A 72089-nucleotide genomic window follows, 5' to 3' on the forward strand; every position below is an offset into this window, starting at 1 on the left:
GTCAGTCCCGAACCCAGGACCTTGGAAACAGTAGTCTGCATGACTTACCACTAAGCCATGACTGTTATACAAGAACATTGTGCTACAATAAATATATCATGTAATAGTAGGAATGAATGTAAAGGGAATATAGGATGTGTAGTACACAAAGCATGTCATGTATATTTACTGTCAAATGTAGTGGATTTCTATAATAGTAGTGTGTGAACAGAAACAGCCATGCTAGTTGGTAGCTAGTAGGTAATATTGTCACTGTAGCACCTTGCAAGCCACACACATACTCACAGCAGGATAATCACTGCCCATACCCCACAACCTCTTACAGCAACACATCCGGACTAAGTAATAAAAATAAAAAATGTGGAGCAAAGGCCCAAAACAGGGACACATTCAAAATATTGCTCCAACAAACTTAGACAGCTGAGAGAGTAACAGGTTTTGCATTATGTTGGATGTTTGGAAGGGTATGAAGTCTGAAACTGAAATGTTTGTCACTATAGTCTGACTTGAGCCTAGAGTGATTTGCCAGAAAAAGCTGTTTATGAGATATGGACCAAAATATGAGGCAAAAATGTGGACATCCTGCAAATATCTGTACACTTGAGAGGTCTGACACTGCCATATTTGAATAGTTAAGAGCCTAGACATAGCAACAGTGACTGAGTTACAGGGATGCCCCACAGACCCCCTGTGAAATGCACAAACAGTAGGCAGAAAGGTGTTACAACACATGCAATGGTAACTATGAAGTACTGAAAGTATGCACCACTTGGACGCCGGAAATAGTGTAGTAATACATATGCTCATGCTAACCCACAGTCACAACTGCAGAATACCAGGTAATTTAATGGGTGTACCCCACTGATATGTACCATTCCATGAGGCAGATAAAATATGCACCTGAGAGTCTCTGGGGCCTGCTCAGCAGAATACTCAAATACCCTAATAGATGTCAAGGCCCACACTATGGCCAGACCACACTGCATGCAGTAACACCCTAGCAGATATAGCAAGCATTCCAAGGTGTGAATGTACATAGAAAATAGGAAAGCCACAGCAACACACTACAGTCAAGACACCTAGCAGGCATACAAGTAGTGAATATAAAGGGCAAATATTGAAGCCATAGCAACAAAGTGCAAGAGCCACTGCTATATACCAGTTACACCACATGTCCCACAGGAAAGCACACACACCCACATTAACAGTAGTAGTAGTCTTAGGTGTCAGTGTACATACACACTTAGTACAGGAAACTGGAGAAATGAGTGGAGAAATGTTAATCTACAACACAGCCAGAAATATGAGAGAGATATTAACCTTTACACTCACAGAACAGTGTCCACAGCATACCAGCATGGTCCCTACCCTTAAACTCTGAAAGGGCTACGCCTATCTCACATACCTTTATATAGCACTGTCCTAGAATCACAGTGAGAACTGCAATCAGTACACAACTGGCTGCATGCAATTAGCAAATGCTGGCTAACAATTGGTGCAGAGGCCATCACATGGACATATGCAGATACCTACAAAAGCATGCTGTACTCCCAGTCCACACATGCAATACTTTCATTGCACCCTCTGGAGGTAGGGAGAGAGAGAGAGAGAGAGAGAGAGAGAGAAACATACACAAACAAAAGCAGTCATCAAAATCCACTCGAAAGCTGACATCTGCCAACTGGACCAGCAGCAGGACACCAAACCAAATGGCAACGCAAGCAGCTCTGACAAACACAGGTAATGTAAAGTAATGCTTTAAAAGTCTACATACTATGAACCCTCCATATGTGTCATTGGTTTGTATCCATATGTATATGAAGATGTGCATAGGGCAGGGGACATACAGCAACTATCAGTGAAGGCTGTACATACATATGTTTGTGAGGGCATCTATGTGCACATATCAATGTAGGTTGAATGTAGGTTGCAGTGCAATCTACAAAGTAGGTTTCACAGTTATGTATGTTTAGCAGTATGTTAGTGTGTGTATACAGTTTTGTAAACAAACATGTTGATATACCTATCTATCATATGGATACGTATGTATGTCAATATATGTATGTATGTATATATATATATATATATATATATATATATATATATATATATATATAATATGCATATAGGTATACATACATAGAGAGGGATGTAGGAATACATAGACAGATGTAGATAGATAGAATATGTAGAAACATATATATGTAATACACACATACAGATATAGATATATGTAGATACATATACATAGACAGATCTGACTATCTACAGATATGACTGTATATGATGATCTCACACTCCCCCTGTCCCACCCCCTCTGTCACTCTCACCCCCTCTCTGTCACACTCCCCCCCTCTCCATATCTATAGCAATATACGTACATTGATATATATATGTGTATATGTATACAGACATATATATATATATATATATATATATATATATATATAAAGAGAGAGAGAGAGAGAGATGTATATATATTCTGAGTGAGGCACATGTGTACAGATGTATTGCAACAGGTGCTGGTGACAAAGGCATGGAGTGAACACCAGTGTCGAAACTGGAGTACCATACCCCATTTCAAATCACCTACACCAGTAACCACCAGATATGTGATTGGCTGCCCACCACTGCATGTGTCAGGGGTGAACAGGGTCATAAATGTGTACAATAGTCCCCCCAATGATAGTCACAGTGGCACACTATTCCTGGAATACCTGCACATGGTATGTGTCAGCAGACATGGTGTGTCAGCTATGGACATGTAGGTCAGTGTACCCCTCCACACCACACAATGGCTGCCACGGTATGTACCTCACACGACAGCTACAGATATGGAGAAGGACACAGTGACATGTACAACACTGTGACAATGCACTCAAACACATTACCAATGTACAGTGACTGACAACACCACAGAGTACACACATACTACCCACATAGAGGTTACCACTCCTGGATTTACATACTTAAGTCACACCCATGACAGATGTCCAACAACCATAGTAACACCTCACACCATCCACAACCTAAATAACTGCTGTGTGTCGTCCTTGACACCGCAGTAGAGAGCAAATGGTGGAGGTACAGGTTCCTACCCACAGAGAAGACATACCCTGCAATAAACCACACAGCGTTAAGAAGCAAGACTCCCCATGAGTACATGTCACACATACCCCTGCTGAATGTTAGTCAGATAGGTAATATGCCATATGAGTCACCCTGTGTAACTGTTTGACAGAAGCAGGTACCATCACATCACATGTGTCAAAATGGTCAGGGTAGCAGAACAGTATGCTGCTGTAGTCCCAGGGGCAATAGCATATTGTATTGTATTGTATTGTAATGTATTGTATTGTGTTGTATTGTATTGGTATGTAGAAGTGCCTCCTTCGTGGAGTTGAACCACTGCTGCTGTACGCCAGTGTACAGGTACATATCCTGTAGTCAGGCTAGTGTTACATAGCACTTCTATATGTGTGTTTAGCTCCTCTTGGAGTTCATGTAGCATGCAACGGGGATACCATCAGGTCCCATTGATGCTGTGTTTTCTGCTTTTCTGAGGGCGGCTCTCACCTGGACATCTGTGATGACAGGGAGGTTACATTCAGCTGGGATAAGTATGCCTTAGTTTGGGGGAGAGGGAGGGGGGAAACTTGCACTGAACCTGTCTGCCACAATGTTGCCAATATCTGTGGGTTCAGTGAATTATTTGTTGTTCTGTACTAACTATGAGCATATTGGAGGGTTTCTGACCAGGTTTCTAACATAACTGAAGAAGGCCTTGTGGTTTTCTGTAGTGTCCACGGTGATTTCCCTCTCAAAGTTGCACATGGATGTTTGTATGAGAGAAAATAGCTCTTTACTAGTGCTGCTCAGACATGCCTTCCCTTTATGGAATTATGCTCTGTCTTGCAGTAGCTTCCATCTTTTGTTATACAATCTGTTTATGGGTGGGGTCCACCAGACAGGATGCTTTCCCTTTGTGGAGAGTGTCTTGGTCTTATATGGGATTGCATGATCCATGCATTCTCGGAGATGTCCGTAGAAATCATTTGTGAAGGAGTCAGCATTGTGGGTTGTGTCTTCCACTGGCCCAGTGGGCTTAAAGGATACCATCTCAGTGTTACAAAGTGTAACATTTGCATTTGAAATGTTATTCACTGTAGTCGTTTGTGCTGGTGGTGGAGGTGGGATATGTATATCCAGTGTAATTAGTTTGTGGTCAGATCACAGTAGTTGATGATGTACCCCATACAGTACCTCGATACAAACCCACAGAGTAAGGATGTGCTTTGGACCTGAATCAGTGTTCTGACGGCTGGGGTTTGGTAGTATGTTGTATGGAGTGTGCCAGGTACTGTTGCACAGTTGTTGGCTGAGCACTGATACCTGGCCATTTACATGTGTATCCACCAATAGACAGACAGATGCTATATATGTGAGATATGTTGTATCACAACAGTCGAGTAGCATGTGTAGTATGTGTGCCAAATTCTGCTGACATATTTTGCTGATATCATGTTATTTCCTTTTTCAGGACCATGGCTCACCAGCGCAATCCAGCGTACCCTGCAGCTGAGGATGAGGAAATACACCAGAGCCTGGTGCGGGATTATGCAATACTCTTTTCCCGCACCAGCCAGAATCAGCAGGAGAGGGCTGCACTGTGGCAAGACCTGGTCTGTCGGGTAAATGACATAGGCATGCATAATAGGACATATGAGCAGGTACGACATCACTGCAGTGATTTAATCAGAAATGTCTGTCAGCGTGCGTCGGATATCCACAGGCAACAGGTTGCCACAGGTGGTGGGGTGGCTACACATCCCCCACTCACCAGACTGGAGGGACTACTCATAAGTGTTGTGGCTCCTGCCCACCACCAACAACAACAGCAGCAGACCTGCATTATGATGGAGACTGGAGCCACACAGCACCAAGACTATGAGCGTGCAGGTAATATGCCATATGTATAGTTGACTGTTGTGTACACTGGTAGTTAATGCATGTGTGAGGTGTGTCCTTGGTTTGTAGCTGTCATCATAGTATTTAATGTGCAAGTGTGATATTCTCAATATCAGCAGCTGACCTGTGAAAGGCAACTGTTGTACTACTGACCTGTATCATACTCAGTAACAATGGCACAGTTGTGCCCACTGACATTAATTTCCTCACTTCTGCAGGTCCCTCCGGTGTAACAGCAATGCAGCCTATCCATGCTGGTGAGTGTGTATTAACAATACCTTTAATAGTCTTGATAGTAATAGTAATATTAGGCTCACTTAGTAGTGCTCTGTGTATGCATGCAGGTGTGTCTGTGTCTGTGTGTTGATATCTCGCATACTGAGTACTGTGCAAGTGTGCAACTGTGCGCAAGTGTGCAACTGTGTGCATGTGTGCATGTGTGCACCTGTGCATGTGTGCATGCGTGCATGTGTACATGTGTGCACCTGTGCATGTGTGCATGTGTGCACGTGTGCATGTGTGCACCTGTGCATGTGTGCATGTGTGCACCTGTGCATGTGTGCATGTGTGCATGTGTGCATCACTGGTAACATTGTGTAGACATTGTAAACTGTGTGTTCCTGTTTCCCTCCCACAGGTTCTGGTGCTGCTCTGGTGTCATGCAGCAGGGAACCTGAATCAGGTGCCATGGGTACTGATAATGATGACATCTGAGTAATGGCACAGGAAGGTGTGCCAGGGTCCGTCATAGGTCAGCCAATTGACAGTACACAGCTGTCAACCCCATCAATGCGCACAGTCATCCTGCCAATACACCCTTTGTCACCAATTTCCCTAGGTGATGGACAGGATACAGTGGGCATTGGCCAGGGTAATGTGGTATCTGTGGCACATGCTTCCCCACACAGCAGCCATGGGCATGGCCCTGTGATGGTACCACACAGACAGATGTCCACGGGTTCTCGTGGGAGCATCCGTGGGCGTGCTGCCCATGTCAGACGTGCCCACAAAGGTCTTACAACCTCAGCTGTGTTTCGGGCTGTCATGCAGGCACAGTCACGTATGGAACGGTACACCAGGCAGAGTCTGAGGGAGCTGACAGCATGTCGCACAGCCATGACTGACAGTATGCGTGACATTGCGGCTGCCATCCGTAATTTCACCGATGTCATAGACAGATGTTGTTTGGACCTATTAGATCAGTTCCACAACTACATGTCCATGAGCCAGGGCAATGGTGGACGGTTGAGGCGTCGACGTGGGCGTATGCCAACAACAGCATCTGCTGGCAGTCGTCGCGGACGACAACAGGGCCACGGCCACCCCCATAGTGCCAGCAGCAGCCCCAGCAATGCTGGGTCTGTGCTGTCATCAGACCGCCCCAGGAGACCATGTGCACGTGGCTCTGGACAGGCCCAACAGGGATCTGTGTCCAGTCAACGAACACCTGCTTCTGATGACAGTACCCAGTCTGGATTGGTACCGGATACGGTCCGTAGCACACCTGCAAGGCACAGGTACCGTGTCCGTGGCCAGAGACACTGATCTGTATGACCTGGCAGGTACAGTCTGTGGCTGTCCACAAACACCGGTATATGGCAGCCATGAGGTGGAACTGTGTGCATCCATACACACATGTGAATTGACAACACCTAGGGCTACTGCATACACGCACACACTGCATCAACATTGCCCCACCTTGTACTGCTGTCCCTCACCATCACACATACACATACATGTCAATTGGTGGTATCAGTGGCAGACTCAGGCATACCAAGTTCACACCCTGTGCATATGATGAAACTGTGCCACCTCCTGCAATCTGTAACATCAGTGCAGGTACAGGTTAACATGCTGCTGATGCACAGGGTGACTACATAGGCATGTAGTAATAGTATCATGTTGTTAACAGTACTGTGTGCTGATATAATTGTGGGTATATCCCAGCATGCCTGATGCAGTAAGAGTATGATTGTCTTGTACTGTTTTCTACACCCATGGTAAGTACCATAGTGTATCATCTGCACATGTTTGCATACTGGTGGTAAGGATGTCAACAGAAGGCCACATACATAGGTAGCACAACGGATAAGGTAATGAAAGTATTGATACGCAATGATGGACATGTAAACTGCAAGTGGCATGTTGCCCACACTGGACTCTGCAATGCGGATGTTTGAGGATGTTGATATGTGTGCAGTACTACACAACTGGTACAGGACACACAGGAGCACCCTAGCACTGCAAGCTCACATCTCATACCATGCTAGACAGCCCCAACACACAAAACTAACTTTCACGGGAGGGAGAGTCCCCATAAATGTCAGGGATACTGTCGTGGCAGGACAGGTAGCATACATCCTACTAAGTATGGAACCACTGAGTGAAGGCTCAGTGTCTGTTATTTGACATGTGTATTACTGCAGGTATGAGCACCTGGGTTTTCATCCAGTTATTGTACATCCTGACGGTACATGGTCTGTACACTTGTGTGCACTGAGACTGGACCCTGGCCATCTGACCTGTGTATTTCCATGTACATGTGTATAGTGCCTGCATATTTGCACTGTGACCTACTGGAAGTGGTACAGCTTGTTTGTTGTACAATGGACTACATGCAGCCCTGCTTACTGTAGCTTTGTTTGCATGCATGTTTGCTTGCAGTTACCCTGGAACACTGATTCCACCTGCAATGCAGATTTACAGAGCTTCTGTGGACTCCTAGTGACATCTGCATAGCTTACTATATGTATGTCCATGTCTCACTTGACAGAACGTCACTGTTTGTCCTGTCCGCATGTACATAGCCTGTGACACATTGCATATGACTTTCCTGGCATTTGACCACGTGTGCAGTCATATATGTCAGTGCTAACTAATCACAGGCACTACACCCTCACATACTCACCTTCTGTACCTTGTTCCCCATTGGCCCTATGTGCTGTTAATCACCATGGTAATCACAATACTATGGTAGCATGTGCAAAGGTCACTTGTCAGTCACCTCTATGGTACAGTTGTGGAATATGTGAGTCATATGGGAATGTCACAACTGCCACATGTACACAGTCAACCCTCTCCCCTACACATGGACGTACAACACATGTATGAGATGCAACCACATAGCCAAACTGGGGACTAAGCACTCTGAACCCAGTACTGGCATAACCTGTCAGGTGGCATGAAATACTACAGTGACTACAATACCAATCTGATGTAGACCTACACTGACAGCAATCCAAACACATGAACACACTGGGCCATTCGTGGAGCCTCAGAATAGCATCCTGCCTGAGCAGCAGACACCTCTGCAGCTGGCACACAGGCATACGTTAAGCCAGAACACAGCACATGCAACACATAGCACACAAATCCTGTGTGCCAAACAGTCACAGCCTGTACGGCTAGACAACATACCTGCTACAGTTGTGTTAGGTACCTTTATTGTCCGGTACAGTGAGGTGCCGCTCACCAGGCTGGACGAGGTGAAGGTCACAGTGATATGCCCGTGGGGCACTATGGTCCACCGCATAACACAAGCATACAGGTCAGTCAGAGGCATGGACACATATGACTCAGTCATTGTCCATGCCACTATGGCTGACCTGTGATGTACCTCCCTGGACTACATGACAGGGAACATAGAAGGGCTCTCTGAGCATGTGGCACAGGCTGGTATGACCCTGACCTTGGTTGGCATCATACCCTCACCAAGAATGCTGAAGTATTACTGAATGCTGATGAATTACTGTAGCTACAACACCCTAGCTGAAAGGTTCCTAGCATGTAGTCACTGCATTGCTATGGAACAACTTGTTACCACTCCCACAACAGGTGAAAACATGCAGCACCTGTTCATCAACAACATGTAGACTATATGCCCCAGACCAGATGTGTATCCCTCACTGCTAGGATGATATCATATACAACTCACACTGTATATACACATACCACATGCAGCACCCGCACAGAAGACCACAGTCATAATGTTATCCAGTGCAAATACCATGTATTCACATGTGGCAGGCGTCAGACATGGGAACTATTGAAGGTCACAGGTACATATGTGTATTTGGCACACACATACATCATCTGTGTCCATTGCCATTACTGGTTTAATTGATGTCATGCATTATTGTGAACAACAACCCACACACATGGGCATTCTGTGTGACAAAAACACACGTGGCATGTGTGGAATTCAAAGCCATAACTAACTGTGCTATGACAGTAGTGAGAGACGCAGTAGCAGAGCGTGCTATTTGCATTACTGCGAGATTATCCCTCTTCTGCTGTACTTGTAGGGTGCTGACATCATCTCTGTGTAGAGATTGGAATATGCAGCAGCTGGTGTGTTGTACTGGTTGCCAAAATGGTCAGTTCTCTCACACATGTAATTGCACACACCCTACTTCCACCCACACACACACACTTGCAGGATTCAAACCCCTACCTAACTATGTTATGACACTCAAAACGGATGCATTAGCAGAGCACGCTATTCGCATTACTGGGAGGTTTCCCTTCTCCTGCTACTTATAGGGTGCTGACATCATCAGTGTTTAGAAAGGGGAATGTGCATCCTGTAGTGTGTTCTCCTAGTTGCCAAAAGGGACATTTTTCTCACACAGAACTGCCCACACACCAACCCCACTCACCCACACACACACACTGAGCATTTGCATGATTCAAACCCCTACCTAACTATATTATGACACTTGAGGGAGACGCATTAGCAGAGCGCACTATCCAAATCACTGGGCATTTGTTCTGCACCTGCAGTATTTATAGGGTGCTGACATCATTATTTATACAGAGGTATGTACATCTATTACTACCTGTCAGGTGGGGGATAGCATATATATGCATTTGCAGCCACCTACTTCAGTGTCAGATATGCACATCAGCACTGGCAGGTTATGTTTTATACCATGCTTCGTGACCACAGGACCTGTAACACACAACACAACCAGTTCAGACCACCCTTCCCACATCCAGGACACACACTTTGCTTCCCTGGGAACAGTGCCAAGATATGAAGGTGTTCACATACACCATTCCAGTTGTTAACGTCAGGTACAGGTATATTGTGTGTGGGAACTACTCAGGCCTCTACAACATTACCCTACAGCCACTACAATTTGTGAGTCCATGTGCTATGGCAGGACCACTCACCACAGCCACAAGGGGGAATACATATTGCACCTGACCATCTGCAACATGGGTACTCACTGTTCCACACCAGAGGTAGACCACCATTGTTGATATCTGACCATACTCACCTTTCCCTGGACATCCATATCCCATCCCCACCCTCAGGCAAGGTTGTCACTGCAAACAAAGTGTATTTATCAAAAGCAGACTTTGCACTTGTGAAGACTGGGGTGGAAGACTTCAAAGGACCCATGCTGGGGAGTATACAGGCCACTCTGCATAATCCTTGACAATTGCATTCTATGAGCATGTGGAAGGTTTGCATTGATCATGCTATCCCAAATATACCCATGACTCCTCCACAACAGGACACCCTGTCAGGTGTACACCAGCCATATATGAGCTGTCCAACAGACGGAGTGAGCTAATACATTGCAGAGCAGTAGCCCACAGAGGGAGGACATCTCTGAACAGTACTGGCACGACACTTCAATCCCTCATAATCATCACGACAATGTGTTGACAGTGAAATTGTCCAGACACTGCAGATAAGGCTCCCCTCAGTCTGTTATTGATGCCCACTTACTGTTAGAGGTCCTCACCAACCCTCTTCCTGCACTCACCAACAAAATGGATGTGGCATAGCAAATTCAACCCCTGGGATCTCCACTGTGTCCCTGCTTGACGGAGGCACAGCACACTAGCCTCAAACGGTGCCTTATGTGACCTACTTTACAGTGGCACAGTAGCCTACTGTACTGGGGATGCAGACACCAAGCACACTCTGGCTAAGCTTTCATTCCCTAGGGCAAACAGCCTAGTATTGACCTCTACACCCATATGTTTAATTGTCAGATGCACAATATTTGTTGCTGATAGACTGTTTGCAGGTCTTTATTGCCATAGCATTCCCTGTTTCTATGAACAACTTGCGTATCTGTGGAAGATGTTTGAATATGAGAGGGATCCACTATATCACTTATGTCTCTGTAGTCATTTAACTGTGTGCACTGGGCAGATTGCTGTAATGTGGTTGGTTCCTGGAATAACACGTACAAATATCAGATATGTGTGGCCAACTGCTAAACTGAGATATGGCCTAAGTGTGTGAGCATGCCCAGTTCAGCCTTTCCATGGCATGTTGTCTGACATATGTCTCATTTATCAAAGTGTGCGAGCATGCCCAGTGTGAGCTTTCCATATGTTCAACTCTGCAGTCCACCACATTTGTGGATGAGTGTGAACTTCAACAATATCTCACGTTTATGGTTGTGTGTTGGGTGTCATGTTGTGTACTTACTGGCCAACTGCTTCGTGTCTGAACACAACAGGGATTATACTGTGCCTGCAGGGTTTGCATGGGATACTTTGCATACAGTTGTCAACATCCTTTCATACTGACCTAACACTGTAGTACCATATAGTGTACTGGTTCAGTACTTTCACTGTGGTGGACAGTATCCTGGGCTTTAGTCCTATCACTGCTTTAAATTTTCATAGTGAGCACAACAGACTGTTTAGGGGCCACTTGTGCACATATGACCATGTTGCATTATGTTCAGATATGGACTACTTAAACAATTCCCATGGTCTGTAGTCACTCTCCCTTTATGGAGAGGGATGACTGTAGCAGTGCACCATTCAGGACAAAGCCTAAAGTGAGGCTGTGACTGAACAAGGTACACAAATGTGGTGCCCATTCACTTTGTAGTTCATGTAGAGCACAGCCAGGGATATTATCGGGTCCCATGGAAGCTGTATTCTTGGCCTTGGACAATGCAGCTTTAACCTGTGCTGCAGTAATGCTGGGTGCCTGGCATTCTTCTGGTATTGTGGTTGGTCCTTTAGGGGGGGAAGAGAGATGTAAAGTTGGCACTGTATCTGTCGGCCAGTATGTTGGCAATATCTGTTGGCTGAGTATAGGAGGTACCATTGTGCAGTATCTCAGAGCAAATCTGGGTATTGCTGTGGGGGTTCTTGATATAGCTATAGAAGCCTTTTTGATTGTTTTTAGTGTCTGCTGCAATTCTGCCTTCATAGTTGGTTTAGAGGATTTGATGAGGGATCTCAAGTTTTTGTTGAGGCTAATAAGGGAGTTTTTCCAATCTTGGGACCTCACCTTTTTCTGCAACAGTTTCTTCCTTCTGTTGTAGAGTTTATCAATGGCAGGAGTCCACCAGATTGGCTTCCTTTTTTTGGAGGAGGGCATCTTGGTTCTGCTGGGTATAGCTAGTTCCATGCATTCGTGCATATGTTCTTACAGTGCATTGGTGTATAATTTGGCAGTCATACAGCTATTTTCCATTGGCATGGGTGCCACGAAGATAGCCACCTCTGTTTTTAGGAGTCCAAAGTCAGCTTTGGAGAAGTTTTTCAATGTGGTTACCTTTGCGGAGCGTGTGAGCGAAATGTGGATTTCCATAGTGATTAGTTTATGGTCAGATCTGACCAGGCAGGGACTGACTATTGGTGTAGAGCAACTTTCTCTGAAATTTGGATTACTAAATATGAAGATGGTTGTAAGATAGAAACAATAATCTTTGAAGCTATGGTACTGAGGACTTAAATACATATTTAAGTTCTTTAGAGTTATGGACTAAACAATGGGATTAAATTTCAACACCAGCAAACATAAGGTTATTGTTCTGTCATATTGAGTAATGGGTGATATCAAAATGAAAATGGGAAACTGCAAGTTATAAATAGTAACACAATCTAAGGACTTAGGAGCAACAGTTGTCTCAGTTTAACATTTAGAAACCACATTCTGGAAATAAAGAAATCAGTAATTCCCCAATTTGCCTTAATATTTACTACAGATGAATTGAGAGATTCAGAATTATTAAAGGGTTTGTTTTTAACCACATTTAGACCAGTACCTGAGTATAATTTAAGTTTTTCTTTTTTTCTGTAATTTGATAATGTTTGGCATATGGTTACTGGAATCAGCCCACAGACTTGATATAGAAAAATAAATACTGTTATGAATCTGACCTATTCAGATTCACGCAAGTTGTTCTTCATAGCATCTCATAAAGATTAGTAAGAGGCAAGCTATGGCTTACATTTAGGACAACTTTTAGTACTGATTTCAGACGAAAATTGGGTTTATTTGTGGAAGTTAAGTAACCAGCTATTAGGGATAGCAGACCTTTCTCTCTCTCTATCTATCTATATATATATATATATATATATATATATATATATATATATATATATATATATACATATATAGGGTTCTAATATCGACCCATTTTAATCGAACGCTAAAAATAGAGAAGCTGCAGAACAACGAATTCTTTCCTAGGGAAAGAATTTGGTTGGCCGATTCTGTGGCTTTGCTATTTTCAGTGCTGTGGTCAGGTTCAGGTAAGTGTGCGATTGTGTGGTTGTTAGGGTTAGGGCGTGGGTTAGGTGAATTAGGTTTAGGGGCGGGTTAAGTGAGTTAGGATTAAGGCGCAGGTTAGGTGAGTGTGCGATAGTGACAGACCTTAGGGTTAGGGTTAGGGTTTGGGTTAAGGTAAGTGGATAGATAGTAGTGTATGTATAGTTTAGTGTAGGGTTAGTTGTAGGATTATAAGTTTATGTGTGTGTATTGATGTTTTTTAGGTGTGCTTGTGTTGTGTGTATGTGTTTCGTAATAGCGAATTTTGTCCCGAGGAAAAAATTTGCTGTTCTGAATGTTCAATATTATGTGGTTTAGATATTTTAGGTTCGATGAAATAGCATTCGCTATTTTCATCTTTCGATACTGTGATATAAATGCTATATATATGTGTGTGTGCCTGTATAAATACAGTATGTTGTTATATATATATAAAGGGAGAGAAAATATAAAGTTTATCAGTGAGATATTAGTTGATTTGATATTTTTAAAGCAAGACGACACCTATATGTATCTAGAGATTTATTTTCTTTCTTTCTTTCTTTATGTATGTATGTATGTATTTATGTATTTATTTATTTATTTATTTGCATTTGTTTACAGTCCATTTTCAGTGGAGGCTAATGGAGAAAAGCTCCACAATAAATTTAACAGTATATGATATGAACAAAGCAATACAGAGTACTTACAGAGCACAGCACATGACATTATGCAGTACACATAGGTCATTGTAATCAATACAACCACATAGGAGGGTTGTAGTTGAGCCATTTAAAGTCATTTTACAGTAATATTTATCAAAATAAAGAAACTTATACAATCAAATATATGTTTCATGATTTTTAACACTTAGAAGGTATGAATAGTTGGTAAATTAATAGGGCAGGGCAAGCAGGTCAGTTTTGTGAGAAACAGAAAGTTGTGAAGAGTAAGAGTACAGATAGAATTAGTTGTGGTGGTGTTGAGAAGAGAGTTAAGTTTTAGGGAGTGTGATATTGACACATGTGCACTGCAAGAGGGAGGACAGGTGCTGCCTAAGTGACTTCTTGAAGAGAGAAGGATTGCTAGTGGTTTTGATTGATGGACGGAGGACATTCCATAGGTCTGCGACAGTAAAAGAGTAAAGCATCTGACCTGTTGAGAGATTTGGATTTTCAACTTTGAGCAAAATTTTTTCAGATCTAAGAAATCTATTTGGCTGGTGTGGGGTAAGTAGATTAGAAAGGGCAGGGCAATTTGATGGTTTATATATAAATTTATGTGCAGTTGTTAATTGTAAATATGTGCAATAATGTCAGAGTTCAAGCCAATTTACTTGACGTAGTGATGAACAATGAGGGAATGACAATTTTGCATTTGCTACGAATTTAGCAATCTTGTTGTAGCATGTGTCTAGTCTGGATTTCAAACGGGACTGGATGTTGGTAAGGATAGGGGTTCCATGTAATAGAGATGGTAGCAGAAAGGATGATGCACGAAACACTTTTGTGGTGTGGTTCAGAAAATAGTTAAGTCTATAGAGGATGCCCAGTTTCTGATGTGTTTTTTGATGTTGCTGTGAATACAAAGGTCAAATGTTAGGTTTTTATCTATGATGACACCTAACAGTTTAGTAACTGGAACAACTTTGATAATAGTGTTGTTTTGAGAATGAACAGTAAATTCATTCTTGTTAGGTGGGTGTTTTTTTTTGGGAGTAAGTATCAAGAGTTTAGTTTTATTGGGGTTTAGAGAGAAATGATTTTTGGACATCCAGGTTTCAGTTGATGTAAAGATATTTTCAGTAAGTAGTTGTAGTTCAGATATAGACTTGGCTGTGCAGATGATTGTAGAATAATTTCCATATTGGATGATGGTGCCTTGAGTAAGGGTGTTGTGAAAGTTGTTAATGAATATGCTAAACAAAAGGGGTCCTAGTATGAATCCTTGGGGAACACCTGTGGTCATGTTAAGAAAAGGTGGGAAAGAATGTTGCCATTTGATAGATTGTTGCCTATTGGTAAGGTAGTTTAAGAACCAGTTCAGAGTTGGGGGTGAAATGCCTAAGCCAGAGAGTTTGTTGAGAAGAGGGGGGTGGAATGCTGTATCAAAGGCCTCGGAGAGGTTGAGAAAGAGTGAAGAGACATCACGAATCCAGTTAACTGTATCAATAAAAGAAATGAGAGCTGTGGTGATACTTTTACCTGGCCTGAAACTGTGCTGAGTAGGAGAAAGATTTGGTTTTGAACTAGATATTTAAGAAGCTGAGTATGAACACATTGTTCTAAAATTTTAGACATGGGAGAAATAATGGCTATTGGTCAGAAATTGGATATGTCAGAGTTTTTGCCACCTTTATGAAGAGGTGGCATGTATGTTTTTTTCCAGATATGTGGTACATGTGACTGCTAATTAGATCTAATAAGTAGAATGCTGATGGAATATGCAATAGAACTGGCTGATAGTTGTAGGAATGCTGCAGGTAGGTTGTCAGGTGTGTTAATACCGGGTTTGAGTTTAAGGATGACTTTTATTTATTATTGTGGAGGTTGGTATGGCTGTGAGTGAAAATTTAAGTGAATAGAAAGTAGAGGAGTATAGTGAGGATAGACTTGCTGGATAGAGGTTAGTTTGTGGAAAAGAGGTGGTGAGGTTTGCTACTGTGTTTATAAAATAGAAGTTAAAGAGTGAGGCTATCTCAGTGGGTGTTTTATCTGGATTAGTACAATAATTATTATTGGAGCCAGGGTAAAGTAAGGAACTGATTGTACTCCAAAATATCTTTGGATTTTGTTTATATTGGTTTTGAAGTGTGAAGTAGTTTTCTTTTTTCTTTTTAGTGGCTAGGTGTTTTACTTGGTTGCATAACTGTTTATATTGAATAAGGTCAGAGGGATTTTTACTTTTTTGCCATTCCTTCTGTCGCTGGTGGTCAACCTTTATTTATTTATTTTACATTTGTTTACTGAGAAAGTCTGACTGGATACAGGTCCATTTTCAGCAGAGTCCCAGGAAGAAAAGCTCCAAAGTACAATACACTACATATGAGAAGCATAACATACATATAAGAATATGACAAAGTAGAGATTAACAAGCTCTTAAATAAACAGCAAAAAACATTACATTGAAACTTGACTTTTTAAAGATAATATTGAAATTGCAGTTTACACATAGATGTTTTGAAGGATTAAAAACAGGCTGGTAATGGTGCTTAAATTGCATGAGATAATTTATTTGAGGCAACAGGACATGTTTGCCAGTTTTATAGAAGATAAGCCAGCTGGCACGATTACATTTTTACTCTCTTTTCATGAACTGTAGCTAAGCTGTTTAAGATCCAAAGGAATGTTGAATTGACAAATTCAACAGCATCATCAAGGGGAAGAGATGTCAATATTTCCCAGTTGATACTTTGCAAAATTTCATTAAAGATAGTTTAGCAGAAATGGGATACACATCTCCCCAGACCTCCGCTGAAAATTGGCTTTGTTTCAAGTCATACTTTCCTGGTTAACAAATGTTAAATAAGTAAATAAATAAAATCTATAGTTTGCTTATACTGGTGATTATTTAGCGATGAGGTAGTTTTGCGTATTATGAAAGCAGGCAAGTTGTTGCTAATAATATTTGATAATGTACCTGAAGGAGAGATTCTACTGGGCTCAGAGACCATGATCCAATTAAGGATTGAGCCTTTGTTGTAGTTATTGTTGGGTCTGGTAATGTTGGTAATTAGCTGGCTGTAGTTATATAGGTTAATAATGGTAGAAGGATGCTGTTGGAAGATATCTAGCCAATTAATGTTAACTTCTCCTCGGATGATTGTTTCATTGTTAATGTTATTAGATGTCCAGGTGAGGATATCTTCTAATATAGGAATGAGATTGCCATGGGGAATCTATAGGACTACAATACAAAGGTTTTTGCAGTTATTAATTTGTCAGAAGGTTACAAGTATTTCTCTGTAAAGAACTGTGGGACAGGCTTTGTGTATGAAAGTATAGTGAAGGTATTTGGGTATATCAGGGTGACACCTCCACCTTTTTTTCTATAATCTGTCTGATCTAAGGCAAGCATTGCCAGGGGCAGGAATCAGAATATTTGATATCTGGTTTAAGCCAAGTCTCTGTTGTGGTAGTAAAATCAGATTTGTTTTGAGCTATCCATGAATGTAGGTGTGGTATTTTGTTTCTTATACTTTGAAGGCTAAGGGTTGTGAAGTTTAGGGATTTAAAGGAGTTAGGGGAATAATAAGTGGAAGGGGTTGTACATGGGTTTGGATATATAGCTCTGCATTGAGTTAAGGTGTTATAAGTTGGGAGAATTACAGTTTCCTGTTTCTTCATAGTTTTGTATCGACAGTCTAGACCAAAATTTGTACTGTTTTTGTTTTGGAAGGGAACGATTTTTGCTTTAATTTGTAGAACTAGGTCTGTTGCATATAGACTAGAAGCTATTTCAGAAAAACTGGAGACAGTCCCCTGGATTTATGAAGCTTGCACCAGGCGCAGGAGTAGCGTCGGCGATCTAACGTCAAATATGGCCGCCGAGCGATTCAGGTACGAGCTGTTTCCATGTGCACTACCAGCGTAAGCCAGAGCTGCACAGCTCCCGGCGCATGTATGCTAATTACCCCATGTGCAGCAGTGTAGCATGCAAATGAAGGTATATAGCAATTCATGAAGTGGTGCAGGCATGAAGCATGAAGCATGAAGAAATGTAAACCAAAGAAATGGTTTACATTTTTTCAAACATAAAATCGGAGCCATGAAAGTGGATCAAACTTACGTATTATAATGTTAATATATGCCAATGGCTAAATATATAGCCAACGGCATAATAAAAAACATGCACAACACATAAAAAATAACATTTAATGTCATGTCCACACTAACACAAAGTAAAATCGCAGTGCATTGGTGCGCAAATGGGATCACAATGGAAATATATTTAGATGGCATAAAACTACAATGTAACGCAATTCATGAATTCCCCATAATAGTCAATGGCATGCATGCTACACCACAACCATGGCACAAGGGTTGCTAAGGGTCTGTGACACTGTTCTGCATGGTAACTAGGAATTAGTAGTCAATGCCATGCAAATGAGTCAAGTAATACTGAATCACAAAATCCCCGCCTGCGTAAGGATGTACCACACAGCGTAGTGGTACAACACTGAGGTGTGGCCTGGAGGTAAACATGACATCAAGAGAGGGGTGCGCCACCATAGCTGTAAGCACATTGGAGCACTGCTAATTCCCGTTGTCTGTTGCTAAGGAAAGCCACAAGATAGGGGTGTGGAAGTAGCCATAGCTTTGCTTAGCTGAGAGCACACAAGGTAACCGAAAGTGTATGTGAACGAGGATGAAAATGCACTCGAAACCTGGTAAACGGCTGTCCATGGTGCGTACCATAGCTGAAACAGGAAGGATATGGGAAGACAATAAGGAAATGCTGCAGCATCGTAATTGGAGTACAAATGAGTAATTAACACCTAGAAACTCACAGTGGGCCATTGACAACAGCTAACAACGCTGCTAGCAGCTACCTGCAGAACAGGAAAGGGGAGGTGCCATACTGCAAAGAAAAGGGAACTGTCACAGCAGTACAAAGCAAACTTGCAGTAGAGCAGATACATAACACATTTCACAACACAATCCTGGGTTGAGAAAGTGTAAAACAAGAAAGCAGGCAGCTGGATGCATGCCTGACAATGGGAGGGAATCGGGTACCAGCATCATCCATTACACAATAGTATAAGGTGTGAAAGCTCCACACACACACTTGTGTATTCCCAGACACTCTGCACCATTGGCGTATACAGATGGGGAACTTTTAATATATACATGTTAGAGGCTGCCATAGCTTTGATTCACCAGCATGTGTTGGAGACTGATGATGGTTTGGAGGATGATGCTGACAACCATCTCAAGCACTAGAGGAGGAGAAGAGTGTTCAGACCCAGGGTAACCTACCAGGAGCTACATGATCTGTTGATAGTAGAGCATTATAGGGTGCACAGGGACACCATACAGCAACATGTTGAGCTGTGCCGGCCACACCTCAGAGCCAGAAAGAAAAGAGGAGACCCCATCCCAGTGGACACGAAAGTATGTGTAAACTTGAGAATACTAGCCACAGGTACCTTTCAAAGGCCAACTGGGGATATCATGGGGATCTCACAGGCATCAGCATCCAGGGTACTCCACCAGTTCCTGGATGCCATGTTACCACATGCCAATGAGCACATATACTTCCCATGAACGCAGGAGGATTTGGCCAGCAATATGCATCTCTTCCAATGTGTGGCAGACTACCCGGAGGTACTGGATGAAATTGATTGCATGCACATACACATCAAGACACCACCCGGTGTGCAGGGTAGGTGCTACATAAACTGCAAGGGATACCCCTCCATCAACTGCCAGGTCATGTGCAATGCCCAGGGCATTATCATGGATGTGTGTGCTGGCAGCCCTGGAAGCTATCAAGACTCCCACATCTGGCATGCCTCACAGCTGTATCAGGTATTTGCCAGGGGAGACATCCTATATGGCCACCTGGTGGGGGATGCTGGCTATGGACTGGAACCGTGGATGATGACTCCCATCAGAAATGCACACACAGCCATGCAAGAACGCCATAATGAGGCACACAAAGAAACCAGAATCATCACAGAGCGCATGATTGGGATGCTGAATTCAAGGTTCCTTTGCTTGGATATATCTGGTGAAGCCTTGCAGTACTCTACAGGCACGTGTGCCCACATCTTCATAGTATGTGCCATGCTACACAGTATGATCCTGCAGTAACAGCTGCAGCAAGGACAGAATGGTGAAGGCCCTCACAGCCCACCACCAAGGGCCTCACAGGCACAGAGGGACTCAGACCATGAACACCCTGTGCCAGCCCCAGTAGGCAGACAGAGGTGTGCCCAGTATGCCCATGCCTTGGTAAAGAGGGAATGTATAGCACACTCTGACAGTGTAGGCACTTATGGACTGACACCCTTCTCCACCTGCACACACAGCAAACATGGATGGCACACACACGACCACCTGTAAATTGTTATGTATAGGTGGTCTACTGTGTGCATCCTACATAGGTAGCCCTCAACTATTGTACACACAACTGCCATTGGCACAAGGTAAGTCAATACCTGAACAGTAAATTAAGCTATCAGCATGTGCCCATACTGTATGTATAGGTTTATAGATACATAGGTAGGTACATGCCTAACTGCCCGAGGCCACTCATAAGCATAGCCAAAAAGTGTCTGCTGTCACCACCCCATTGATTAACTAACTGTCCCTCTGTGGAGCAGAGCCAATTGTGGGATCCCTGAGGTGTATCCACTGTTCCCCACCCACTCTGCAAGGATTCCCTGGAGTGTTAGTGAGGGGTTTCATATAATGTAATCAGGGATGTAGTTCCACATAATGGGGAGTACCTGTGACAGTAATCTGTCACTCCAGCATCTTCCATTTATGGTTGTGGCAAGGTGTAGCTCATTACAGTGTGTGGTTCACTGTGACATGGAGGCCCATAGGTGGAGCATATCCATTAAGCCTGACTTGGACATGGTTTTGTTGGCCAGGAAATATAGTCCCTGAGTAAACTAGATGCCACTGAGTAATGCATGAGTTTATGCAGTCTGGCAACATAGGACACATGTCTGAGGGCATTATCCCTCTATGCGAGGTACGCTCATGGCCCTTCCAGCTGTCAGATGTGTCTTCTGAGGTACATCCAAAATGGGTTATCATACTCGATGATGCGATTGATGACTGATGAGTAAAGGGGCACAATAACCTAAGTTTGTTTAGATGTGAACCCTTAAGTAATCAGATGGCCTACATAGATGGATGTCCTAACTACTTTGCACATTTTGGATTTGTAAAAAGGCAGATCATGTCTCCTAAACCTGATTGACTTCTTTGAAGCAGTCACCAAAGCCATAGATGATTTTAAAATGGTTCACACAGCTTATCTAGATCTCGCCAATGCTTTTGACACCATCCCCCACTCTGGAATTATAGATAAGCTCACTAAACTAGGTATAAATCCCTATGTCACAAGATGGGTTGCCAACTGGCTCACAGACAGAACCCACAATGTGAAAGTAGCGGATTCCAAATCCGACATCAGACTAGTGACAAGTGGAGTACCACAGGGTTCAGTCCTGGGTCCTCTCCTGTTTGGTATTCTCTGAAGTGCAGGCCAACACAGAAGGTCTTTGGCTAACAAAGTTTGCAGATGACTGCAAACTAGGAGCCATAATCGAAACTCCTAACGATGTGGACAAACTACAAAAGGGCCTCACTGAGACAGATACCTGGTGTCAAAGCCATGGCCTGAAGCTCAATGCCAAAAAGTGTATTGTCATCCCCTTTGGTAAAAACTCTGTACCCATGAACTACCACATAGCTGGTAGTCTACTTAATGTCGAAAATGTGATAAGAGACCTTGGGACACAGGTGGACAGTAGTCTCTCCTTTGATAATCACATCGCCACAGTGGTCAGGAAATCCTTCTACGTGGCTCATCTCATCACAAAAGGATTCTCATCCAGAAAAAAAGAGGTCATTGTTCCCCTCTACTCATCACTCATTAGACCCATTATAGAGTACAACGCCCCTTTTGGTATGTACCTCACAAGACATCTACAACAACTGGAAAGACCACAGAAATACCTCACAAAGAGGATTACTGGTTTCAAACAGATGCCCTAAACAGACCGTATCAAAAAACTACAGCTTTACTCCATCGCATATCGCCTACTCAGGAGCAATCTCTGCCTAATATACAAAGCTATGTCAAACCCAGAGCTGTTGGACATGCTGCACTGAAAGAAATCCCAATCCCTCCGAGCTACATGCTCTAGGGACCTAAACCTTGTCACCACAATAAACAGAACATGTTGGAGGGATAGATTCCTGTCCCAGAGACTTCCCATACTCTGGAACAGACTACCTATCTATGTCAAACAGAGCTCCTCATTAGCATTCTTCAAGAAAAATCTTGATGATTGGATGGGAAATGGGAAATTCACCCCGGGGATCACTTCTGTGGCTCTGCTTGACAGGGGCATAGGAAAATAATTTTCTTGGGTGGCGAAAGCCAGGGTACATTTTTTGGCTAGGCTTGTATGGGCCCTAGGGCCAATAGCCTAGTACCTATCTATGAACCTATGAACATATGACTGTCAAAGGAGAGATCACTATGTAATGTAGTCCCCACATACTCATTAAGTCATCTGAATTATACTGTCTGCCACTTATGTGTTAATATTTGTGTGTGTAGTTTCCCAAAATGGAATGACCATGCAGTATATGGCCTTTAGCCGGAGGTCATCACTCTGACACCCTGTGTTGGTCTATGTGAGGCCCCTTGAAGGACGTCTCTGACAGCTGGACTGTCAGTTATAGCTCCCAGTCTGCAGTAATCGCCAAACACGGCCTGCTGTAGTCCACCTGTGTTAGCCTGTACCTCTGAGAAATATATGACAAACAGTAGGGGTCCCAGAACTGAGTTCTGTGGGACAACAGTTGTGACTGGTCAATAGTTGGATCTGGAGGCTGCTAGGCTTACCATGTGGGTTATGTGTGTAAGCCTGTTGGCAAACCAACCTGTGATGTATGTACTGGCTGGTGAGTGTAGAAATAATACCTGAGTGGGGAATGGTGTCAAAACCCTTGGCAAGGTCCAGGTAGTATTTGTGAACTACCACACCCCACACCTAAAGTCTAGGTGGCTGTAAGATGTCAAACTGGTTCAGTAGGCATGATCTGCACTCAATCAAGGTGACCTGGGTTGGGTCAAGTGTCTGGAGGTTACCATTGTCAATGTTCATGAGTGCCATGAAGAAGCACTCCATAGCAGTGCAGATCAGGCTACTCTGGCCTATGGGGTGATTGTTACTATGGTCAGTTGTGTCACCACCTTGGTGGAGTGTAATAGCTGTTGCCATGCACCAGTGAATGGCCATGTAGCCTGTGTAGAGGCTGATGGTGAATTGCTAAATTAGGCGTGGGGCCACTTTGTCTTGCAGTGTCTGCAGGAAGCAGTCTGGGACACCATCTGCCTCCATTGACGCTCTGTCATGCGTTTGAAAGGGCCATTACCACCTGTATGTCACAGATGTCTGGGATACTGTACATTTTGCGTATTGTTGTAGTTCCAGTAGGGGGTGAAGCTTGCTCCGAATGTATCATCAAGTGTGTTGGTGATATCAGTAGGGTTAGTATATTCAGTGCAATATTGCACCAGCACAGTGCAAATCTGTGTGTTACTGCTTACATCCTTGACATAGCCAAAAAAGCCTTTGTGGTCATATTCCAAATCCATGCCTATTTATCTGTGGATGTCAGCCTTGGATGATTACATGAGTAACATAAGTATCTTGCTAATACTGGTCTCAGACGTCTGCCTGTCTTGGGATATGCTGTTGTTCTGGACTACAGTACTACTTCTGTTGTATAGCCTGTATAATGCAGGGGTTCAGCAGACTGATGTCCTTGTGTAGGAGTAGCTACTCCTGGTTTACCATTGATGGCATGACCCATACATCTTTGTAGGTGCTTATAGAGTGCATTCGTAATTCTGTCTGTATCTTGAGCAGTGTCATCGCTGAGCATGGGGGCTGTGAACCCTCCCACCTCTGTCATTAGTGCTGTGGATTTAGTTGTAGGAAAGGTATTCACTGTGTGTTCCTTGTGTGGGGGAGATGATTGGGAGTAGACATCATCAGTGAATAGTTCATGGTCAGATCTAAACAGTAACCGGTTTCCCTCAACTGTAGTGCACCTGTTGCACATGTCAGTGGTTACCACTTCTAGTATGTTTTCACCTCTCGTTAGTCCATCTACCAACTGATATATGCCATATGAGGTGATAAATCCCAGGAAGTGCTGGGCCTGGAAGTACATACTCGAGTAGGTTATCCAGTTAAGTGTAGGGTAGCTGACATTGATCAATAACAGGGTGTCTGCTAGGACTGTCATGTTTACCACTGTCTGCAGATACTTGTAGTGGTGCTCCTGGGTCATGGAGGGTTATCTGTAGCAGCTCATTGTTTGCATTGCAGTCGTGGCTGATGTTAGCTGCAAATGGATGATCACAGAGGTATCATCCTGCCCCACTAACTTGGAGGTGTAGGTATCCCTGATGAATATGGATACACCCCTCCATGTCTGTGCCAGTCCATGTACAGTGGCTGAAATGTGTGTTATGGGTTGTAGTCTGGTAGTGCCAGTGTGCTCACAGGAGCCTTATACAGGACCCAGTCACAGAACAGATGTAGATGTTGTCCATACTGAGGGGTGCTGTGAGTGTGTGCATGTTGTGAGTACTAAACCTGGTGTTGAGTAGCCTAACCCTCATTGGTTCCACTACTGAGCAGTTCATGGAGGTGAGATCCACCTCTGAGATCTGCCTAAAAATGGCACCATGGGTGTGCCAATAGCCTTGGCCAGCATTCCAAGGCCTTAGGCTGACACATGCAAGTTGGTACAGAATTGTTGCAGGCATGTATCCCATCTGTGCTTGAGTCCAATCTTTCCTGTAGGTAACCCACTGGTAAGAAATACAAAGCCCTAAACTTACACATGTCCACTAGCTTCCAAGATAGGCTTTTGGTGTGATTATGTATCAGTAGTCTGTATGCTATTGCTGTACTTAACTGTTGTCTGACTTCATGGTGAATCTACACTGTATATTGCGATCAGAAAACTCTGTATAATCACATATGATGTTGGAGATGGCCTGCACTGTAGAGGTTCACAGATAGGTAGTAGGCTATCTGCCCAAGGGCATTTAGAAGCATAGCTATAGTGTGGCAGCTTTACCTGCACCATTGATGAAGTAACTGAGCCTCTGTCAAGCATAGACAATGAAGTGTTTCCAGGCAGAGTTGCTGGAAGCTTTTGAAGACTGTTGTGCTGTAGGGAGATAGGGGCACATAGTGATCTCAAAAGGGCATGTTAACATGACAAACCAACAGCATTCAATTTCCCCAACAGGTCTTGCAGCTGGAGAACTAGAGTGGCTCCCCCACACCCTGGCTGTATGTGTCTGTGACACATGATCCCAGGGGTGTATATGCTGTTGGCCAGTCACACATCAAGGTTCCCCCTAAAGTGTGTCAGTGAGTGGCTATGCCAAATATAGTTAGGATGTTAATGTATAGTCTCCCAATTCATGTGTAATGTTGGTATTTCAAGAACCTCAATGGGTGTGGGTGGCTCCACCTGTTGTGTAGCCAAGCTTACACATAGGATTCATGGACACAGGAAATAGGCAGAAGGAACGTCAATGTCAATATTGTAATGGCTACAACATTTGCATAATATCTGTGCAGTCCTGGTTCAAATCCCAATAAAGTCAGAGATGATTTACATGTTACATAGTATACCTTAACCACAGCTTGCATATATAGGTAGTATTCCTACAGAATAATAAACACACGACCTCTGAAATGTGCGTTAATCACCCTTGTACAACCACTGCCTGCTCTGAGAGGTAAAATTACCACTGCCAGTATTAGAACATGCAACCATGTATTCAATCTTCACAATAACCTACCACTAAGCTACCTGAGATGTACCAATGGCAGCTGTGTATACTGACAGGTTAAAACACAAAAGGTAGGAATGTGTGGAAATAGGACAAACCGGCATGTACCCAATGAAAGGTGTATGCTATATATATATATATATATATATATATATATATATATATATATATATATATATATGCAGAGAGAGAGAGAGAGAGAGAGAGAGATATATGTCGATATATGGGGATATACATATATATGTAGATATATAGATAGGTTAACAACATCTACATAACCATGGAGGTACATATAAATGGGTTACCTACCACATACCGAATGCTTGACATAGCGACACGTGTAATCATGAGGCTTAAAGTCCAAAAGACCACAGTACCAAAACACCAAAAGCACGAGGTTTAAAATCCCGATGGTAAGGGACATTTAGTCAGTGCTTCTGGTGTTGTGGTTCAGGTAGGTTAATGTGTGTAAGTGTGTTTCTGAGGGCTGTAGTGTGTGTAAGTGTGTGTTCTGAGTGTGGTGTGTGTTCCTGGGGGACTGTAATGTGTGGGTGTGGGTTTGCTTTGTGCATCTGTTTGTGCAATCTAGGAGGTAGAATATTAAAGTAGGGGGGTGTGGGGGGCACAGCCACCCACATGGGGGGGGTGTAGGGGGGCTTGCCCACCTGCTCATATGTAGTGTAGGATGGTTTGTTTGGATGTGGTGGGTAGCAGTGTGTCTGTGTGTTCATGTGTGTGTTCCATGTTTGTGTTACTTTTGCGAGTTAGACTGTCTCTGTCAGTAATGTGGGGTTTGGGAGTCTGGGCCTGGTACTGTGCGCGTCGGAATTTTGTGCGTTCGGGATTCCATAGGTATCCCGTATACAGCGAATGAAGTGTTCATATATGAGTATAACATGGACCATAGCAATCAAACATTCTGCCACGACCAAACTTTATGAGCAAAGGATATGGAGAGTATATGCCTATACACTATTACAAATATGTGCTATGGACATGAGCCAATGATAGGGTTACCCCCTGTCCCACTTTGCGAGGGACAGTCCCTCTTTGGGCGGTTGTGTCCTGACCAAAAATATTAAACGTGGTAAATGTCCTGAGATTGTAGGACATAATTATGTCCCATATGTAATGTAATAATTGCATACAATAGTTGTTTCTGTATCTAAAATGCCTACATGTTACAAGAAACAGGATATGCAACTAAACTGATACAAGAATAAGCTTATATTTAGGCAAAAAAGGAAAGTTCTATCCCTTGTCCTGACCATGGGTTTATGTCAGCCTGTAAAATCTGATGTGTGTCCCGAAAATGTCCCACTATGGCCATTTGAAAAGGTGGCAAGCCTAGCCAAAGAGGGTCAGTCACCAACACAACTCCAATGACTGCAAATACCTATGACAGAAATATTTAGCTTTCATGTAGCAACACTTTATTACATTTCGATGTATTGCGGAAAGGATTCAAGGACTAACATCACTTACAGGAACCAATTAACAGTGCCTTAATGAATCAGCCTGCAATTACCATAGTATTAGTCCACTAAAGGATAGGTGTTCAAATAGGGAAGGAACCCTCATGCACAAATTGATTATGCATAAAAGCAGTTCCTACACACCTGCATCTGCTATGTACATCCACCAACATCACCCCACACCCATAAAAATAACAATACAAACTGTAATAACATCACAAATCATTCACTCACTGTACGACATCTGTAGAAGCCTTAACATACCTTGTCAGAGACACACTAACATGGCCCTATGTGAAATAGTTTCTGTTATACAATGGAACAGCTGCTGATGTTACAGGGTTTGTTTGCACTAATCCCGTTTCAGAGGGTTGTGTATACACCGGGAAGTGTTACAATTACTGATTAACAGCACAGTATGATACGCATGTGCACCAAAACAAGGATGTCTGGTGAGCCCACTGTAAACCACTTAACATTTCATGCATAGCCATACAGCCTTGAGCTGCCCAAACATCCTTGCCAGACTGAAACATCTGCAGAAGTATCAGGTACAAACAAACCCTGCCTATGTAGCAATGTTCTGAAATATAACACCTGTACTCACATGTAGAACAACATCTTCTAGCCATTACACACAATCCACGGGAGTCATGAAGCTAATATATCTCTGTCTGTCTCCTTATAGCTGTTGAAATACATCACAAACAACACATCTAGGCCATCTTCCTCGAAGGTAAGGCAAAGGGACAATGCCCAAGTGGAGTGCTCAGTTATACACCACTGTTGCCATGGTATTGGCTAATGGAGTAACTGCACAGTTGATGTTCATCTAATTAACTACTTTGGAACACCAATTGTTGGTCAGGATGCACATGTTACCGATATTTAACTATAAGAGGATGGCTTATCACACATTCAAACCATCTGTATATACCAGCAGAATGTTGCAAAGAAGATTGAATCACAAACTGAAAAGGACTGAAATAACAGTCAACGACATCTCAGGCTACTAATAAGGTATGTAGAACACTCAGTATATCTGTGTATGTAGTACCTGTTCTGTAATATTTAAAGTGTACACAATGCATATAGTGGAAACAGTTAACTTTTAGTGATGTATTGTTGAGCCTAGTAACGCTTGTTGTGTTTATGTGTGTACTGCTGTAGGTCACAAGGAAACACCGCATACACCACAAGGGATCCTATATAAGGGCTTTGAACCCAGCTAATCCTCACCAGCCGCTGCCAGTGGTAGGGTTGTCCAACAAGTATGTGCTATAACAGGGGATAGTATATGTTGATATATTGTAACAGTTGACATATGTATGGGTTTATTACTGAGAATAACATGTTGAAGGTTGGTCTACTGTGCAATTATGATATGCATTGTGGGATATTGTGCCAATAACTGTGTAATGTACAGTATCGTAGGCAGATATGTATTACAAGTTACATAGCATTACTGTTTTGTTAGGCAAACATTAGTTATGTCTATTGGCATTTACAATACGCAATAACAAGATACATATGACTTGTAGTCACCCGACAGTTTAACAGCATGATAGCAAAGTACAATGGAAGAGCTAGTTAACTAGCCATGCACATAAGACATGTAATAAGTTCAAAGGTAGGTACTAGGCTGTCTGCCCACGGGTATTTATAAGCCTAGCTAGAGTGTGTTGGCTTCCAATATCCCCTTATGTTAGTTCCCTGTGCCTCTGAATGCCAGAGCCATTAGTTCCCTGTGCCTCTGTCCAGCAGAGCCACTGCAGTGATCCCCAGGGTACATGTCTGTCTCCCATCCACCTGTCAAGGTTTCTCTTGAAGAGTGCTAGTGAGGGGCCCTGCCTGATGCACATTGGAATCATGTTCCAAGGCATGGGGATATTGTTGCCCCTGGTGGGTGTGTGGATAAGTTGATCCAGGGCATTGGTGTTTATGAATTCCAGAAAGCATTGAGCTAATGAGTTGGTACATGAGTAGTTTTCCCAGTTAATGGTGGGGTAGATTCAGTGAGACTATGTGATGAGTGTGGTGTGATGCGAATGTTTACCTTCTCCACATGACTGTCAGGGTCAATCTTGGTTGGAGAGAGCTTTACCTCCAGTTTGGCTAGATAAGTGCATCTCCCACAGGTTGTAGTGTTGGGTGGTAGACAGAGAGGGTTGTCTGTGTACATGAGGCGATGTCTACATTGCCTCAAGATGTCCAGATTCATCAGATAGGCAGGAAAGAACACTGGCAGCTGATCCTTGAACATGCCTGAATATAAACTAATTTCCCCTAGATAACTGAGGATAGTGAGTACAAGAGCTATTTTACTCTAAGCAAGTGAGAAAAGTATGTACAAAACCTGTTTACCTCTAGGTAATGAGGAAGATTGAGTGCTATAGTAATTAGTAGCTTACATAGTGCTTACAAGTTCTGAACAAGTGCTGAGCATGAATAAGCAATCCAGATAGGTTCTTGGATAACATAAACACACTGACCCCCCAATAGGTACACAATCATATATCCATGTACACTACAGAGCCCCTGTACCCACAACTATGCAGGCACAAGCTGCACTCAAGCTGAATGGGACCTGTCCACATCCCAGGTTGTATCATACACACATGGCAAAACAAGTTGCTCTCCACATACACATCATGTAAAACATAGCTTCATGTCAGGTTGTGTACACACTGAATGGTGCACACCAACAGGTATCACAACCCACAAAGAGGGAGACACCACTGATAATGGGAAGTACTGCACTACTACCCTGCTGAGTCTGGTCTGAAAGGCCATGAACCTTCATCAAATTATTTGATGTCAGCAATACAGATGTAGATGACAGTACGGTTGATTTCACACTGCATATCATAACCTTGCCAGGTCATAGGACATCATCACCCATACTGTGTTCCACCTACACTCAGTATATTAGAGGTACATTCCTATGTCACATGAGTATTTTGCAATGGGACTGCTGGCAGAACCAACACTACAGAAGGTGTCTGAATAATACTTGCACATCACACCAGTTCCAGCTACAGTAAGAGAGGGTTAATTAATTGTACTCCCCCTTATTGTAGTCCATACCACACAGACTAACAGATGGCATGTGCCTATTGAAGTATGCGAATGACTATGACCTAGGAGCAATAGCTGACTCAGAGTGTTGTGGACAACATACAGAAGGGGCTTTGTGGGTGAGGTGTGTGACATATGGCCACAATCTGACAGGTGCATATTGCATTGTCACCCCTATGTTAATAAACCTGTACCCATGAACTACCACCTAGGCAGCGGTCAACATAATGGACACACTATGTGTAAGGGATGCAGCTGGGCAGTTGTCTTTCCTGTAATAGTTACATCACTACACCTGTCAGGTAGTCGTATGTGGCAACCCTAATCATGACAGGGTGCCATCCATGAATATAGAGATCATTGTCCAGCCATACACAACACTCATGTGACCCATTTCAGATCACATATTTCCTTTGAGGGGTATTGGCCATGTGCAGATGGCCTACACCAGCCTTCCCATTCCCCATCTCCACTATGTAGCATGATGCCTACCCTGAATAAATCCATGTCCAACCCAGTGATGTTGGACATGCTACATGTACACATCCTGATCTCAAACACATACTTCATGGACATCCATCTTCCTAGTACTAGGATCACCACATGCTGATCAGATCCTTGTCCCATACACTTTACATAGTCCTGCCATACTATGCATTCCTGTCCAGCAAAGCTGCACATCACCCCCTCTCAGACATGGTATGATGACTGCATGGTAAATGTATCATTAACACTGTGGATTAGTTATGTGGCACTGCTCCACCTGGCCCCAGAGACCCACCTGTCGGCTACAGCTAGGTAACCTTTCATCCTAGATTCATACATGGCCCAGGGCATATAGCCTACTAGTTGACTTCGACTGTACATGCTATAGTTGCTATCCATCCCTGCAAATACCATCTGGCAAGCCAATGTCCCATGTGTATCACATGTGCAACGCAGGTGATACATGGCAGGATGTTGAATTGCTGTACAGTGACGTGTAGATGTATATGGCAAAACACTTACATGTAAAACCTTCCGTGAGCAAGTCTGCAGGGTCACAGGTCATGTCCATTAAGGCAGTGCAAGTCTTTATATGTGACATATACACAGCATCAAGGTTGACTGCATTAATGTGGGCACATCCAGCCATGTGCTGATAGGTAGGAACACCAGTACAGGCAAACAGACATGCCCACATCAAGACAGCATCCACATGGAGTATGAGCAATGTAATCAGGTGACACACACACCTATATGTTGATAATATCTACTCACCATTGAGTGTCACATGTGTGTGACACAAACATGTCAGTGGTGTCAGTGTCATGTAGATTTGCAAAGACAACTATTTAATCATAATACATGCAATACACATGTATGTTCAGCTGTAGCTCTGTATGTCTCTGTGAGTTACTGTGACCTGTCTCCATCATTATGCCTTCCAGGTATGCCACCTGCAAGGCTTCCCTTTATACCCGCTTGGAGGATGAGGCCCTCATCCCATACCTACATGACAATCATGATATCCTTTTCAGCCATATTCCACAGAATGCACAGCAGCGGGATGCCCTGTGGATGGAACTTCGCAGGAGGGTTAATGATGTGGGTGGCCACAACCGCACATACCAGCAGATGCGCAGATACTGTACAGAACTCATTAGAAGGGCGAAACAGCGTGCAAATGCCAGGGAACAAGGTGCAACAGGTGGTAGGCCACAAAGCCAGCCCCCCACTCACATGTACCGAGGAGCTACTGGCCAACCTGGGGACACCTGCAGGACAACATCCACAAACATTAGCCGATATTGTGGAAGTGGGTGTCTCTCAACCACCGAGCCAGGAGTTGCCTGGTAAGTCACTACTTCACCTATAACAACTATATTCCATATAGTTGCATGTGTCACTGTACAATATGTAATGTAACATCATATGCAAGGCATGTATACACGCATGCCACATACTATAGTATGCTACTCTGTGTATGCACACATGTGCATACACCATAGTATAGTCTATTGTACTGGTGTATGTGTTAACATGCACATTGCCCCCTGTAGCTATCCTACAGGCGTGGATAATGCTCATACTGCTGTGTTACTCCTATTTAGGTACCTCTGGCATTTCGCTGTGACAGCAGCCCATTGCAGGTGAGACTGTTATTATTTATCAGGCATCTTAATGCACAGATCTATCTGCCATGTGGTCATTTACCACATGTACACATAATGTATGGTCTTGTCACAATATACAGGTCGGACCTGCAATGCATCACAATGGTATCCATGTGCGACACTTGCAAACTATGTGAAACACTGACATGAAACCTCACAAACTGTCAATGCCAGATGTGTGGACAGCTTTGCATACAATGGTGGAGGTGATGTTCACTGTAGGGACATGTACTACAGATCAGAGCTACACATGGGGAATGCAAACAGTACTACACTGTGAGCTGGAGTATGGCCAGCCCACAGGATTTACTGGTGTGGATCATAGCCCTTCTATGAATGTCACACAATGTGATGTGCTATCTTGACATGTCCATTACATCTAGTGGCCTGGCTGCAACACTGCCTAACTATCCTGAAAACATATCCCACATACCAAACATGCCACCCTTTGTCTGCATAACCCTGTCGTCAGCGGAGCATATAACATCTATGGGTGTATGTCATATGGGACAACACAGACATGTGAAATAGATGCCCATCACAATAATTTGGCCAACACATGTACACACATGGCCATGAAGGATGGCCAGAGACATGAGGCAACACACACAGTAGACGTGATGTGCTTGTGTGTACACCCTGTCATACATTGGCTACACATGGTCCAACTATGGCCTTTGTGTAATGGTTATATTGTAGATGTGGAACACTAGACATCTACAGACCTGTGCACATCTTGTGTAGGTGTGATATCAATCCACCACATAAGATGTGTTGAACATCTTAAGTGTGTCACAACATGACAGCAGTCAACTGTACAGTATCCACATCAGCCCACAGATACAGCACATTCCCCTTGCTGGTGTCAGACATCAATGTCATCCTTGATCCCCATGTGTGTGTGTGTGTGTGTGTGTGTGTGTGTGTGTGTGTGTGTGTGTGTGTGTGTGTGTGTGTGTGTGTGTGTGTGTGTGTGGTACACAGATGTCATGTGGGACATGGTGTACCGACAAGTTTGCCATGTCTGGCCATAGTTGCCAGGCAGCAGCAATATGGTTGCAGATGTGCAGGGGTGTCACCCGTATACACTTCAGTGACCTGTGTCACACATTCCACATCATGGTTTAGTGTGTATATACCTCAGTGATGTGGGTCACATTCCACAGTATTTATGTATTGTATCTGAACACAGTCATGGCTATGAACTGCGTCTGTAACTCACACTGTATAGCAATAGAGACGCCTCATGATTCCCTGCAATGGGCATGCACATCAACTAAATGTGCACTATATCTGTAAGGCGGACAGACAACACTGCATTGGGACACCATTACCCCACTGTATATTTGACAGGACACCATTGTGTTAAACATGTATGCATGTCATTGCACAAGTCAGCAGATCACATCATACTACATGTGATTGTCAAGGTCATATGCCACACATCAGGCAGGTGTACTGTTAACCTGTGCTGGTCTACATGGTGTAACACAGGGATGTATGCTAACAACTACTATGATTGTGTAATTTGCATGCCTTCTGCTATGACACATGCATGCTATTGTGTGCAACCCAGGGATGTATGATAAATACCACTATTATTGTCTGCGCTGCATACCGTCTGCCATATCATATGCATGTTGCATGCCTTCTGTCATATCACATGCATGTTGGGTGCCATAGTGTGCATGTCTGTGTGTATGTGTGTGTGTCTGTGTGTGTGTTGTAGAGATTGTAATGTACAGTTCTTGTCTGCCCCTCACAGATGATGTAGGTGCATTGCCCTCCTGCTGTCCATCTGATGTTAGTGTCCCCACAGACTCTAGCATTGATGACGAATGTATGATTGAGGAACAGGCAGGGTTGTCAGGGGCTGGATCTGTGCCATTGGTTGCCATTCCATCTATATCCCCCTCATCCCCACACACAGATCTCATGCTTACACATACTCCATCACCAGTGGCCATAGAGAAAGGACAGTTGGCGTGTGGTAGCTTGGAACAGGAAAGTGTGGGGGCTATGGAAGATATGCCTGCACACTATGGTGTCAGCCAACTGACTGGAAGATATGCCTGCACACCATGGTGTCAGCCAACTGACTGGTGATGCCCCACACAGTCATGTGGCCAGTGCTGCTCGTAGGAGGACCTCTGACCAACATGCCCCTGCAAGACAGAGCGCAGCAGCTGGTGTCACCAGACACATGTTTCAGGCTGTAATAGAGGCACAGGCATGTGCTGAATGGCACAGCAGAGAAGATCAGAGGCTTCAGAGGGCTGCTGTCTGCTCTTTAAACAACAACATCCAGGCAATGGTAAATGCTCAACAGCAGATTGCTGCAGCTTTGGATAGACGATTGAGCGAAATGGTTGGAGTCCTTGACCGTGGCATGACAATCCGTGAGCATAAGCTGTCTGTGTTGGAACATCTGGTAGGGGTGAGGCATTGGGCACTTGGATGTAGGCCTGCTACATCACCTGTTTCAGGTCTACGTGAATGAGCTACCTCACATGCCTGCTCCCATAGTGGCGGTAGCAGCAGTGCAGCTGGTGCTGTGCTGCCCACACTACGACACAGCAGGCCACGTGCACATGGCCCTGGACAATCCCAACAGGGACATGGTTCCAGTGGACAAGTGTCATCAGACAGTACCCAATCTGCACCTCTGCCTGGTAGTGCCCGTGCAACCCCTGGCAGGCACAGGTCACATGGCTGTGGCCAGACACGATGAACTGTAAAACCTGGCCTGTACAGTCCTCAGCTGTCAATAATACCCCTGTGTAGGTGAGACACATGCCAGAACTGTGTGCATACATACACGCACACACCGGAAACATATGTAGGGCCCCGCAACACACACATGCATAGCATCCACACATGGCCAATTAGATCAAAGGCCCTAAACCACACACATGATGTCATCCAATGGTGCAGCCTAGGCCTCTGGCAAACATTATCAGCCTCTGCATCTAAAGATGCCTATGCCGCATCCCTGACATCCACACCATCGGTGCAGGGACATGCTCATATGGTTTGATGCACAGGGTGAACAGACTAGGAAGATAAGTGTAGTTTACAATTGTTGAGTACTGTTGACAGGCAGCAGAGATGTCATGTACTACAGGTGTACAATGCATTTCGTACTGTTAACAGTATGTGTCTTGTGTAACAACAGCAACTGCATGTTGGTCATGATGTTCTGTTTCTATCCTTCAGGTCTAATTGCACGTGCCGGTGGAAGTCAGTGTTTGCTGTTAGTGTCGCATATGTCAATGTGGACTACTCACAGGTATGTATGAATATACCAGCATGCACCTTGTAGCTGCCACATCACAGTGAGAATGTCCCATGATCCAAACACGTCTACTAATCCATGAGCATGATAGCTGTGTATTACGTTACTGTGGCTACAGACGTGACATCCATACTGGGTGACATCACAGGTACAGTTACATGGAGTGGTGAGGTATGAGAGCGGTCTAGCTGATTACAAGGGTAGAGGCAAGTGGGAAGTGTGATGCCTCATTGGGAAGCAGTAATACACATTCCCATGACAAGATGCCAACACACAACTGCACCCACACACTCAGGTATTGACACACATGTATTCAGTGACACAGTCACACCCACACTCTCATGGAATCACCGACACAGTAATACACACTCATACACAGTTGCTACTGTTGAGGTAAGGACCCCTGCTTATGTGCAAAACATCATTACAGTACTGTACACCTACATGATGCACCACAGAGAATACACATATACAGGTAGACAGTATGGCCTAAGATCGAGGACATTAACACGGATAGTAGATTGCATCGCCTGGATGGGGTGTGGGGTCTTATCAGTTCAGTATGGTAACATACATCCTCACTCCAGGGACCAGACAGCCATACATACACACACACACATATACACACACACACACACACACACACACACACACACACACACACACACACACACACACACACTGTGGCATTCACTATTGAATACACCTATGTCACGCACATACAGATACCTCACATGTGTGAGATAAACGCCACTGCCTATGTCCTGCTTTCTGTATTGCAGTCTGTACAGATGTCTACACTAGTGCACAGGAGAGTGAGTAACAATTGAGATGTATTCCCCACCATACGTGACATATATGGACACTCGCGCAACCAAACATGCCCGTACTGTGAATCAAACACCTGCCTAGCTCATGATATGTATGACAGACTTTCAGCAGTATTGCACGTGTTACAAAGTGTACTGACGCTTCCATTGGCAACAGTGCTGATATATGCACACGGGAGGTCTTAACTGTTGCAGGTGTCAATCGATGTACCTTCATTGTCACCCCAACTGCTGTCTATGTTGTGTGTTATGCCCTTCAATTAAATAAACCATTGCTTACCAGTTACACAGGTTATTGTAGGACTGCTTGTGACACACCTGTGAGCTGTCCTCAGCAAACATCCATCTGCAAAAATGCCCCACCACTTAGTTATTTCCACACATCTGTCCATACCTGAGGTACATCTTTCTGTACATTCAGCATATCACCATATACAGTTGGCAATGTCGAGGCTGCATTGCAATTGCATGATATATTAAGATACACGCCACCTGCAAACACCAGCAACTGCACACGCATGGTATCTGAATACACACTACTACATGTACATGTGTGTAGGTCCTACAATCCTGTCATTTGGGCATGTTTGTAGGCATTGCAATTGGTGGACATGTGTAACAACATACATGACACATGGACTGTTGTATGATATGATAGGTGTAATGGGTGACTGGTACAGAGGGAATGTTACCTCTGTCAACATTGATATCACACCTTATGAACTGTTAGCATTCAGCAGCCATGGACCTACATTCCGTGTGCATGTGTGTAATGGCTGTAGCCACCTGTCTGCACAAAGGACAACAACAGCTATGTTATTTACATGTATGTTGTGTGTGTGTGTGTGTGTGTGTGTGTGTGTGTGTGTGTGTGTGTGTGTGTGTGTGGCATGTACATATCCTAGGCAGGTACATGTATGTCATATCCAAACATGAGGGTGTTTACTGGTGTACAGCAACAGTCATCTGCTAATGCTGTAAATAACTGAGGGCCCCTGGTATGTGTACAGCTCACCTGGTTACAGACATTGGTATCATTGCATTGCATAACACATAATGCAACTGTGTCAGTACATGGGTACTCTCTACAGTTGATGTAGAGCTTGGTACAGACCACTGGTCAAGGGTCACATGGTGGTGTACTCTTATATGTCCTACAGCATGTATGGATGTGTGTTGGTGGTCTGAGGGCATGGTGGTGTCTGAGGTTTACATCCTAGAATGCAGCATTTGACACTGTGTCCTGCACCTGACTCATCTGTGATGCCTTTCATGGGAGTACTGGTCAGTACATTTGAGTGGCCTCTATGTATGTGGGGACACCACCACCTGGAGCGGTCCGTACCTGTGTTATGGCCCACATGTCTGGTTCTTCGATATATGGTGGTAGTGCTATTGTGCACTACAGAGCATTCAGCCAGGTGTTCCTCATTGCACAGATGTCAGTACTCCCCTTTTTTGGATCTACAGTGAGCAGCTGTGATTATGGACGCTACACATCTAGCACTGGTTAGCATAAGCATACAATGCAGTTGTCCTCTAGGTGTCAGGGTGTTATCCTGTGTTTAGGACATTTGCCTTGGAATGGCACTATATGGGCGAATACGACTTGGGTATTATTCCCACTCCCTTGAATCATGGATGCATGTTATATGTGTCAAAGGCCTGTTTACTGTCAGTAATGTCATCTCAGAATGACAAACACTGGACAATCTTGTACTTACAGCAGGACATTGGCTCATTGCATTGGTCAAGCAGTTGCCACTCCTAGCAAGGCTCATTCTGTTGGTCAAGCAGTTACCACTCCTAGCAAGACATCACTGTGAGTGGTGGTATTGTGCTTGGTATAGGATGGTACATCTAAGGTGATGGACACCAGCAGACGTTGTGTATAAGACTGGTGTCAGATATTTGTAGAGCAGCGTTCCTGCTAACAATGACAACTACTAACATCAGAGTCCATTACAATGTGTTCTTTACATCTAACTGTAATAGCATGGCCACTGTGGCCTTCCGTGTTTAGAATCAGAGTGCATCCCAGACAGCCCTGTGCTACTAAGTGTATGAGCATGCCCAGTATAACCTTGTGTAGATGGACACATAGTGCATTCCGAACAGCCCTGTGCTACTAAGTGTGTGAGCATGCCCAGTGACACCTTGTGTCGGTTAAGTGCCTCTGTGTATGGGCATAGCCATTGTAACCCTGTATATTGATAGTAGTCGTCCATTCCACAGATGGGCATACTCCAGGTCAGGATGGATTCCTACTTTAAACGCACAGGTTCTCAGGTATGTACATCTTAACTGCCAGCGTCCCTGTTGATGTCCACATTCCTAGAAGGTCATAATGATAGCCTTGAAACGTGTAGTCTGTGTGGCACGATTCATAGCTATGTAGTATTGTAATAGTGATCTGTAGATAGGAAGGTGTTCTGTTCCCACCATTGGTGTGTGTGTGTGCGTGTGTGTGCGTGTGTGTGTGTGTGTGTGTGTGTGTGTGTGTGTGTGTGTGTGTGTGTGTTTGTCCCCATCTGCCTGAAGACTGAATAATGCTTTTAGACTGCTCACACTCCATACACTTCTTATACCCACCTTTGGCAAGGCTGATGATGTCACCCACCTACAAATACAACTCTGGGAGTGCTGTGTCCCAGTAATCTCTGTAGCACATTCTATAACTGCATCATGCTGTAGTATAATAAAGTAGTTAGGTCAGTGTTCTAATCCCACACTTGCCGTGTGTTTGTCCCCATCTGCCTGAGGACTGAATAATACTTTTAGTCTGCTCACACTCCATACAATTCCTATACCCACCTTTGGCAAGTTGACACCCACCTACAAATACACCTCTGGGAGTGCTGTGTCCCAGTAATCTCAGTTGCACGTTCTGTAGCTGCGTAATGCTGTAGTGTAATAAAGTAGTTAGGTCGGTGTTCTAATCCCAGACTTACCAAATGTGTGTGAGTGTTTGTCCCCGTCTGCCTGTGGATTGAATAATGCTTTTAGACTGCTCACACTCCATACCATTCCTATACCCACTTTTGGCAAGTCTGATGATGTCACCCACTGGGAAATACACCTCTGGGAGTACTGTAACCCAGTACTCTGGGCAGTGCATTCTGTAGCTGTGTAATGCTGACATGTGCTAAAGTACTTAGGTTGGAGTTCTAATCCCAGACATGCCAAGTGTGTGTCTGCCTGCGTGAGACAAGTACAGTGTTTGTAGAGTATGCACACTCTGTACAAATCACATGATCACCTATGCCAATCCTGCTGTTGTCACCCACCTAGGTATACACCTGTAGGTGTGCTGCAACCCAGTATTCGCCATAGCACGTGCCCTAAAACCATATTGCTGCAGTGTGATACGGTAGATAGGGGTTTGTATACAGGACATGGCAAGTTTGTGTTTGTCTTTCAGAGCCTGTGTTGAGGTGGCTGTGGGTGTCTTACTATTGGACATGTTGGAGAACAGATTTTGTAGTTTTCCTATATGGTGTCCGTCTTATGACACATTAGCCACCTCACAAGGAGTACAGCTGTCAGTCAGCCACGGGACTGTGTTGGCAAGCCATAACCCTACATCTGGCAAAAGGCCTGGTGAATAAAGTATGCAACCCTACTAGTACCCGGTATATGTCCCACACCCATGTGCCATGCACAAACAAACTTGCCTAGGATATCCCACTATGTTGCTAGTACCATGCACATTGATGACAGATAGTAGGCATGGTGTGAATGCAGTGGCCTGCAGAGGACATGGCACCCTGTACAGCGGTACAGTACGCACATATATGCGAACATTGTACCTTCACTATGTTCCACACTGGATGCCTGCAACATATGTGGTGCCATCAAATGTGATCCACAGAGGCCATACAATGCTGTACACATGTGGCCTGTATTGACCAATGCCACTGACACCAGGGAATATCTGTATCATACTATCAATGCAGGTGCAGGGTTGACCTACTTACTATAAGCAGGTTTTGCCACACCAGGCCAGTATTGGCATATCGGGGGATAACAGGCTGTGTACATAACATGTGCCTGCCAAACTAGGTACACCTGTACATGTCACTGTACAGTATTGTGGGATATACACATTCCAGGCAATGTCCATGTGAAGGACTATCAAACACAGACATGGCATGCATTGCAAAGCTGTGGCAATACACGTTGGTAACCAGGATGTCAGGACAGATCATGCAGTACCCATCTGTGTGGGACATTGCAGACACTACACCCCTGCACTGCACACCATTGTCGGGTGACGCAATGCCAAGGATTACCCCTCACCCAGCCTTGTACAGCCATCTTGCACAGCCAACCACTACACACCCATGAAGCAATGCATACATGCATGTTAGTACTGGCACCTTGTGTCTGCATGTGGGTTATGATGCTCCCAACCATAGTCACTCCCAGTATAACACTCGTTGGCATACCAACAGATGTCAAACACTTTCACATGCCCTAGCCCATAGAACCTCCAGATATCCCCTGTGGTGCATGTAGTCCTGTGCATTACTGCAGTGTAGCAAACTAAGTAGTTAGAATGTGTATTTGTGGCCCTGGCAAAGAGTGTCAATGCGTGTCCATTAGAGAGTGTGGTTGTGGTGACAGTGGCATCCGTTCATGTGCACAGCCATGTGTGCCACACCTAATGTATGTCTACTATATCTCTGTTGCAGATGTCACTCACCTACACACATATATGTTCTTACAGCACAGCAACATGTTGCCTTTGTGGCACATGTAGTAACATCATGCACATGTAATAGTAATGAGTAGTCAGTCAGGGGTTTGACCCCTGTACTGTTAGCATGTGGCAAACGATGCTTAGGGTTAAGTCTCCAAGCCCTTCTCTGGTGTACTTTGCCTGTGCCACCCACACACTCTCTGGTGGATGTGAAGGTGTACACCTGCTCAGCAGCAGCATGTGTATTGTAAGTGATGGACAAGGTCAGGTGATGGCCTCTGCACCTATTGCAGTCCTCCTCTAGCTGATTGCATGTGTAACAGCTGTGATGGTGTTCCCATAGCCATCCACATGATAAACACAGTACACTATCCTGGGAAAACATGTTGGTATTTGGCCATGACAGTCGCTGTGAATGGTACCTGGATGTGGTGTTCTGACACGGCATCACAGATGATATCTGGATGTACCTCAAACATTATACACAGTGGGAAATAACCTAAAGACAGGATGGTTATGTGCCACACATGACTACAGCATGTAAGTGTAGCTATGCTGCATTGAGACTACTGCCTGTTTAACATGTGTGTGGTAATAGCTATTCTGCATGTTTTAATACAGACATGACAGCACTCTGTTCATGAGGGACCACCATCTGTCGGGCCATCTGTGAACTGGTCAGTGTGTGCAACCATTTGCTTCCTGTGTTACACACTGGACACACATCTGTGCACAGCAGAAACATAGTGTGAGGATTGCAGACAGTGCATGATGATAGGGATGTGTTACTGCCATCGCATCCCTGATTGGACATGTGTCACATGAAACAGTGGTATGACAGACACTGTCTGGGGTTCCCAGTGACAAGCCAGTAATGGGCAAATGTTCATAGCTGCGGTCATACATCTACTACACATTGTACAGATGGCATGCAGTATATATGCATGTGTTGTGCTCCCTCTGCAAATGTATACCCTCTGTTGTGTTGGGTTGATGGTGATATCTATGCATACTGTTGTAGGTAATCCTGTATGCTGGTGCCTATCACTAAGCCATATGTGGGTTTAAACTGCAGCACCATAGGCTGAATAGGTTGGGAGGTCCCGGCAGATCCTCCTGTCCCACTTCAGCTGACTATGGCACCGGGTACTAGCACATCTGGGGCCCAGCCTTGGACATCAACCTCTGTTGGCTCTGCACCACCTTTTGGTGGTACTACCACTGAGGATGGAGCATATCCCCCCTGGGAGCAGGACTAGACAGGTACATGTCTGCTGTCGTGTGGTCCTGGATGTGTTCCGTTGGGGGCTCACTAAGGGGTTCCGATGCCAGATACACAAACTCAAGGGCGGAGTCCCATTTACAGGATGATGCTGCCACTCCTGGACAGCCCCCAGCACTACCTCCTTTGCAGCTGTTTAGGTGCAGTGATGGCTGCCCATGGCTGGGGATCTCCATCCCACTGTTCCCATGGCCTTGTGAATGCCAAACACGCATCCCTGTCCGGGGTTTATCCCCCCACATGTGTCATATACCAACCCTGTATGCTGTCATGTCTGTGATCCTACCCTACCTATCCTCCACGGCCATACCTACACTCCTTTCCCTACATAAGACCCTCACCTATGGAAACAAAAGGTCAATCAGCTCCTAGGACAACATCTGCCCTATACGTAGCTGTCCATTTCACACACATGCCCCCTGGACACATGTAACCCTTGTAATATGCATCAAAACATACTCCTGTTATCCTCACCCCTGTCCCTCAGGTGCACGATCCTGGTATGCACATCACTCATAAATGGTCCAGGTACATGTGATGAGGATGACCCCATTGTACACACAACACTACCGGTCCCTCTATGGTTACCCCATTTACCGTTATCATGATGATGATGTTGCACACAGCACCTTGCAAGAGTACTGTTCACACATAATGATTGAACAGGTACTGTTGTATTAATGTACATTACATGCACAGAGTGATGTATACGGCCAATGTACAACTATTTGTGTGTATGACTGAAACATGTCTGTCTGAGGGAGTCTTGAGATCACATAGAACAAAACCACTACATAATACAGGCGTCGCTGGTGTTTCCTGCTTCATTCATTTGTAATGCTTTGTTGCCACATGGTATGTTCCTGATGTATCTCTATATATGTATGCACCTATATGCTGGACATAAACACTCACATGTACATCTACATGATGGATACATTCCTATACTGTTGAATGACTGTGCTGTATGATATGTTTGTGGTACTGTCCATTGTCTGTATATCTGCCATGGCGTATTGGTAATTCACATTAGCTGTGTGTGCAGGGTCCTGGTTCCAAGCCTTGCAGAGGACGTTTATTTGGTTGCAGGGCAGAACAAGAACATTGGATACGGAGGGAGTAAGGCACATTAAAGCAGTTGGGAGTGGGTGTGCGTGGGTTTGCACGGTGTTAAGCACTGCTGACCTCTGGTTACAGCTTCTTACACTCGGTTAGCCTCGACATTGCTTTACCAGTGCAATACTCGCATACTGGTAGACAAACAGGCTTACACCCACCCGCCCCCACACTTGTAAATGCACCGACATTGGTGCTTGCATCTGACACTCACACCCCTGGGTGGGAGCAAGGACCACAATATTATCTTGTGATGCCTATTACATCGGACTATATGACTACAGTATTGGGAATGGCTGCCCATTAGGCGACGGCATGGCGTTCGACTGTATGGAATTGGCGGCATGTCCAGTAAATTAATCATATTTGTGTGTTCCTCATACAATCTGCTTCCATCTGGCTGATACATGGGAACCGTGACTCTTCAATGCAGACAAGTAATTGGGTTTTGGGAGCCACATCTGTCGGCCGAGTCATGCTACCGCATACCTATTATAGGTTTGCCACCTTTTCAATTGGCTAAGGTGGGAATTTAGGGTTAACACCTGTCCCACTTTGTGAGGGACAGTCCCTCTTTAGGCAGTTGTGTCCTGTGAAAATAATCAAGACATAGTAAATGTCCTGAGATTACTGGACAAAATGATATCCTATATTTCTTTAATAGTTGCATAAAACAGTTATTTTATATATGAACCCTCTATATGTTATGTGAAGTAGCTAAGCAATTCAAATGTTACTAGAATAAGCTTTTATTTGTGCAAATAAGTAAAATTCTGTACTATGCACGGCTGTAGGTATGTTTTGTCCTGGAAAATCTGACATTTCTACAGAACATGTCCCACTTTGGGCATTTGAAACGGTGGCAACCCTATAGGACTTTTATGTAGAGACGTCAGATTTTGCAGGGCAAAACATACCCACAGCCAGTAAAAAGGAGAGTACTTCACTGTTTTGCCTAAATAAAAGGTTATTCTTGTAGCATTATAGTTTCTTATACTGTTTCTTATAACATTTAGGTGTTTCAGATACAAAATAATTATTTTATGCAACTACTACAGACAATATAGGAAATCTTTGTCCTAAATCACAGGACATTTGTCATAATTGCAATTATTTTGCAGGACACAACTGCCCGAAGGGGAGTGTCCCTTGCAAATGTGGACAGGTGGTAACCCCAACCCTATTATTCTATCATCTTTCTAAGGTAGTCGGTGGAATATGCACGTTCTCTCACTAGCAGATCTCTCATATGAATGGGGAAGAATGAACACTGAATCAGGGACACTGCATAACAACCTCAGGGACACATTTAGATGTTTGGTGCTATTAACCTGACACATTGACAGACCCAGAGCATATGTTTTCATACACATTGTCTGAGGTACATGCTGTTTATGACTCTTACATGTTGTCATTATTCAATACATGTATTCCGCCACCTTTCCTCCTAATATCACTAGTTCTAGGAGGGTTTACTTGGGACAGAGTTAGATTCTGATTCATAATCACGGACGTCCCTGGTAGTCGGGGACAGTTCAATGGTATGGTCCCTATGTGTTCCCCCAATGGTTTACGGACTATCCAGTGAATGTACTCTTAAGGTTTGGGAGGTATGGGTGTCTGCTCAGCTAACATCGGAATATTACTTACATCCACAGGGCGGTCCTAATATGGCTCTGCCAGCCAACACCTGCATGCCTAGGCCATAATCGCATACCCATGGTTCCCCTACCTGCCACTCCTCTACAGAACTCATCCTTACTGTGGGCGCAGGTAGAGTATAAACACACCCCTATACACTGCCCACTCTCCCCGTGTGGGGACACATGTCGTACGTTGTGTCAAACCATTAGTTATCAGGCTTGCACAACCTACTGGTCCGTGTACATCTACAGCCTGGTCGCATCAATCATTACAGGGCTTGGCTCCAATCACTCAATTTTTGGTGTCCCACAAGGGACATCACTGTCCATGTTTCAAGTGTAGACCTTGCAGATCTCTCCCACTGGTAGTTTCCTGCCGGTGGTCTGGGAAGCAGTGGTGTATTTACCTTTATTGCATGTCTGTATGTCTCACCGGCCTAGCTGGGGGGGTGGGGGGTAGAAGTTTGTTTATTGGACCTCCCACCAGCATATGCCCAGACTGAACATATGTTACCCGTAACTGCTGCATCATATCCTAGGTATATACATGTGTATATTTACTGTAACATATATATATATATATATATATATATATATATATATATATATATATATATATATATATATATATATATATATATATATATTTACATTAATATATACAGATATATCTGCATATGTATGCATACATGTATATTCATATCTTGCTGTCTATATATATATATATATATATATATATATATATATATATATATATATATATATATATATATATATATATATATAAATATATATATATACATATGATCTAATGACATATGGGTCTACAGTTGTCTGCATATGTATAGATTTATATGTGGTTATGTATCTGTATTCTTTCTCTGTATGTATACATTCATACTACAGCAAGGGAAAAGCATATTTCTATCTCACTATAGGTACATATACACACACATAGTTCTACTTATAGAGGTCTGCATCTGGTTATTCCATTCCATGCCATATAGATTACACTTTGCTTTAGTGGGTCTCACAGTGGGTGTGGCTGCTCGTTGGGTGATGCCTCTGCCCAATGAACAAATTCACTTGCATCCCTAGGGCTGTCCATATTGACCAACATCAGCTAACACCTGCACACCTAAACCCATAAGTAGCTACCCATAATTCCCCCACCTTTGCCTTCTTGACAGCACCCATCCTTACTCTGGGACCTGATGGGTTCTGGACACACCACTACACGCTGCCCACTCTCCACTTCACAGGACCCATTTCATACATTTGTTTCGGCCCATGGGTAATCTGGGTTATCCACCCTTGTATTCTGAGTCTGTATACACCACGGACAAACTTCATGATCTATCGCATTCCTATGGTTTGGCTAATTTTTGGGGCTCCAGTATGAATTCCATGATTAGAACCCACGGGTTTACTGTGTCCCCCCCTGGGTGTACCCTACCTGTGGTCTGGGGAGCAGTGGACACTTTACATTGCTTGAGTGTATAGTTCCTCTGTTTGGCTGTGGGGGGGTGGGGGGTGGAAGGACATGCTGCGTTTGTCATGTGCCTTGCCTGGGCTCCTCACTTCCATTGCCATAACCTGTGAACAAATGTCACTCCTGTGTGCTTTTTCGTATCATAGCTGTATATCTCGATATATCTACGCACAAACACATATATCATATATATATATATATATATATATATATATATATATATATATATATATATATGTATGTCTGCAACCATATATATATGTATATGTATATATATATATATATATATATATATATATATATATATATATATATATATATATATATATTTTCGTATATGTATGTCTGCAACCATATATATATGTGTATATGTATATATATATATATATAGATATATATATATATATATATATATATATATATATATATTTTCGTATATGTATGTCTGCAACCATATATATATGTGTATATGTATATATATATATATATATATATATATATATATATATATATATATATATATATATATATCTGTACATACATATGTACATTTCCTATGCTAGGTGCTGCTTACACCCGTGCAGGCGCACTCACTTATGCTTACTGTGTGTTACATATGTTTACTGCCGCTTATTTGTGCTTACTTGTGCCTTATTCATTATGACAGTACCACTTTGATTGAAGGGATCTGGTTAATAATCCCATGCGATGCACATGTTCACTTTTACATGTTTTAATGTCAGCTTTACAGCAGAACGACATTCATTCCACAAGGAAAATGATATGTGCTATAGTCAAACTTGAACTGTGAATGCCTGTTCATTAGGTGAATGCTCTAACCACTACACTATTGGTGCTATCCTTCATTTATATGTATACCCATGGTTCATAGTTACCCGAACACATGCCTCAACACTTCACTCACACAGCAGGCATCCATTTTCCTGTTGTGAAAACTGCACCACTACTCATGCGTCATTCCCTATTGCTCTGGACCCCGTGCCACATGTTGACTCACTCAGAGTAAATTCAGTCCTCCATAGCCTATAGTCCAGGCACATACGCCTGTTTGATTGTCAGGGTGTTCATGTGGTCATCCAGGTTTAAGCTTCTCCAACTGGTTATTGGGACTGCCCTGTACCTGTTTGAAAGTCAGATTTAGCATGTGGACAAGGTAACTCCCACTGGTAGTATCCTGCCTGCGATTAGAGACGCAGGGATTTTGGCCACCTCTGGCCAACTTGATATGTCAGCACTAGATAATATGGGTGTTCCTCTGCTATTTTCCTTCCCATTCATTATGAATGCTTTCTTGTTCCCATGTTTGTTCTGTATGTATATATGTATATATATATATATATATATATATATATATATATATATATATATATATATATATATATATATATATATATATATATATATATAGTTACCACTCTTTCAAATGGCCAAAGTGGGACATTTTTGGTACAAACATCAAGATTTTGCAGGCCGACACATAGCCACAGCCAGTACAAAGGACAGAACCTCACTTTTATGCATTAATAACAGCTTATTCTTGTAGCATTTTAGTTGCTTATTCAGTTTCTTATAACATTTAGGTGTTTCAGATACAGAATAACTACTTTATGCAACTATTACATAAATATAGGAAATATTTTTGTCATTAAATCTCAGTACATCTGCCATTGGACACTAATTGTACAGGAGACAACTGTCCAAAGAAGGACTGTCCCTCGCAAAGTGGGACAGGTTGTTACCCTATATGTATGTATATATATATATATATATATATATATATATATATATATATATATATGTGTGTGTGTGTGTGTGTGTGTGTGTGTGTGTTTGTGTGTGTGTATGTGTGTGTGTGTGTGTGTGTGTGTGTGTGTGTGTGTGTGTGTGTGTGTGTGTGTGTGTGTGTGTGTGTGTGTACGCATGCATACACATCTATATGATTTCATTACTTTGATCATACTGTTTTCTGACTGTGCTGTCCGCTATGTTTGTGATAACATCGATGTTAGGTATAACTGCCGTAGCTTAGTGGTAAATCACATTGATTGTGATTTGTAGGGTCCTGGCATCGGGCCTGGCCGATCTGGTCTATTGTGTTGCTTTTTGGCTAGTTCAACTGTTGACTGGGACTGCCCTGTACCTGTTTGAAAGCCAGACTTAGCACAGGGACATAGTTAGTTCCAGTTGTAGCATCCTCCCTGTGGTTGGGGATGCAGAGGTGTGCTCATCTCTGGCCAACCTGATATAACAGCATTAAATATTATGGGGGGGTTCCGCTGTTATTTCCCTTTGCATTCATTATGCCTGCTATATTGTGACCATGTTCATTCTTCATATGTATATATATATATATATATATATATATATATATATATATAGATATATATATATATATATATATATATATATATATATATATATATATATAGATATAGATATATATATATATGTATATATCTCGGTCTGTACATTCACATGCATATACACCTACATGCTTATTTACATTTCCATACCACTGAATCGCTGCCACTTACTGTCGCGCATACATGCTTGCATACCCACTTACGTCAAATGGCCAAAGTGGGACATTTTCGGGACACACATCAGATTTTACAGGCCGACACATACCCATGGTCAGTACAAAGGATAGAACTTAACGTTTTTGCCTAAATGAAGGCTTATTCTTGTAGCAGTTTAGTTACTTATTCTGTTTATTGTAACATTTAGGTATTTTACATACAGAAATAACTATTTTATGCAACTGTCCCATGAAATATGGGACATAATTATTTCCTACAATCTCAGGAAATTTGCCATTTTAATAATTTTGGTCAGGACACAACTGCCCAAAAAGGGACTGTCCCTCGCTAAGTGGGACAGGTGGTAATCCTACTTACGTCTGCTTTAAAGCACCTCAATAACCCTATATCTGACTGCCACTATTGTGGCCATCTTATAAAATTAGCCCTTGCATGGCTTGGGCCAGGAAACAGGAACACCATAGTCACTGGTTTTACCACTAAACCATCCATGATACATTCTCCATGGATAATAATTAGGATATATGACTTTACTACAGCCATTCCACAGTACTGGCAACAAATGTGACAGTCAGGTGGTGTACATATGTATAGTACATGTTACTATTCATATGTTTCTGAGACGCACATGTCTACATTTGCAAGTATACATATTTATGATTTGGACACATACTTGACAACTACTTATAAACATGTATGTGTGATGTGTAGCTATGCGAATGTGAAAGGTATATATTCCCGATAATGCATGTGGGGAAACAGGCATCACGGTCAGGTGTTTAATCCCGGGTTGTAGGTTCTGTTGGACTGGCTGGAGGCTGAGCAGGGTTTTGGACAACTACTGCTCATACAACTTGTGTCCAGATGTCTACGGGACTGGACATCGTGTCGTGACACGAAGTCTAATCTTTAGAGCAGATACTTATTCCATGAGGGATATCCCAAAATTTTGGGGACCAATAACCTCGATACTTTTGGATTTACGAAAATGAGCTACGGTTATACATGCAAGGGATACATAGTTTGCAATCCTGAGACTGCCTAGAGTGAGACTGCCTACTAGATATGAGTAGGGGTCACTATGTGCAGATATGGCTGCACCAATCTAACGAGTATGGGTGGTTTTGGTGGACGTTCTGGAAGGGGGGGTGTGCTCTGGAGGGGATGATGGGTATTCAATTATGTATCCATGTGTGTTAGGGTTGGATGGCTCAGTTCAGTCCAGACCATTATGTGGTGTGAGCCGGTAACGTTTCTGTATATGTGTATCGCACATTTTAATGTTTATATGTTTGTGGGATTGTGTTCTACAGTATGGCCTGTCAGGTTGTATTGCGGATGTGAATGTTTGTTCTTTGGTTTTCTTTCTGATTCACTCACTGCTCCCTCGTACACCTCCAGTTCACCTATTGTGCATCTGACACAGTCTCCCCTTGGCGAATTATTACATTAGCCATCACCCCCCCACCCCCATATTCCACACAAACCATCCATTCCTTCTCTGGTTGATGGCCCATGGCACAGGCAACAGAAAACATTGCGTACACTACATATCTCTGGTACCAATATGGCTGTGAGAACTACCCTAGCATTTTTGATCTTCCACATGCTGTACTTCACACACATTGATACACGCAAATACTTATCTTTCATGACATGGTAGGTAGACCCGGGTAATACCCATTCATCTTTGAGCCGTCCAGACAAGGAGGACTTGGACCGCGAATGGGCAGATATTGAGTGAATGCTCTGACCATCGGTAGGGTTGCCACCTTTTCATATGACCAGAATGGGACATTTTGGGGACACACATCTGATTTTACAGGCCAACACACACCCACGGTCAGTACAATGGATAGTACTTTAGTATTATGCCTAAATGAAAGCTTATTATTGTAGCAGTTTAGTTGCTTATTCTGTTTCTTGTAACATTTAGGTATTTTACAAACAGAAATACATATTGTATGGAACTATTACATAAAATATGGGACATATTTATGTCCTGCAATTGCAGGACATTTAACATTTATAATGGTTTTGGTAAGGACACAACTGACCAGAGAGGGACTGTCCCTAACAAAGTGGGACAGGTGGTAACCCTAACCATTGGGCTAGGCTTAGCAAATGGCAGTGGCATGCTAACATTCTGCGTTTTGCTTCCACTTGGTATAACAATCAACACTACAATGGAATACGGGCACGGGGTTTTAAATGTCATTTTTTCGAGGGATGGGGACTCAATATTCAGCTACGTGCCTTTCTGTTTACTTTTTATTTTGGTGTTCGCAAAACTGTCTTGTATGCTTTGCATGCATTTGAGTATCCACGGACACTGACAGGAGTGATTATTATTAGAGGCAGGCTGTATTAGTTAACATTTTAGGTTGCGCATCTGCAGCTGACATGTTCACACCTCCGTGCAGTGCTTAGACACACCCCCTGCAGTCGTGCACATTTCCTATGCACGTGACATTGCAGTGGTATGCCTTCATTAATATGCATGTGGTGCTGCTGTGCCATCTCTACGCCGCATGGTTGTCACAAGGCTAACGCCGTCCTTGCGCCAAGCTTCATGAATCCCGGGGAGTATGTTTCACTGTGGTTGTTGTAGAACAAGGTTTATGAGATATGCAAATTGTGTGATGTGATGTTGCTTGCAGTAGAAGATACAAGGATAGAGAGAATGTCAGGATAATGCTATTGGAGATGATAGTTTTGAGTGATGGAGAGCTTATAAGTATAAGATAAAGTTGTAGTGTTTCATTAATAATAGTATAATAGGAAGAGATTCTATGAAACCATGAACTATGAAGCACCATCACGTGACAGACAGATTAGATGTCTTCTTGCAACTTGCTGGTATATTATGTGGTTGATTAGTTATGTTGTTATGTTCTATATCTTGGACAAGCTGGCTGATGTATGTCATAGGAAGTGCAATGTGGCATGCAAAGTAGCTATCCTCATCTCCACAATGACATGCTTCTCTGCACATTGCCTATGATGTTAGCCAGCTGACTCCCATTAGCCTGGCACAAGTTTTGCAGATTATGCCATTTCCTCCCGAGACAAAAGAAAGCAAGAAGCACATTCATAATTCCACCAACAAATAAATGCACTGTTTCCTAGTTATATACACAATTACATTTAACGTATCAGTTCAGTTTAATTTATTATGGAAACAATTCCTATCCAAATATCCATTTACCACTATTCCTGCTTCCCAAATTAAATTATTTAAACACGTCAATATTTCAGATGGATATGTTGTTGTGACATCTTTTGGATCATTTTTCTTAACCTTCTCCTAAAAATTACATCTATTGAAACATTTCTGTTCTACCCTGCTTAAATTCTTCCAGATCATTCTCATTGTTCCCTTTTATGGTATATAACTAGGTGGTGTCTCTAATATGTACCTTCAATGTACATATCAACAGCTTATCCTCCAATGGACTGCATTCCAATATGTGTCTGCATTCTATTTCTTATGTATGAATGCCTAGATACATACAGCATGGCATCCACTTATTGAAAACATCTACCTCCATTCTCCTATCAGTAAAGTCTGCTAACTTACATGTCCAGCACACACTATTGTCTACTACTATTCCTGATTCCTCCTTTGTTTTCCTGATTCTTGCAACATTCTCCTTTGCAAGGAGTGCTAGTATTAGTATTTTAACAAGGTACCTCTCTTTGTGTTGCTACATATAAGTCATTGCACAGCATACCTTTCAACCTTATTTATTTATGTATTTATTTATTTATTTATTTTACATTTGTTGACCGGGAATGCCTAACTGAGCCGAACCCCTTTTTCAGCAGAGGCCCGGGAAGAAAAGCTCCAGTAAATACAGATTACATTTAGTCATTATACAGATATTATATACGTAGAAAATGGCAACCAGCTAGATGACTGCAAGAGCATTTTTTAAAAGTATACAGATTACATTTAGTCATTACGCAAATATTATATATGTAGAAAATGGCAAAACAGCTAGATTTCAGCCACAGCATTTTTAAAAGTGGTAGTAAATATAAAAAGCAACATAGGAGTAAAGTGTTTTTTTTTTTTTTGTTTTGCAATTGAATCATACAGGATACAGTAAAGTATAAGAGAGAGAGGAAGCAGAGTGTAGCAGACCTATCAGACATCTGATTATGAGGAATATTTCTTATTTTGAATTTTAATAGTAAATTGAATTTTAATAGTTTAGCTTTCTACACTGTTCCATATCAAAATGGTTGGACACACATTAATTGTTAAGAATTTTTAACAAATACTTAAAAACAAAAGAATAATATTACACATAGCTTTAACAAATATCCATGGTAAGTCAGACATAAAGATATAGAACTGTATTAATTCATTAAAATAATGGTTTAATGCTATAAAGAAACATATAGTAATCATGCCATGAGATTATTAGTTGAAGTATTTAAGTAGTAACTATTCTGCATCTCGCCCAGTTTTTCCTTTGCTCCACATTGCTAGTGGTAGTGTCCCATTTTCTGGACACAGAAGGTTGAGAGTTATGTTTCACAGACTGGCCTTGATATATATGTTTTAATCCAGCAAGCAAATGAAAATATTCTTGCAAACACTGACAGACATTTATTATCTACTGTGTTTATTAAAGCCTATTGGCACCTCCAACAGGTGCTTCCTACTGCTACACACTATATCATGCAATTTAGTGTTATTAAGGATTAAATATTTATATATTTACCTTGCTAAATGATTTTTATGAAATTGTTCAGTTCTGGACAAAGCAACCAAATAAAAGTATGGTACATCAATTATTTCACCCATTTCAGATGTTGTAACCTATTAAACTGATAGTGATTGATAAGGTGATATTAGATAACTGATCTGAAATCTAAATCAACATTTTGACAAGTAATCCCTAAATTATTAATTTATGCAAATTAATTTGATAATTGGACAAATAATAGTTTCTCATTGTGTTAGCAAAATGTATATGTTTGGTGCTATTGTTAGCTTGCATATTCATTTGTATCATTGAAAAGATCTAGCATTCATTTTTTAATTAGAGGCTGTAAACATATGAAGGTTAAACTATTCAAGCAATTGGCTGAAACTAAAATATTTGTTAGTGTTAAATGTCATACATTTCAGACACTCTTTTTCTAACAAAAAAAAAACTGAAACAAAATGTGCCTGTCTTTTCTGTCACACGCTTTAGAGACAACAAGCTGTCATCTTGTTCTAAGACAGCTTTTTTCACACATTCATAGCTGCTTTCTTCAAGAAACAGCAGGAAGAACACTTTGTAAGATAGCAAGTCATAGTAAAGGAGATCTTTTTCTTGCTGCTTTGGGGCTTAACTACTGCAATTATCTACAGGAGTCAGCAGCGATTAGTGTGAGTTTTGACTGTCACTTTCTCTTCAGTACTTATCAAAATAGAATACAACAGTGAATATTGCAAGCGTTACTTGTCCTTTTTTCTTTTTCTTTGCTTTTCTCAGTAATATTTTAAAATCTAGGCTTTTCTTCATAATGAAATGTACCAATTCCATTATTAGAACCTACACTGACTTGGGGAATGCAAACTGAATATTCTGACTTCTTCAACTAAATGGGTGTGCTGATAGAGATCTAAAACAAATAAAATGTAGCAATGCTGCCCTTTTCAAGTAAAGATTGTAGTGGTTCATTTATTCAGTTCTCTCCATGCTAGAATGTGATTTTTGAAGTTATTTTTACTTGTGACATTTATTGACAGAATTACTTTCCTTTTCAAAGTACATTTTCCTGCTGATTACTTACCTGCTGCCTTTTCTTGATGCCTTGCTTTTGAAAGTTTACAAAATTGAAATTAATAAAATGTCAAAATAGATAGGATTTGTAAAGGTACATCATGTGTTATGAAAATAGTGTATAATAAAATAAGAAAATGCCTATACCCTGTTTTGTTCCATTTATTCCTTTATTCCATATAGTTTTTTTTCTAATTTTGCATCTTAAGGATGTGCTGCTGCCCTCAGGCCATTGATGAACTAAATCTGCTTGCTGGGTCTGCCAATATATTCTGCTTCTGATGCCCCCCATTTTTTACCAATAGTGATGAGTGGGAGGACTAGCACTGCACCCTGCAAACCTCTCAACTTCCATCCACAATAATTCAAAAATAATGGGGGTGGGGGTGGAGGAAGACTAGTAAGAATAAAACTTGGATTTTTGTCATCATTGACTGAGTGTAATTTGCAGTGATTTACTGAAAAAAACAGTTTACAAAGTGCTGGGCAAAAAGATGAGATAAAATCACTGATGTTCTGTAAAATTCTGAACAGTTGACATTACTGTTGACATTACTGTTACAAGCCTATCATATAGTGCTGATCAGGAACCTTTCTTTTTTCCAACAGTTCAGTATCATAGTTGGTATATGTAAGTAGCAAGGGTGTGTGGGGTTGCAGGGAGTGTAGGAGGACTTTTCCATGCCAAAAAAATGCATTCTTTGTTTATTATTTTTTTTATGTTTGCAAATGATTGTATAGTGAAGTGAAATTGGATCTGATTGGTAATTTTTGGAGATGCTTGTATTGAATTAATAAAGATATACACATGCGGATATATGTGCACATCTCAAAATATCAAAAACACATTTGATTTTTTGAGGGGTAAACACTCAATGCATAAAATATCAAAACACATTTGACTGAATGCCTATTTTTATAGTGTTTGTAAATAGCAGTGTACCAAAAAGTGAAAATTTGACTGGAAAGGTTTTAGAGAATGGTGTGTATGTATGTGTTTGTGGATTATAATCAGGGTAAGGGTTAGGTAAGGGGATAGATTTACTGTTTTGCATGTTTGATGTTGTGTGTGCTGTGTGCCCTTTTGTCTTGAGTAGTGAGACTATGAGGGAAAAGGCTTTTTGGTAATGTAATTTGTAGAGTCAGGATTAGGGACAGGGTTAGGACAATGGTTACGGTTAGCACACACAAGTAAGGTGGTTTTATTTTAGTCTAGTGTTTCCACTGAAGACAAAGGAATAATTAACTGTATAAGTTTTTAGTCAACAGACCTTTAGGTAGGATGAGAGTATCTCTTGTGTGGCCATGTAGACAATGGGCCGGATTCACGAAGGCTTGCACGGAGTCTAAGAGTAGAGTAAGACTCCAGACATCCAATATGTCTGCCGAGCAATCCAGCAACAGCCGGCAGGGGCGTGCATGAGAGCTCCTAAAACAACTCTTGCACGGACAGTGTTATGTTATGCAAATTACCTCATTTGCTGCTGAAAGCTTTGCAAATGAGGTAAATTTGTGATCCAGGAAACACTAACCTGTCCGAGTAAGAGTAGAGTTATTTGCAGAAATGTACTCCGTTGGTAACGGAGTACCGTTCTGCAAATAGCAAAACGGAGCTATGACAGCTCCAAATAAAGGATGCATCCAGTTGAGGAAGCATGCCAATGACCAAATATAAGGCCATTGGCATTTTAATCTGTTGCAAAATATTAAAAATAATATTTTTTCCCCGATCTCCGATGTTTAAGCGTAGCGCAGTGCCGCGCAAACGTGCGGCGCTATAAAAAACAGAAAATAAAAACAAAAAAGCCAAAAATAGGTTAAAATATTCCTCTGCCATGCAGGTGAATAGCAAGCTGAAGACAACATGGCTACTGAGTAGTGGTTGCTAAGGGGGGAAGCTCAGTATGAGAGATGTAACCAAGCATTAGAAGGCAATCCTATGCAAATGAGGATAAGGATAGTGAATCCCAGTTTTCCCTACCATGTGAACCATGTCCCTAGAGTGTAAGTGTAGGATTAGGGGAGTAATAGAGTACAAGATAGGTGACATCATGAGGGAGTATGTATCAAAGACTGTAAGCTTATTGGAGCAGAGTGTCATGTGATTGCTGTGAGTTACTCAGGACTGGATGAGGCGTGTCTACAGTTGTCTTAACTGAAACCCAGAAACCGAAGGTGTACGCCGTGGATATCACTAAAGTTTCTTGCAAAGATGCTTACACTGTGTGCGCGCGTGTGCGCGCCTGTAAACCCGTCTAAGCCTGTGTGTGCGTGTGTGCACTCGTGTAAGCCTGTGTAAGGCTGTCTAAGCCTGTGTGCGTGCATGTGCACCTGCCTAAGCCTGTGTAAGCCTGTGTGCGGGTGTGTGCACTCGCGTGCACGTGTTTGCGCTTGTTTGCTTGGCGCTGCCCCCTGTGGAAACAGAAAGGGAAAAGGAAGGAAAAGAAATAGTAGGAAGTTAACCAAGGAGAACTAGCAGAGCTGCCAGGTGAAATCAATCAGAATCAGCCAATTACACAGGCAGTACACTAGCCCAGCAATTAAAACTCTGCAAACAACATTCCCCCATGTTTTTCTCAGAAACACTGCAACACTGCAGTCTACAAAGAGAAGTGAAAACTCAAAAAGCTTAATTGAGACAAAAAATGTTAGGGGCTGCCATTGCTATTATAAGGCAACATGTGCAAGATGCTGAGGGTGGTGCCATTGCGAATGCTGCTGAGCAACCCACAGTGAGGAGATGGAGAAGAGTGTACAGACCCAGGGTAACCTACCGGGGGCTACATGAGCTGGAGATAGTGGAGCGCTATAGAGTGGACAGAGACCTCCTGCAGCAAATTGTTGATCTGTGCAGGCCACACCTCACACACAGAACAAACAGAGGGGAACCCATCCCAGTGGAAACCAAGGTATGTGTTGGCCTAAGAATACTAGCAACAGGTACCTTCCAGAGACCAACTGGTGATATGATGGGGATTTCACAGGCATCAGCATCCAGGGTACTGCACCAGTTCCTGAATGCCATGTCAGCACATGTCGGTAATCATGTATATTTCCCCAATTCCTGTGAGGTATTGGCCAGCAATATGTGTCTCTACCAGCAAATAGCGGAATACCCTGAGGTAGTGGGTGAAATTGACTGCATGCACATACACATCAAAGCACCAGCTGGTGAGCAGGGTAGGGCCTACATCAACCGCAAGGGCTTCCGCTCCATAAACTGCCAGGTTGTGTGCGATGCCCAGGGCATAATACTGAATGTGTGTGCTGGCTGCCCTAGAAGCTACCACAATTCCCATATCTGGCATCTGACGCAGCTGTACCAGACATTTGCCAATGGGGACATCCCTGACGGTCACCTAGTGGGGGATGCTGGATATGCACTGGAGTCGTGGCTGATGACACCCATCAGAAATGCACACACACCTGAACAAGAACTCCATAATGAGGCACATGCACAAACACGAAATGTAATCGAGCGTGAGTTTGGGATGCTCAAGTCACGGTTCCAGTGCCTGGACACATCTGGTGGAGCCTTGCAGTACTCACCAACTACATGTACCCAAATTGTCAAAGTATGTGCCATGCTACACAATATGATCCTGCGAAAACAGTTGCAGCAGGAACAGCATGGGGCAGGGCCAAACAGCCCCCCACCATTGCCAAGGCCTGCACAGGCACAGCGTGACTCAGAGGAGGAACAAACTGAGCCTGCCCCAGTAGGCAGAAGGAGGCATGCCCAGTATGCCTTGGCCTTGGCAAAGAGACAACACATAGCACATACACTGGCTCAGTAGGAACCCTGGAAATGATACCTCTCTCTGACTCGCACATAAAATAAAAGGGATGCCTAATTTGACACTACCTGTTTCCACACATGTATAGGGAGTGTACTATGTGCATCCGACATAGGCAGCCCTGCAGCACCACCTGAGGCATGATTGCCATGTTTTAAGCAATATAAAGCAGTGCTAAGCAGCTTTTACCAGTATTTAGTATATGTAAACAAAATTGCCCGCGCTAACTAGCGCAACGTCGGGCAATATTGAGCAAGGTCGGGCAAAGTCGGGCAAAGTCAGATAAACATGCTCATATCTGCTTTACTGTTCTTTAAGCAGTCTGGTCTGCCCAGCATGAAAATAAAAAGCAGTGACAGGGCTCGAACCCAGGATACTGTGCACTATAGTCACAGTAATGAACCACTAAGCCATGACAGCATTTCACTGGCGCAGCCACAGCAGGACAATTGCACATTAATGTAAACACAAAGAAATGCTGTAGCATGCCCCTACAGAGGCATACGGGTAACCTCCCCTACACGCCTATGCAGACAGAGAGCAGCAGGCCAGGCGGTGTGATGTGGGTTGGGTAGGCTATGAAGTCGCAATCTAATATACGTGACAGTGGACGCTAAGATCTGTAGTACAGTAGTATGCCTCAAGCCAGTATGATAGGCAACAGTACAGACTGAAATGGAGTACCTTACATAGCAGTGCAGACATAGCAAATGTGTATAAGTGTCAGGTGAACCCCTCATCCTATGTACACCCACAGTAACAATCAGGTGTGCCCCCGGGTAGAAATGTGCAAAGAATAGCTGTCCCCCCTGTATGTAGAAATGTTGATAAGTCTATGCAAATTGTCTCATGGAAGCCCTACAGGCACAGCATGATCCCTTCTGATTTATGACAAAAAGGTGAGCCCTGCTGTAAAAATACAACTTGATTTTCCACACACATATAGTATAAATGTCTATAGCAGCCGTGCTCACACACTTAACAAATGCAGTGGATTTCATTCAGCATCACACTGAAAGGTTATACTGGGCATGCTCACACACTTAAATAAACAAAGCAAATGTCAGGCAACAGCATACTGAAAGGTCATACTGGGCATGCTCACACACTTAGGTTAAATATGGAGGTGATAATAAGGGATCTATGGACAAATGTGGTTAGTCATCTCTACTTCCAGAAACACATTCACAAAGTGCTCAAAAAATCATGCTATGTGTTCACACAACCTGCCAAGGTATGTGCATGTAGGTCAAAGGAGGTTTCTCTACTCATCAGCCATCAGACCTGCCAGAGAGTACCACAACACACTTGCGTTGAATCCGACTACGCACCGTCAGCAGCTGGAAAGACCACTGAAGTACCTCAACAAGAGGATCACTGGCCTCAAACAGTTGCCCCATGCAACAAGACTGAATTTAACCCAAACTGTACTCTGTTGCATACTGCCTACTCAGGAGATCTCTGCACAACAGACAGGTCCATGTCATGTCAACACTCAGATCTGTTCTGAGTTACAGCTCAATGGCACTAAATATACAGACCCAACTGATATTGGCAACATCCTGGCAGATAGGATCAGTGTTAACTCTACCCCCCTCTCACCCATGAAAGAGCACATTACTATAATGGAAGACTGCAAAGTTGCTGTCATCACGGCTGCACAGGTAAAAAACACTCTCCAAAGCCAGTATCACAGCAGCCAAGGGACCAGATAACCTCTCAGGCTGAGTTCTACACAAACCACAGAACAAACAGGCACCACAGTGACGTACCATGTTCAGTCATAGCTGCACCTCAGGCTTTGTGCCAGCTGAATGGTGCACAGTGATGGTTATCCCACTACACAAGGGTGGAGACAACACGGACCCCAGGAACTAGTGCCCCATTAGCCTGATGAGCCTGGCCTTCAAGGCCATGGAATGTATCATCATACAACTTATAAAAAATACAGTTGCAATCCCCAAACCCTGGACCACAACCATGTTGGGTTTGTAAAATGCAGATCATGTCTCCTAAACCTGATAGATGACATTGAAGCAGTCACCAGAACCGTAGACAAGGGTAAGGTGGTTCACACAGCCTATGTTGATCCTGCCGTGGCTTACAACACCACCCCACACTCTGTAAATATAGATAAACTCATTAAACAAGGTATAAATTGCTATGTCACAAGATGGGTTGCCAACAGGCTAACTGACAGAACACACACTGTAAAAGTAGCAGACTCCAAGTATGACTTTGGACCAGTGATGAGTGCAGTACCACAGGGTCCAGTCCTGTGTCTTGTCCTGTTTAGTATCTACTTCCCTGAAGTAAACTTTAACATGGAAGGTCTGTGGCTACTGAAGTTTCCAGATGACTGCAAACTAGGAGCCATAATTGTAAACACTAAAGATGTGGACATCCTACAAAAGGGCCTCACTGAGACAGATGGCTGTTGTCAAAGCCATGGGCTCTATCTCAATGCCAAAAGGTGCATTGTCATCCCCTTTGTTAAACACTCTGTAACCATGAACTACAACATAGGCGGAAGTATACTTAACACTGAAAGTGTGACAAGAGACCTTGGGTCACAGGTGGACAGTGGACACAACTGTGATAATCACATCCCCACAGTAGTCAGGAAATCCTCCTATGTGGCACACCTCATCACAAAAGGTGTCTCATGTAGAATAGAAGAGGACATTGTTCCCCTCTACTCATCACTCACTAGAACCATAATAGAGTACAATGCCCCTTTTGCTATGTACCTCACAAGACAACTACAACAACTGGAAAGCTTGCAACAATACCTCACAAACAGCATTAGTGGCCTGAAGTACATGCCATACACAAACCATCTCAAAATGCTCCAGCCATACTACCTTGCATATCGCCTACTCAGAGGTGTTCTCTGCCTAACATACAAAGTTATGTCAAACACAGAGCTGTTGGAAATGCTCCACGTAAAACACTCACATTCCCCCTGATTTTTGGACCTAAAACCATGCGTGAAATACCAAAGGAAGGGGTGTATCCATTTACCTTATGGATACCCACACCTACAGGTTAGTGGCACAGCATGAAGCCTTGGAGACCATGCAAGTGCAACTAAAATTGGGCAAAGCTGCTTATCAGATTGTAGCCTGCTACAGATCACCATCCTTGTCTCAGGGACCTCACTCAGTAGTCCTGAGAACAGTGGAAATTACAAAGGTCCTATCAAACACCATTATATGAGGAGATTACAGCTACCCAAACATTGAGTGGGAGAATTACTTGTGTACAACGTCCTTTGCCCAATGTTTCCTAGAGTTTAAAAACTCTAACACCCTGGAACACCTGGTCACCACACCTACTAGAGGTGAGAACATACTGGACCTGATTATCACCAACATGTGGTACCAGTGTGCCACAACAGAGATAAACCCCTCACTGGTAATATCAGACCATAAAGTAATCACACTGGACATCCACATCCCGGCCCCCCCCAGTCAATGAAACCACTGTGAAGACACTTTCAAAAGCAAACTGCACACTTCCCAAGACCAAAGTGGAAAATTCCAAAGCCCCCTTGCTATAGAATAATGCCATACAATCTGCCAAATAATTTACAAGTGCATCCTATGAGCATCTACAGGGATGCATTGATCGAGACATCCCAAATAAAACCAAGATGCACTCCTCCAAAAATAAGAAACCAGTCTGGTGGTTGTCGCTCCTAAATAAGCTAGGCAACAGCAGGAGGAAATGAACACATGATAGAGCAAACTTCACAAAAGGAAAGGCATCACTGATCATTATTAGAAAGAAACAATGATCACTCATAAAATAATCCAAGGCCAGTTTCTTAAGACAAATTGCCAAGGAATGTAAGAATAACAACCACAAAGCCTTCATTAGCTATACCAAACATGTAGGTGGCAAGAAATACACTGAACCAACTTACATTGCCCACATCCTGGGGAAAAGTTCAGTGAAAACTCCCCCCCCATCACTCCCAAAAGGGCCTGTGTCCATCCCAGAAGAATGCAGAGCCCCAGACTTCATGGACATGCAGGTAAAGACAGCCATCTCCAAAGCTAAGAACACAGCATCAATGGGACTGGATGGTGTCCCAGGCTGTGTTGTACACCAGCCCCAAAAGGAACTACAACCTCACCTACATTCACTGTCCAGACTCAATCGTACCACAGGCTATGTACCCAAAGAATGGCATACACCAACAGTCATCCAGCTCCACAAAGGGGGTGCCACAACAGAACCTGGAAACCATTGCCCTATAGGTCTACTCAGCCTGGTCTGCAAAGTTATGGAGCAAATTATCATGGAACCCATAAACAGAGCCATTGGGGACCTCCAGATACTGGACTCTACCAAACCTGGCCTTGTTAAAGGCAGATCCTGCCTCCTAAACCTAGTTGACTTATTTGAAACAGTTACCAAGGACATAGATCCAGGTGAATGTAGTCCACACAGCCCACCTGGACCTCTCTAAGGACTTTCTACACCATTCCCCACTCTGTCATCATGGACAAGCTTACCAACTTGAACATTAACAGCTATGTCACAGGATGGGTGGCCAAGTGGCTCACAGATCAAACACACATGTTCAGGGTTGTGGGTGCCATGTCTGACTCTAAACCAGTCACAAATGGCATCACAGAGGTCTTGGTCCTGGGACCCCACCTGTTCAGTAGATACTGCTCAGAGGTACAGGCAAGCATGGGAGGAGTATGGCTGAACAGGTTTGCAGATGACTGCTAACTGTGGTCCATAATCAACTCTACAGCTGACACAGACATCCTCCAGAAGGGTCTTACAGAGACAGATACCTAGTGTCAAAACATTGCCCTCAAGCAGAATGCCAAAGAATGCATAGTCATCCCCTTTGGATAAAACAAAGTGCACACAAATTACCACATAGGTGGTAATCCGGTTTGTACGGAGAAAGTCATTATGGCCCTGGGGACACAGGTAGATAGTAAACTTTCCTTTGATGATCATATGGCCAAAGTGTTTAGACATTCCTTCTATGTAGCCCACCTAATGTCATCTAATGTAACCCACTTAGTCTAGTCTGATGATGTCACCATCCTACAAATATACCTGTGGAAAAAAGAACACAAAGTAATGTGTGCAGCATGTTGTGTAAATGCATACTCCTGCAGTATCATGAAGTAGTACGGTAGGGGTTTGAATCCTGCACTTGACAAGTGTGTGTGTGTTCATGTGTGATCTTCTTGGAGAGTAGTAAAACACCTTACAAGTGGTATCCTAATCTTTGTCAAGTCTGATGATGTCACCATCCTACAAATATACCTGTGGAAAAGACGACTACTAGTAATGTGTGTAGTGCATTGTATTAATGCGTACTCCTCTAATATCATGAAGTAGTTAAGTAGGGGTTTCAATCCTGCACTTGACAAGTGTGTGATCTCCTTGGAGAGGAGCAGCATTTTTGGAGAGTAGTAAAACACCATAAAAGTGGTATCCTAATCTTTGTCAAGTCTGATGATGTCACCATCCTACAAATATACCTCTGGAAAAGAGAGCTCACAGTAATGTGTATAGCGCATCGTGTTAATGCGTACTCCTCTAGTATCATGAAGTAGTTAGGTAAGGGTTTGAATCCTGCACTTGACAAGTGTGTGTTCATGTGTGATCTCCTTGGAGAGGAGCACCCTTTTTGGAGAATAGTAAAACACCTTAAAAGTGGTATCCTAATCTTTGTCAAGTCTGATGATGTCACCATCCTACAAATATACCTGTGGAAAAAAGAATTTTCAGTAATGTGTGTGGCACATTGTGTTAATGTGTACTCCTCTGGTACCATGAAGTAGGGGTTTGAAGCCTGCACTTGGTGAGTGTGTGTGTGCTCTATGTGTGTGTGACACTGTTGGTCAATGTGGTGTGGGTTTTGCTTTTACAACTGTATGATAACACTATGTGAATTGCACATGTCAGGTAGCTGTGTGGCAAATACATATACGTACATGTGACCTCAATTATTTCATAGGTGGGAACTCTGCTTTCTCCATGATCACATCTGGCATCTTTGCCAGAGTGTGCTGCCGCTTTCCAGACCTTAGGTCACATCTGTATGCTTGTGACAAGGCCAGCGACTGCAGTGATCCCTGGCCTAGGTCATCCATGTCACACACACTCATTACGGTATCTATTGAATTGTGTGAGTGAGGGTTTATGGCTGAGGTATATTACAGACCTGTTCAAATGCAGCAAAGTCTGTCAATGATGGCTTTTCATTATAGGTGTACAACAACCTTTGTGGATATGCATGCAGACCCCTTATTGCTTATGTGATCCAGCGAGGGATTTCTAAATACCTTTGGAAATGTGATTACCAAAGTAGAGATGACATAACACTTGGCTGCATGTACACATTGGTACCTGTTCAACATGTTGGTGGCTACTACCTATGTGGTACTGTGGGGATGCTATGTTTCGTAAAGGTGGATGACTATGCTCTGGTTGTCTTATAGCTTTACAGCATGGGTTTGACAACAGGTATCTGTCTGTATGATACCCTTGTGGAGGATGTGTGTGTCATCTGGAGAATGCATTATAGGCCACAGTATGCATTCCCAGACATGGATGGACATATCCCTACTGTGATTGCTTGTACCTAAGAGAGCTATATGGCAAACAGGAGTGGAGTCAGGAATGGGTGCAGGTGAATACCACTGGCTACTGGCATAGTATAGTACCTGAAGTATCCAAATGTTACTGTGTCCTACATCTGTGTGTCAGTTGTCAAGACATCATCTAACAATTGTTTATGGTCAGGCTGTTGAGGTTATGTATACTACCAGAATGCAAAACAATGACAGATAGTAACAGTATCACCCACAGCACAGTGTCAAACCATGTCATGCACACATGTGTACTCAAGTTCTGAAATGTGTGTAGTACAAAGCATACTGGCCACCAATAGAAACTATGGAGCGTTACTGTGTAACACAGGGCATGTCAACTTGCCCATGTGTCCACTATGCACGTACATGCAGACAGTGCACCTCCACCATGTTCACAAATGTACACCTGCAAATCTGTGCTACACACATCCCACACGTACTGTCCACTCTCTAACACATGCTGCCAATACTACACACATCAGCCAAGTGGCATGTGGGCGGACAATACACTATTGGAAAAAACACTGGTGTAAACAATACTACATTGACAATCATAGCTTTAATGCATCATGCCTGCTCAGCTACAGCTACAAGGATATCATTACACTCTACTGCTGACAACATGATCATCATCATCTTTCGGCTTTTCTCATTAGTGGCCGCCACAGCGGATCATCTCTTTCCATTTCTTCCTATCCTCTGCATCTTGCTCTGTCACACCAACTGCCTGCATGCCTTCTCTCACCACGTCCATAAACCTTATCTTAGGCCTTCCTCTTTTCCTCTTACCTGGCAGCTCCATCCTTAGCATCTTTTTCCCAATATACCCATCATCCCTCCTCAGCACATGTCCAAACCAACGCAATCTCGTCTCTCTTGCTTTGTCTCCAAACTGTCCAACATGAGCTGACCCTCTAACATACTGATTCCTAATCCTATCCATCCTAGACACACAGAGTGCAAATCTTAACATCTTTAAGTCTGCCACATCCAGCTCTGACTCCTGCCTTTTTGTCAATGCCACTGTCTCCAACCCATATAACATAGCTGGTCTCACTACCCTCTTGTAGACCTTCCCTTTCACTCTTACTGGTACCCGTCTGTCACAAATCACTCCTGACACTCTTCTCCACCCATTCCACCCTGCCTGTACTCTCTTCAACTCTCTTCCACATTCACCATTACTCTGAACTGTTGATCTCAAGTACTTAAACTTGTCCACCTTTACCAACTCTACTCCCTGCATCCTCACCATTCCTCTACCCTCCCTCTCATTTAAACACATATATTCTGCCTTAGCCCTGCTGACCTTCATTCCTCTGCTCTCTAGAGCATATCTCCACCTCTCCAGTGTCTCCTCAACCTGATTCCTACTCTCACTACAGATCACAATGTCATCTGCAAACATCATAGTCCACTGGGCCTCCTGTCTGATCTCATCTGTCAACCTGTCCATCACCAGTGCAAATAAGAAAGGACTCAGAGCTGATACTTGATGTAATCCCACCTCTACCTTAAACGGATCTGTCACTCCCACTGCAGTCCTCACCACTGTCACACTACCCTCGTACATATCCTGTACCACTCTTACATACTTCTCTGCCACTCCCGACTTCCTCATACAATACCACAACTCTTCTCTAGGCACCCTGTCATATGCTTTCTCCAGGTCTACAAAGACACAATGCAACTCTTTCTGACCTTCTCTGTATTTCTCCAATAACACTCTCAGAGCAAACATTGCATCTGTAGTGCTCTTTCCTGGCATTAAACCATACTGCTGATCACTAATCATCACCTCCCTTCTTAACCTAGCTTCTACTACTCTCTCCCATAACTTCAAGCTGTGACTGATCAATTTTATCCCTCTGTAGTTACTGCAGCTCTGCACATCACCATTATTCTTAAAGATAGGTACCAAAACACTTTTTCTCCACTCCTCAGGCATCCTCTGACTTTCCAAAATTTCATTAAACAATCTAGTTAAAAATTCCACTGCCATTTCTCCTAAGCACCTCCATGCTTCCATTGGGATGTCATCTGGGCCAACAGCCTTTCCATTCTTCATCCTCTTCATAGCTGTCCTTACTTCCTCCTTGCTAATCTGTTTCTCTTCCAGATTCGCTATCCCCCACATCATCCAACCTTCTCTCTCTCATTCTCTTCATTCATCAGCCTCTCAAAATGCTCTTTCCATCTACTCAACACACTCTCCTCTCTTGTGAGTACCTTTCCTTCACTATCCTTTATCACCCTTACTTGCTGCACATCTTTCCCAGCTCTGTCCCTCTGTCTAGCCAATTGGTACAGGTCCTTTTCTCCCTCTTTAGTGCCCAGTCTCTCATACAACTCTCCATATGCCTTATCCTTAGCCTTTGCCACCTCTCTCTTTGCCATGTGCCTCATCTCCTTATACTCATGTCTACTTTTTTCATCTCTTTGACAATCCCACTTCTTCTTCACCAGCCTCTTCCTCTGTATACTCTCCTGTACTTCCTCATTCCACCACCAGGTCTCCTTGTCCTCCTGACAACATGATACCATTGCTATACTGCTGTAAAGTCACCCTGTGCATCAGCACCATGGTAGCCTGTTCCTGCATCAATGTTACAGATGACAGGAGGTGGCACAGGTTTCATCATATGCACAGGGTGTGTTGTTGTTTTGTCAGAGACCTACATTGAGCCATACAATCGACATGTGTGTGTGTGTGTGTGTGTGTGTGTGTGTGTGTGTGTGTGTGTGTGTGTGTGTGAGGGCCAAGAGTACTGCTATGGGCCAATGTTGATGTAATGTGTGTGGGTATGTGTTAGCCCTAGGTGTCTATTTTATGTGTGTGTGTGTGTCTGCATGCACACAGTTCCACCATGTGGCTGCCATATACGGGGATTAGTGTGACAGCCACAGACTGTACCTGCCAGGCTTTACAGATCACCGTCTCTGGCCACAGACATGGTACCTGTGCCTGGCAGGTGTGCTACCGACAGTATCAGGTACTAAGCCAAACTGGGTACTATCTTCACAGGTGGACAGATATACATTGGACCCAGGTCCCTGCTGGGACTGTCCAGAGCCACGTGCACATGGTCTTCTAGGGCAGTCTATGGACAACCCACCCACAACATTGCTGGGGCTGGTGCTGGCACTACGGGAGTGGCTGTGACTTGATGGACGTCCATGGTGACTGCCAGCTGCTGATGTTGCTGGCATATGTCCACGTCAACGTCTCAACTGTCCTGCACTGTCCTGACACATGGACATGACATTGCGGAGGACATCTAATGTCTCACCCCAATGTCTATCAGTGACCTCAGTGTAATTACGGATGGCAGCTGCTAGGTCACAGATACTGTCATTACAGCGGTGTTATGTGCCCTCTGTGCCCTTAGTCCCTGTCTGGTGTACCGTTCTATACATGTCTGTACCTCCATGACAGCCTGGAACATGCGTGAGGTTATAAAGACCTGTGGCACGTCTGCCAGGGGCATAATGAGCAGCAGTGCTCCAACAAGAACCCCTGGACATCTGCCTATGTGGTACCCTTCCAGACATCTGGGTATGGCTGCTGTGTTGGGATGCATGTGCCATAGATACCACACTGTCCTGGCCAATGCCGACTGTACACTGTCCCTCAGCTAAGGTCATTGGACATGGATGTATTGGCAGTATGACTGTGTGCATGGATGGGGTGGAAACTTGTGTTCTGTTGATTGGTAGCCCAACGACAGATCCTGGCAAACTTGCCTGTGCCTCAACACACCTATCCTCATCATCACTATTTTTCTCAGTGACATCATGTTCCCTGCTGCATTGAACCAGCCCAACCTCAGCACCTGTGAGAGGAAGACAAGAAAAACACTTTACGACCTGTACATGATGTCAGAATACATGCACACATGAACACATGCACACATGCACACAAATACACACCTCACTTAAACAGACACACACACACACATACACACACACACACACACACCACCAGCAATCCAGAACATACTCAATAGCGGTTGATGGTGGGGTAATGTATCACAAGCCAAACAGTCATATCACACGTGTCAGCATGCAGGACATGTGTTGCTCAACAGCATGCAGTGCGGGTGTAGACAGCCCTTGCTAATAACAGTATACATGGCTCTGATGCAAGTGTGTTGTTGTTCAGTGATTGGCCTCACCTTGGAACGCAATGTGTACATGGACACAACATTGCTGTGCAAGTATTGAAAGCTCTGCAATGTCCTGTGCACCATCACTCACAGGTATACATACCATGGCTGCATGTGTATCTGTGTGTCACATAGATATCCATTTCTGATTAGAGCGTCTGTGTCTTTAGCAGATAATTGTGGACACAGGTTTAGCACATGCATGCTATGTATACACACAGGATGAGTGGTGCATGTATACCTGATGGAATACCAACATAGCCATTGTACAGTGGTTATGGTGAGTGTAGGACATATTTTGTACATGCCAGTGCTAGCCATGACATGGCATGCTACAACACAACTGCAACATTAAACATCACACATACCCAATGTGTGTCATTTGATCTATACACTCCATAGCATTACAAGACATATATATGTCACTTTGTACAAATGGTGATTGCTATGCATATTGTGTATAGGTGCATATGTTTGCACACACACAGCAGTGAGGTGCATAGCATGAATGCTATGTGTAGTACTGTGGTTACTGTAATTGGATGGGGTGTAGTACCATGAGCCAGCATCATGCAGCATCATGTGGTCACTCAAGGCTACTAATGTGTGCCAGACCAGAACCTAGCATGCTGTACCTGAACTGCAGTACCATGGCTACACTCAACATTTTCACAACCAGTTGTTACATGGGTTTGTAAGGTGCCCAATAGGGAGCATTGCCTAACATGAATGTGTTATGTGTTGCAGAGCATCTCACAGCCTCATGATAGGCCCCTACACCTCAGGTATGTTATGTGTGCTGTGTGGATGACATTTGGGATACTGGAGTGTGACCTTACAGTGGGTGTCTGAATATGCCATGTGCAGCATATTAACGTGTACTGCATATGATAATGTTGTGTATGTTGTGTGCATGTGTATAGACTCTGCCTATCCAATGTCCACTACAGTTTTGCCACAATTGTGTGGGATGTTCTGTGTATTGCATGTGTTTGAGGCAGCTACACACGTTACTGGGATGTGCATAGTCTCACAGCAAACATGCACAGCATTCATTATGCATAGGTGTGTTATGTGTACATGTCCTACACCTCACCTATGACATGCACACATATCATGCAATATTAAATGTAGAACACACTCACTAGCATGGGTCTGCTGCCTTGCAGTCACACCAGAGGGACCTACAAGGATATGAGACAGTTTGTCAGTGGCAACAACTGTGGCATTGCTACTGTGGGTTTGCAATCTTACAGTAGTACAATGGTTGACAGTCACAGGCCTACAGATTATGTTCCAAATTATCAGTATTGCACAACTCCAGGCTCCACATCTTCTAACTACACAATACACATCTCACATATGCATGATCTACCAATAGAGGTAACAGTAGTCTACACATATGCCATGTTACCTGCATGCTCCATGTCAACTCGCTGGGTGGCTCTGGCCTCCATGATGATACACATTTGCTGTTGTTGTTGTTGGCCAGGAGCCATCAGGCTGAGGAGCAGCTCCTCCACTCTGGTGAGGGGGGGATGGATGGCTACCCCACCACCTGTGGAAAGCTGTTGTCAACGGACATCAGACGCACGCTGCCGGACATGTCTAAGTAAATCACTGCAGTGATGACGTACCTGCTCATATGTCCGGTTATGCATGCCTATGTCATTTACCCGACGGACAACATCATGCCACAGTGCAGTCCGCTCATGCTGGTCCTGGCTGCTTCTTGAGAACAGCAGGGCGTAGTGCTGAACCAAGCTGGTTGGGATCTGCTCATCCTCAGCTGGGCTGTATGACGGATTGCGATGGTGAGTCATGACCCTGGAAGACAATGAAACAATATGTGTGAGCAAGTCATGTGGCACACGTAACATTCTAAAGTAGAGATATCACTGAACTGCCATATATAGCAACTTATTGGCTGTCAGAGGATACACACTTTCAATACCACATATCAGTGCTCATACCACAACTGCCTGACAGTGCCTGGCATGCTCTATATATCAA

The sequence above is a fragment of the Protopterus annectens genome, chromosome 2.part0 (genome assembly GCF_019279795.1).
Source record: "Protopterus annectens isolate FY-2018-M chromosome 2.part0, PAN1.0, whole genome shotgun sequence".
Classification (NCBI taxonomy): Eukaryota; Metazoa; Chordata; order Ceratodontiformes; family Protopteridae; genus Protopterus; species Protopterus annectens.